At 36.7% G+C, this 72,089-nt stretch overlaps 3 long non-coding RNA genes across 8 annotated transcripts; all 3 read left to right on the top strand.

Moving 5' to 3' along the window:
* Positions 1 to 12,778: 12,778 nt before the first annotated feature.
* LOC148786896 (uncharacterized) lies at positions 12,779 to 14,500 on the top strand. The gene is made up of 3 exons (XR_016067537.1): positions 12,779 to 12,840; positions 13,353 to 13,419; positions 14,224 to 14,500. It is a non-coding gene; the product is annotated as an uncharacterized LOC148786896 (long non-coding RNA).
* Positions 14,501 to 30,413: 15,913 nt separating this feature from the next.
* On the top strand, positions 30,414 to 35,522 carry LOC105171221 (uncharacterized). Of its 2 annotated transcripts, XR_848557.3 has the most exons (3): positions 30,443 to 30,731; positions 33,038 to 33,179; positions 34,491 to 35,522. It is a non-coding gene; the product is annotated as an uncharacterized LOC105171221 (long non-coding RNA). The 2 variants fall into 2 exon arrangements; XR_016067250.1 differs by having other exon boundaries at positions 30,414 to 30,731; positions 33,038 to 35,522.
* Positions 35,523 to 42,665: 7,143 nt separating this feature from the next.
* LOC105171220 (uncharacterized) lies at positions 42,666 to 48,688 on the top strand. 5 transcript variants are annotated; one of them, XR_016067236.1, is made up of 6 exons: positions 42,666 to 42,913; positions 43,369 to 43,442; positions 44,979 to 45,220; positions 45,330 to 45,455; positions 45,551 to 45,665; positions 46,425 to 48,688. It is a non-coding gene; the product is annotated as an uncharacterized LOC105171220 (long non-coding RNA). The 5 variants fall into 5 exon arrangements; XR_016067234.1 differs by lacking the exon at positions 42,666 to 42,913 and having other exon boundaries at positions 42,953 to 43,442; positions 46,425 to 47,580; positions 47,665 to 48,688; XR_016067235.1 differs by lacking the exon at positions 42,666 to 42,913 and having other exon boundaries at positions 42,963 to 43,442; positions 46,425 to 46,883; positions 47,477 to 48,686.
* Positions 48,689 to 72,089: the final 23,401 nt, after the last annotated feature.

The following is a 72,089-nucleotide window of genomic DNA, read 5'->3' as shown; positions in this document are numbered from 1 at the left end:
CGAAATTAAAAGGACTAAAAAATGATACCTTCGTTTTTCACGATCACTTGAAATATTTTTCACCTGAGGCTCCAACGCAACAGCCTTCTAATTCGTCCACACCACACCAAGGTCGGAATTTTTACGTCCTCTTTGTTAGAAGACAAAACAAGAAAAAAGAAATGCACCAAGTGCTAGAGAGAGAGGGGCGGCTGAGAGTTCCCTCGGAAGAGGGGGGTTTTATTTTTTGTGTAATAATGATTATAATTATTTTTCAAATATTATACTTCATATATATATATACCTTGTTTGATAATTAAAATATTTCTATATACATTCTATTATCTACAAGGCATAGTTCTTTTCATTCTAAGTAAAGAGATCCCAAAATGGCTAGGACTGCACTTTCCCAAAATACAATTTGCTAGCCATTTATTTCCTTCGGAGGAATTTTTTATGGGTCCAAAATAATGGGCTTGGTCGATTTTTACCCTTAGAAATACGAGCCTAATGAATTTTTATTTAAATCTAATTTAATAAAAATCCATTTATTTGAGCCCAATCTTATATTTAATCTGATTAAATATATAAACCCAAATTATCCTCATTATGTAATAAGATCCAACTTATGAAATTATAAGGACAAGCCCAACATAAATTAATACCATTAGTTTATTCCTGGACCTTTTTCCATCAAATGGATCTCTCTTTTTTAGTAATCTAATTACTTGTAAAATTAATCCAAACTAATTCCTTGTTCCTTTCGGGTGATTTGTGTGTGACTCTTTAGGTTCACCTTTCAGCTAAACTTGGGCTAGTGTCTAACAATATTATGAATTAAATTAAATTAAATTAATAATTCTTGATTAACCTTAATCAAGAAAGCCCGTCATCATGGGTGGCCATCTAGCAACGATCCATGGAACTAAAGATTAGGTGAATTACCGTGTTAACATTTAGGCTTTCGAGTCCATACATGTAGGATCCTTCTATCTACTGTCTGCCGGCCTTAGTCTAGGGCATGGAATTAGGTGTGGTTCCCATCCTGGACTAAGTATCTATGCTTAATACTTGATATCGTGTCACGCCAAGTTTCTCCACATAGGAACCTCCTTTTCCTATTCGATCAACGAGTGTGGCCATAGATTCATAAAGCGTGAACGCAATTCCAAGTGTGTAGGAGATACCTTGTCGCATATTGACAGGGGGCGGATCCTCTTCTTAGGACTCACTATCCTCGCTACATACTTCGATTGCAGTGGACAAGGCTTATGATCATTATGTCTTTGACATAATTACCTCTCGCACAGATCCAAGATATAGTTATCGTATGCACGTGATTGCTGTGATTCCTCAATTTTGAGGACTACTCCCGTGCTATTGGAGCTGGGGACTTAATCATATCGATCAAGCCTCCAAGGTTTCCATATGAGGATTCCTGTGAGTCAGTTCAGTTAGTTGACCACCTTGTCAACTAACCCACTGAAATTGCATAGACATCCAACGTCTGCCGCCCATGAAGCGCGACTCTCATCCAATGAATGCAATACTCAGTGCAAGTTTCAGTAGGACTTTCGATGCCTAGTCTCAAGGTCCTCGACTTGGAACATTTCAGACCATCTTCGAAAGCTGGTTTTATAGCCGCCATCTAATGCATAGCCCAAGTACATAGGTTGTTAAGTGGTCTATGGATATCCGTTGTGATGTCAAAGCAGCGCTTAATATAATTTGGTAAGCACGATAGACACATGCGCTGAAGATGAATACTTACCATATTTTTAGGATAATATTATTTAAATAAAGATTGCTTGAATGGTTCTCAAAACCTCCAATTTAATTGGCTTTTGGTCATCTATTCCAATAATCTCCCACTTGACCTTAAAGCCAATTACTCATATTTTCAGATAATTTGATTATGAGCAATCTGAAGTACCGGCTAGGTCTTATGGGTCTACTGTAGTTTCTGAGTCCTGCTGTCCAACTACATGTTACATTTTCCTATCATTGCTCCAAGCAGATGATGGTGTCTATAATTTTTTCTTTTACCTTGTGCCATAACCTAATTGTCACCCTCCAAGGTGATTACTGGCTATGCTAAGTAGCACACCCAACAATCGGGTGTTCTTTTTTCAATCCTAACCGTTTTCCAATATAACTTCTAAAGTTGCCACACATTGAAGTTTTCATGATGAAGTTCCTTGTGGTACTCCACTTAGAACCTTTTCAATATTACCATATCATCATAAAAGCTTGAATGTACTCTTGTTTTGAGATTAAATATTATTCATATGATGCTGGAAGTTATTATCGTTATAGCCTTCCAAAATCAACTCTCCATTAATGTGCGTCAAGAGCTCTTCTTTAATCCTTATTCAGGTATTAAAGGTAGCCCTTCAACAGCTGTTTGTTGCCTCGGTGGAGCACACTCGATATCCATTGTTATGCTTAAAAAGCATAAGCAATATCGGGCTCAGTGCGCCGAACAACATTCCAGACATGGTCATGTGCTCCGAACAAAGATGTTTTTAACCATCTATAACACTAGGAATATAATTGAACTCCCACTGACCTTCCATCTTGTTCTTGACCAAGTCATGTGCCTTATGAACTTGTCAAAATAAGTATGAAGGACATTCAAACCTAGTTTTAACTCCATAGCAGATTTTATGGCTCTAAGCCATTAATTCGGATCGATGGCTTACATCTCCTTGTTCAATTTCAGAAACTCATACCTTTCAGGTAACTGGAGTTTTCTAATTATCCTTTACAGAACTTAGACATGATCAGTGAAGTTTTGATTACAAATGATGTGTGCATTATTCCATAACGAACTTGTATAAATCAGATATATAGTCTAATTTTCCTTTCGCTAGTTGTTTGACGTATGTAGGACCATTGCTCATACTCAAGACTTTTATGGACACATGTTTGCCAATCCATATCAAATATGGTGTCTGGATTATGACTTTAAGAAAACACCATATTTTTCAACTTGACGACTTTCAAATGTCCACATCCAAATGGGCCAACTAATTTTGTGAAACACCAATTGAATCACGTCCAATTAAGGTTCGATTTCTTTCTCACCAGAGGCAGTTCAATATCATTTTTTTTGGAGGAATTTCATTGAATGAGTATTCACGATACTCCCTCTTCTAATGCCCTTTGGCAATTTTATGCAAACATCATATGTAAATTTTGATTGTCCAACCATTATTCTATTTTTCATTTTACCCTCTCCCATTAAGGCAAGAGGAGCACTCAAAGCGTTGCAGAAAGAATAAGTAGATTATTGCAATATTGTTTTGAGTTAAGACTTAGTCTTTTAGTCATTAACCCCTCCCACTATTTCTACAAACTCCCACCACTCTCAAGTGGGGTTTCGGAAAAATTCTTTCCTAGTGGGCTTGGGATCTACGAGAATAATTTACCATGCCCCACTTTTACGATTCACATGGAAAAAGCCTTGTGGGAGGCGATCGATGCCATCCTCATTCGATGAGATATCCAGAATAATTTTTCAAACCTCTTCGCATGATCCTGAGGACTGTAAGTGAATCATGCTATTCGATGTTAAGCCCAACCCAACAACCACCTCAATTGTTGCCCCCCATGACTCGTGAGACCGAAAAACAGCAAGCATGTTCTTTTGTTCATAACAATAATACATCTTGGTTTCTATTCTAAATGTGCCAGATTTGAGTTATATTTGGATAGCGGTAGCTTTCTCATGATATTATTATAGATGAAAGGCCTGGACAGACCGAAATGCCATTTCGATCCAAGATAATTATGGGCTTAATACTTAATTAGTGTTGTGCTCAACCTATCAACCAAATCTCACCTCAACTGTCGGCCCCCCCGACTCGGAAGATAGAAAAACAGTGAGTGTGTTCCTTTGTTCACAATAATGGTGCAGTTTTCCTCTACTGTATGTGTGCTATGACTTGTGAGACCACACTTGGGTAGTTGCAACTTCCTCACCACATTATTGTGGCTGAAAACCTTGGCCAGATCAAACTAGGGGAAATGACAGTTTTGGTCCTGTAGGATTGGGGTAGTTCTCACTTTTGGTCCCTTACTTTTGGGGCCAACAGTTTTAGCCCCACAGGTTTTATAAAATTGACACATTTAGTCCTGATTCATCTCTAATTGCATGCTAATACCCTCCTCGCAAAAAATGGTATCAAGCCTAAGTTCATTGAAAAAATATTTATTTATATTACATTTAGATATTATTTATTCACTAATGGAGGAGACTCTTTGAGAGAAATAGAACTGAACGAAAGTTAGAACGGGTAAATTCTTGCATAATTACAGTTCAAAAATTATGATATAAAAGAATTGATTGGAAAGAACTCGAGCCGGATACATCAAAGATCTCCCAAGATCTGAGGGATCTACAAAAGACAGTTGAAGACTATGGACATATGTTAATTCATATACCTATGAAAATAGAAACTTTAAGCCAAAAGATAGATGAAATCCTTAAGATCCCTCCCAATCTACACAAGGACATTGCAAATATGAAGGCATAAATTGCAGATCTGAAGAGAGATCAAGGGAGAACCCTGAGACATCTAATTCTAGACAAAAGCGAATCAGGGACGCCCTTGGAATAGTACCTCTTCTACATCAGAAGGGGAAGACCAAGGAGATTCCAAAGCCGAAGACCAGAGAAGACCTAATCATAACATCCATTATATCCATAAAATAATGGAGGTAATTAGAGCAGATCTATCAGATTTACAAAAATTGGTGGAATCCTTTTCCCAACTTGGTATTGTGGATTTAGTCAAAATTCAATAAGAGTGCCTGAAAACACACCTTGGGCGAGGATGATGCTCTAGCCCTTACATCATGGCGCCATGCTTAACCTGGATTTTATCTATTTCCAAAATACCAAGAATTTGATAGATGAATGGGTTGTAGCCATCAAGATAGCAACAACTATCTTAGAACTCGACAAAAAAATCTTCATAAAACTGGTGGAGTTAAGCTAGGAGGGTTCTATGAAGACCGGATGGGATAATACCCCAAAAGATACCAAAGGTAGTATCCTTTTCGGAGATTCATAAGGCACTATAGCAGACCGATTAGGAAGGCTTATCAAGATACACTTAATTGAAGATGGTTACTTCAAAGGAAGTAGAGCAGAAAAGGTTAAAGAATATACACAACCTCTCTTTAGCCTTGAACTAAGAAGTATTTGTGCAGTAGATGAATATATCTATTAGTTTTACAAGTATTTCTTCCAGAATGTAGTAGCAACTCCAATGTTCCTCGTAAAGATATGCAGGAAAATGTTGATCCAGTCATACAAAACACCTGAAGGACAATTAGATTCAGTTGCACAAAGAATGTCTTTCCTTAATGACAAACTGAAGGATTGGTGTTATCAAGCATCTATCTAGAAGAATATGAAAACACTGAAAGGTAAAATTAAAGCGAACTCCTCTCTGTTGTGATAACAACGATTTTTCAACTATTATAAGAGAATCAAGAGAGCCAGGGAAAAGGAGGAAGAAAAATAGTGACTCCTAACCTAGAAGTTCCAGAAGAACCTTTTCCCGACAAATATCATGGTGGTCCAAGTTAAAAGCCAGAACTTACAAATCTGGACAGAAAATAGGACCAACTAGGGATTCATCCAAGGATCTAGATGAACAATTGCAAGATCCATCAGAAGAATCCCTACATGAAGAACTTTCAGATGGGCCCATACTCGAGCCAATGAAAGTTTCAAAGACTGCAATTGCTGGACTTAAGGAGCAAGAGGACATATCTCTCCCGACTGCCAGCAAAAACATGGTGAAGTACAAAAAATTGAAGCCATAGATGACATCTTAGATGTAGTCTACTATGGCAATTTGGTATCTATTTACCAATTCGAAGACCTTTTGTCAGACGAAAGTGTATATGAGAAGAAGTTAAGATGGATTTGGATGGATCTTTAATTGAGTCAGAGTAATTACAATAAGAGAGATAGGGTTCAAACCTCTGAAAGCCTATCAGGATTCTTTTCAAGGATGATAGTGTCAAACAAAACTATGGATAGAATCATGAGACAAGATTCCACCTCAGCCCATACCATGAATTTAGGATTGGAGGAATTGAAAAAGTCCTAAACCAGATAGGACTGAACCAAAGGAAGCATCATATAATCTACAAAGTAAGTTCAAGTGAATTTGCTATACCTATGGAACTTGCTGGTAATGTCATTGAAAATGCAACTGATTCCTAAATTCTTGAAGAAGTAAACTTAGAGAAGAAATAGCTGTTACTATAAAATGGATCCACATAAGAATTATTGAAGTAGTAATAAAAGCAACTTTTAAGGAAGGAATTGACTCAGAAATACATTTATCTATTATGGATAGAAGAATCAATAACCTAAGAGATGACTATCTTGGAACAATGATAGGTAATCTGTATGCAGAAAATTGATGTTTGACATTTATCCCAAAATCGCATACAACCTAGCAAACCAAGATTTCAATAGTGTCTTAACCCTTTATCAAAATTTTAAAAGGAAAGATCTAATGTAGACCATATTCTATAACTTATAGAATTGCATATGCCTATTCCAATACGCATGATTTAGATTTATTTCTTAAGAAAGAGTATTGAGATTCCTAAAACTTTTAAGGAATATACTAAGGTAATGACACCAATCCAATAAGGATACCTAGAATAGGTGGTTGTCCGTATCATCATAAAAGATCACCCAATTTTAGATAGTACATTTAGCTCTAGAACTGAATTTAGTAGCAGGACGTCCTTTTCGCAAGATAGGATTACACGCTATAAAGGAAAGGAGAAATAGTTATTAAAAGCTTTAACTCCTCAAGAGATTAGGGTAGATAATGTAAAACTTAGATGCCTTGGAGGATGAAAAGAAATTCAAGTTATATTTGACATCAATAAGAAAGAAATTTTTTCCCTTGTGATGACTTATATAATTTGCAGCAAACTGTTATTGGTAGATATGAAAGTATGTTAGAAATAGCAGGCCATGAAATTCTAGTTGCAAGTATTGTAGGACGAGAAAATGGGAGTATAACTTTGGGGTTAAGTTTTCTCGAAAATCATAAACCATGGGGATTAAAAGGTAATGGTATGGAATTCAGTCCTGATGGTGTTACCATAAGGATTGAATGACAAATCCCTTTACCATATAAATATTCGTTGGTATGTTGTATGATCAGTATAAAACAGAGTATTTTGCAGCTTATATTAATTCAGGATTAGAGATTTGCACAGCAAAACCTGGAGTTTTTCCTAAAGAAGCAAGGAAAACTTCACGCGTTATTGTAAGATGGGATTTTTCATAGAAAATTCTAATATTCAATAAGGGAATACGAGAAGCCAAGATCATGATCAGAAGAGCATTTGGATCACCTTGATTTAGGGTAAAAAAACCTGCTATTTACTTTCATGATACAAGTGCCGATATCTTGCTTGGTAATAATTTCATTGAAGCATTTGTAAAATATATGCAAGATAATCAAGGAATCTGTTAATCTTTAGTACTAACTTTGGTAGTGAAATACAGGTTTAACAAAGAGAAAAAGGCATTTAATAGGATAGTGCTTATAAATTTTCGCAACAAATGTGGTGATTTTGATGCCAGATTAATTTATCCAAAAATGTAGAATAAGGAATCAGAGGATGAAATTAAAAACCTTAAAGAAGCACTGCGGAAATAAAATCACTAGAAATTAGCGAGGAAGCAAGCTTTCTCTTCAAAACATCAAAAGACTTATCCAGAGGAACTTTAGTCAAAACTCTCTGGCCTGGTGGGATAGGAATTGTTAGAAATGGTGACCAAAAAGCCAATTAGATAGGTGGTTTTGGGAACCATTTAGCAATCTTTATGAATGTGATATTATCTTGATATATGTAGTAATAATTCCTCTGTGGCACCATCTGTTTGTTGTGCTTACTATTTACGTTGAACGGGATTTTAAAGTCACAATAAATGCCCATAGACCAATTGAATAGTCCATGTAGTTGGGCTGCACATTGAATGACAGCTATGAAAAAAACTTTTGAGGGTTGGTCTGAAATGTTCCAAGTCGAGGACCTTGAGACTGAGCATTGAGAGTCCTATAGAGACTTGCACCAAGTATTTCATTCATTGAATGAGTGCTGTGTTTCATCGGCGATAGACATGGGATGTCTATGCAATTTTAGTGGATTAGTTGACAAGGTTGTTAACGAATTGAACTGACTCGCGGGAATCGTCATATGCAAGCCTTGTAGGCTTGGTCGGTATGACTTGAATTCCTGACTCTGATAGTATAGGGTTAGTCCTTGGACTTAAGGACTCATGAGAATTGCATGCATATGATGGCTATATCTTAGATATAGGGAGAGACGGCTGTGTCTTTTATGTGGTCATTATAAGCCTTTTTCAGTTTAGTTGGATATGTATTGAGGACGGTGGATTTCAAGATAGAATCCATCCCCTATTAGTATATGATGGATATATCTCCTATGTGCTCTAAGATGGTTTAGACTCTCTAAGTCTATGGCCATGGTCGAATAGAAAATGGTTTCCTATGTCGATCAATAGAGTAAACGCATCTCAAGTACTTAGCATAGTTGTCTGGTCCAGGATGGGTACCGACGCCCAATTCCATGCCCTTGACTATGACCTAGATATGGTCGACAAAACGACCATACCTATATGGAACTCGAGAGCCTAAATGTTCACGCCAACATTCACCTAGTCTCTAGAGCCATGGACCGTTGCTAGACGGTCACCCATGGTGACAGGCATTTCCGATTAATGGTTAATTGAAAATAATTAATTTACATTTAATTAATTATTTGTGTTGGACACAATGCCCAAGTCTAGTTGAGGGTGAATCTAAAGTCACACACGAATCACTGTGGAATTGGTGGAATTAATTTGAAATTAATTCAAAAAGAAATGAATTAGTTTAATTAGATTAAATTAATTCAAGTAGAATTTATAAATGATTGGATCATTTATTTAATAATCCATTTGATGGATGGCTCAAGAATTAATTAATTGGATTAATTAATTTCGGGCCTAATACCTTTATATTAATTGGATTAATTTATTTGGTATTGCTTAATTAATTGATTGGATCAATAATTAGAGTTTGAGAATAGATTTATTTAATTGGATTAAATTAATCTTTGGACTTAGTTGGACTAAAAATAATTTAATTAATTATTATCCAATGGACTTGGTTGGACTTAATTTAATATGATTAAATCAAGCCCGGTCCATGCTTGAAGTCCAAGCCCATTTGAGGGAGGTTGGAGCAAGTCAAGAAAGAGTTGAAACTCCTCACCATGATGAAGATAATGGAGTGGTTATTTCATAATGGTTGAAGGTTATATGCATGTGTGCATATAGGTTGCTTTGGAAGCAAACTGGTAGTTACTGAATTTTGAATTCAATTGTATGTTATATACATTACTACACACATATCATGTATAACTAACAACCTAAACCACTAAAATTTGCTCTCTTTTTTCTCCAAAATGTTCTTCTTTTTGTTCTATATTGAATTAGATTCCCATAAAGCTTTTTTTCTTGTGAATCGTAAAAGCGGGGTATGGAGAATTGCGTTTGTGGACTCTAAGACAAATAGGGAATGATTTCCTGAAAACCTCACTTGAGAGTGGTGGGCTTTTTGAAGAAATGGTGGGATTGGTTAATAACTAAAGACCAAGTCTTAAACTTGAAATATAATATTACAATAATCTACTTAATTACTGTTTACATTTGATGTAAATATCTAAGAATCCACTCACTGCAATTCTTGAGACTAATAAATTTAACGGAACAAAGTAAAATGATTGGCAACAAAATCCTAGGGTTGTCCTAGATTTTGAGAACCAAACCTATTATCTGGATAGGTCTCTTCCTCAGGCCTTGCTGAAAGAGTCCTCATGCGAAAAACGTTTGACGTTCTCGAGAAGTGGCATGAGGACAATTGAAAGGTTCGCAGTATCATACTGGTGTCAATAACCAATGAAATCCAGAAATAGTATGATAGGCATGATGATGTCCAATCAATAATGCTCCGCATAAGCTAGGTTTATGCGGTTATCAGACTGGCATATTGGATATACTGTGGTAAATGCATTTTTCGTTGCAAAGATGATTGAAGGGCCTTCTGTTCGGAGCATGAGGTTAAGATGCTATCCCTTATGGAGAAACTCAAGGACCTCAAGGTTGATCTTGAAAAAGTGACGTACATTGACGTGATCCTTCAGTCTCTTCCTCCCTCCTTTGACACGTTTATGGTGAAGTGTAACATGAATGGGCTTGACAAAGACCTTCATGAGTTGATAAACATGTTGGTCCAGTACGAGGCAATGAATGAAAAGCCTGCACCATCTGTATTGGTAGGGGAGGCTTAGACCTCAGAAGCGAAAGGCAAAGGGTCCGGACATTGGAGGAGGAAGAAGGAAAAGACAGAATCAGCTATTGCAAGCGCTCACAGCGCTCCTATTGCCCAGCTTGGCATGGGGAAAGGGAAGCGGAAGGCGGTTCAGCAGTTATGGATTCCAAAAAAGATGTTTGCATTAATTGCCATGAAAAGAGGAAATAGAAGAGAGAGTGTTCATCCTCTATAATCAAGGTATAATTTATTATTGAGTCTTAACATGACTACTACTACACTTCTTAGGTATTGGATACCAGTTGTAGTGCTTAAATCTGTAAATGGTTTGCAGGTGGTGAAAATGAGTAGAAGGCTGAGACAAATAGTCCGGACGCAGTGGCAAGGCTGTTGCTATGTGGTTAAAGGACTAGATAGTATTAGCTGTTAGTAGTCATGTTAGACTAAAGTTGATAGGATATAATTATGTGACCTAGCATGATCAAATAATGTTTTTCCATTGTTGGACAATTTGGATTACATGATTTTATCAATGATGGTTATTTCTTTTCAACAAAGAATGGTTATTCTTGTCTGCCAGGTTGTTTACGTAATTATTTCAACACTATCTCATAATTGGATTATGAATGATCAAACAACTGGTAAAATGGATAGTCAAGACAAATCATAGATTTGGCATAAGAAGGTAGGTCATATTTCTCTCGTTAGGATGAGAAAGTTGATGAATTCAACGAGTCTAGAAATAGGCAAGTTGAGTTTACAAGCTTGCAAGTCCTTCTTGAGCAAGATGAGGACCGAGGCATACTTTGTAGGACAAAGTGTGCTTGCAAATGGTCTATTGGATTGGATCCAATTAGACATCTATGAGTCATTGAATACACAGAGCTAAAAGAGGGTTAACAAGTCTAAGACCCTTTGGAAGATTCAAAGAATTAGACTTGAAGTGGAGAACCAAACTGGTTGTAAAATTAAATTTGTCGATTGGATCGAGGCAGTGTGTATTTATTGGCAATTCTTGAAATATTTGATGAGAATGGAACTCTAACTCAGTGGAGTAATTCCTTAGAGTGCCATAGTTGAACGATGTCTCTGATAAGGGAGAGATCAAACCTTGTTGGACTTGGTTCTATTGTTCTTTCACTGAACTACCTTGGCCCATGTGGCATGGCAAACCTGTTTCCACAATGTACTTTAGTATATGGGATGGTCCTGCATACATTAAGAGACTAATGGGAGGCAAACTAGGTATGTAAAGGTTTATTTGTTATCCTAAGAGAAATTGAATTTCATTGGATAACCGAGGTGAGAGTAGCTCCTTGAGGAATCAAGCGGAGAGACACTTCAGTCAAATGTAGCAAACATAATTTGTAATCGAATTCCTCCACTAACTTATTACGTTCCAGCCTCCTGAGGGATGACTAATACACCTTTGTTACCTAATAGGTACAGGTTTCTGAGTCTGACCAATCAATTGGATTGTGATCCAAAGTCATTGAGGAGAAGCGATGTCAGACATCTAGTTGGATGAATGGCTTGGAGCCATGAGATTCGACATGGAGTACTAACTGGGTTTGAAACTTCTTGTATCTGGAATATTCATTTAAACAAGGTCATACAGGGTATGACTGAGGTCAAGAATGAGTTGGAAGGTCAGTGGGAGCTTAGTTGTGTTCCTAGTGTTTTAGGTGTGAACGTCTTACTCAGTTCGAATAATATGAAGATTTTGGGAGACACTGAAACACAAATATTATTCATGCAATGGGAGACACTGAAACACAAATATTATTCATGCAATTCTCCATGAAGGAATTGGATTTCTTTCGTTATCATAGGGTTAAGCCATCCAAGACTCAGTCTTCAAAGACTGATGAGGAGCTTAGAAAGATGTTCGACATCCCCTATGTCTTTTGCCGTTGACAACATGAATATGTGGTCCGATACACTAGGCAGAATCTCATGTATTCTTTGAGCATAACAGTGCATATCAAAAGTGTATCTGTCACGCTCCAAAAATTATAATATATAATTGGGGGATTAATTGATGAATTTTTATGAAATTTAGTTAATTAGTAAATAAATTATGTTCCATAATTGGAATATGATAAAACTTGAGCAGATTAAATTGGAGTTCGTTATAATATTTTGGGGCAATTTCTATTAATTAAGAAAATTTAGGAGGGACGTAATGGGTATTTTGAGAAAAGTCTAATTAAATAAAAGTAATAATAATACTAATATTACACATATGTAAATAATATTTATATATATACTAATAAATAAATATATATATATATATATATATATATGAAGAGAGAGAGAGGATTGAGAGTGGGAGGTGGGCCATCCCACCACCGCCTCACTCTGATCTCTCTTATTTTGTCCATACACACATACACATTACACACACACACACACAATACAAGTAATAGTGGAAATTGCAATTTTTCGGCCGAAAATGGAAGAGAGAAATCGGGTACGAAAATGTAATTTTAATTTTTATTAATTAATATAATTATATTATTTAATTAGTCTATTTATTAAATGTTGTTTATATTGAGGGATGTATCATTTAATCGGAATATTTTACGAGTTTGGCTATTTAAAATAGTGTCGAATTAAATATCAAATTGGATATAAAAATGATATCATTGGTTAATTAGATTATTAAATTTATTAGATTTGAATGTTGCTATAGCCAATTTATATAATTCCATCGGAATTGTTAACCAAATACGTAATTATATGTATTATTGTTCAATTAAAGTGTATAATAGCGAGAAATTGATAGAAAATTCATAGAAATATTCCGAGAATTATATTTAATAAATGGTATGTTAATAAAGAGGAAAAATGAAGATTTGTATTTCGATAGAAATGGAATATTAAAGAATTATTGAAAATCGTACGAATAAGATTTAGTATTATATTTAAAAGAAATTACGATATTCTTGATATATTAATTGTATATGGTATAACTCATTATAGGATACGGGGGTGAAGTGAAAGGACTGACAATTAGCGATTGAGTAGAAAGAAACATTGTAAGGTCGAGGTAAGTAAATAATTAGTATTATCTATATATGTATCTTTAATTGTGATTTTACTGTTATCTGAATTTGTGGTTCATGTTGACATGGATTTATCTGAAAGTATATGAGTGATGGATGATTTGATTTGATTGATGGTATTGTGTACGTAGAATAAGGAAATACGTTGAGATATTATGTTTGTTGTTTGATGTAACTTGATTGACGATAATGTGTACGTAGAATGACTAAGTACGTTGAAATATTATGTTTGTTATTTGATGTGTTGTGAGTGTCTGAAAATGAAAATGTATTGATATATGGTTTTACGTTACTAGTTGCTTACAAGAACGGTGATATGTAAAAATGAGGGAGTGGTAGAAATTGAATATAATTGTGGTGTGAATACCCCTTGATGTGTTGAAAAGCCTATAAGGCGATATGAAAGTGCTATGTGCGAAAAGAAAGAGCTATGTGCGAAATGAAATAGCTATGTGCGAAAAGAAAATGCTATGTGCGAAATGAGATGGATGAGCCGGCTGTCAAGGGGGTTCACTTAAATTTATATAACTGTGAGATTGAGTTGGCGGAAAAAACACAATATCATCTTCTGGTAAGCAAACTAGAAAAAATAGAGTTTGATTGATTGTCTTGTTATGAGATAGTCATGTGGTGTAATAAAGCTGATTATGTTGGAGTTAAATTGACTGTATTCCATGCGTGCTGCATGTTCCTCTTGTTTGGGCTGTGTTTGATATGCATATATAGATAGGGCTGGTTATTTACTTACTGAGTGGCAGGCTCATTCCCCTGCTGACATTTTCTTTCAGGAATAGACTTTGAGGTGTTTGACTGTTGAAGAATAGGTCCATGCGCTATACTCAGACAGGTCGGGCCAGTGTGCAGTTTTCTCCTCTTTGTCAGTTAGAGTACAAACCACATTTTGTTTGTACAGAGAGAATATAAGCGTACGGATTACTTGTGACGAATCACCTTGTGGTGTGTGATATGTATATATATAATGTTGTGGGTTGATAATACCTATTATGACGTTGGGGTTATGTATACATATGGATTAAATTATTATGTGCATTTATATATATAAACACAGGGATTACAATAATTATGACGTTTAGGGTAGGTATAGCACTTGTAGCAAAAGGGGTGCTACAGTATCGAGAAGGCACTGCATAGCAGTCAAGGTTACTCTTTAGTACCTGAATAAGGATTAATGAATTGTTCTTGATGCAAATCAATGGAGAGTTGATTCTGAAAGGCTATGGCGATACTAGCTTCCAGTTATATGTGAACGGTGACTAGTCTCAGTTTGAATGAACTTTCAGACTTAATGGTGATGTAGTGGCTTGGTATGGTTTCAAGCGGGATGTCACAATGGTTTTTACCATGGAAGTCAAATGTATAGTGATTTTAAAAGTTGCTCAGGAAGTGTTTTGGATGAAAATCCACATCCAATGGTTGAATGTGAAGCCTAGCGTGGCCAAGCCATTAGTTACCTGGAGAATAACAACCAGGCAATAGCACAAGCAAAAGGGCCGAGATCTCATCAAAGATCCAAGGAATATTTTTAGGCGCCACCATCAGTTTAGAATGATGGTAGAAGAGGTGACGAGCGGTTGGACCGTGCCATTTTAGTAGAAAATATGGTAGACCCGTGAGACCGAGCAGGTATTGCAGATTGCTCACTCAGATAGGTCTGAGGGTTATAGACAATTAGCTTTAGGTCAAGTGGGATGGTGACCAGAAAGCCAATTGGATTGGTGGTTTTGGGAATCATTTAGCAATCTCTATGAATGTGATATTATCTTGATGAATGTAGTAAGCATTTATCAGTGGCACCATGTGCTTATTGTGCTTACTATTTATGTTGAACGGGATTTTAACGTCATAAAAAATGCCCACGGACCAATTGAATAACACATGTAGTTGGGCTGCGGATTGGATGGTAGCTATGAAACCAACTTCTGAGGGTTGGTCTGAAACGTTCCAAGTCGAAAACCTTGAGACTGGGCATCGAGAGTCCTATAGAGACTTGCACTATGTATTGAATTCATTGGATGAGTGCCGTGTTTCATCGGAAATAGACATGGGATGTCTATGCAATTTTAGTGGATTAGTTTACAAGGTTGTTAACTGATTGAAATGACTTACGAGAATCGTAGCCTTGGAGGCTTGGTCGGTTAAACTTGAATTCCCGACTCCGATATTATAGGATTAGTCCTTGGACTTGAGGAATCATGCTAGTCACATGCATATGATGGCTATATCTTGGATCTGGCAAGAGATGATTGTGTCTTCGATATGGTTATTATAAGCCTTTTTTAGTGTAGTTGGATCTGTATTGAGGATGGTGGATTTCCATATTGAATCTATCCCCTATCAGTATATGAGGAATGTATCTTCTATGCGCTCTAAGATGGTTTAAACTCTCTATGTCTATGGCCATAGCGATTGGTCGAATAGGAAATGGTTTTCTTTGTCGATCAATAGAGAAAACGCATGTCAAGTACTTAGCATAGTTGTCTAGTTCAGGATGGAAGCCGACGCCCAATTCCATGCCATAGACTAAGGCCGGGAGATGGTCGACGGAAGGATCGTACCTGTATGGAACTCGGGAGCCTAAATGTTCACGCCAATATTCACCACGTCTCTAGTGCCATGGATCATTGCTACATGGCCACCCATGGTGATGGAAGTTTTCAATTAATAGTTAATTGAAAATAATTAATTAAATTAGATTTAATTAATTATTTGTGTTTGACACAATGCCCAAGTCTAGTTGAGGGTGAACCTAAAGAGTCACACACAAATTACTGTGGAATTAATTCAATAAGAAACGAATTAATTTAATAGCATTAAAGTAATTCATGAAGAATATATAAATGATTTGGATCAATTTATTTAATGATGGATGGTTCAAGAATTAATTTATTTGATTAATTAATTTTGGACCTAATACTTTTAAATTAATTTGATTAATTTATTTGGTTTGGCTTAATTAATTGATTGGATCAATTAATTAGAGTTTGAGAATAGATTTATTTAATTTGAGATTAAATGAATCTTTGGACTTAGTTAGGCTAAAATAATTGAATGAATTATTGTCCAATGGATTTTGGTTGGGCTTAATTTAATTTGATTAAATCAAGCCCGGTCTATACTTGAAGTCCAAGCCCATTTGGGGGAGGTTAGAGCAAGTTAAGAAGGAGTTGAAACACATCACCATGATGAAGATAATGGAGTGATTACTTCATCATGGTTGAAGGTTATATGCATGTCTATGTATAGGTTGCCTTTGAGGCAAATTTGGTAGTTATGAAATTTTGAATTCAATTGTATGTAATATACAAAATTACACACATATCATGTACAACTAACAACCTAAGCCACGAAAATTTGCTCTCTTTTCTCTCCAAAATGTTCTCCTTTTTTGTTCTATATTGAACTAGATTCAATTTAGAACACAAAAATATAGAACCAGGTTAACCTCTATTAAATGGAGCTATGAACTTTTCCAATCAACAAAGCCAGTAACGGTGCTAAAAGCTTTCTGTCTTTATGAAAATAAAAGCAAGGGAAGAAGTCTATGTTCTATTAGAAGATCCTTCCCCGCCTGGATCTCGACCACTTTTTTAGGGGCAAAGATAGGTCGCTCACACGTAAACCACTTCCAATACCAATATAAGCATAAAAAAGTCGAGGGGGCATATTAATCCTTTGAATCGACATAGCGAAAGGGTATATTCTGACGAAAATTAGAAAAGTAATCAGGAGAGTCAATGAGAATCGGATTGTGATCCGAGTGTGTTCTAGGCAGAATGACAACATGGGCTTTAGGGAATTTTAGTTTCCAGTTTTCCAGTCGGCATTCGAAACTGCCCTATTCTCTCGTAAGCCATGACCATGGACCAAAGTTAATTTTCAGTCTAGCTACTTGACGAAAAGAGAAGAAAGGGCAAGCTATAGCGGATCTACTGGCCGAGTACCCGGTCGAGGACTCGACTGACCTGTTCTATTGGTGGAGCTGCTCTTCTCTTGGTCGAGCTGCCTCACTTCGTCCTGGAGATGGTAGTACTGAAATAAGCCAAGCGAGGTTAGGTTTAGGATCCTGAAAGTGCCAATACGTAACCTTGTGCTTAGTCCTGCATTCCTCATTCATTGGTGGTTTCGTATTGAGATGTCCCATAGTTCACTTCAAGCTTAGTTAGTGAATTGAATCAGTAGCCCTTAAGTTTCCTTACTTGCCTTCCAGCAACAGGTTTTTTCATCCTTTCTACTTTTAGGGTTACCCACTAATGAGCTCTTTGAGGGAGATGAATTTTATTCATTTTTTTTTGGTAGGTTTACTTTTTTCTTTCTATCTAGGAGGGACTATGTTGCCGCTGAACTCTGAGTAAGAACCAGGCGCTGTAAATGTTTTGGTGCCCAGAATGAGGATCCTGAGGCTGACTTTTACTTTCGAGCTCTGATTTTCGGTCCTGCCAAAGGCGATGAGTTCTAATGTTAGTTCAACGGTTAGATGCGTCTGCCCCTTTCTCCTTCCGAATGCGGCCTCAGGCCTAAAGCTTTCTCAATTTTAGCAGTGGGGTAAGAAGAAGCAGCAAGTAAAAAGAATAAAGATTTCGAAAGTCACAGCATTGAAGTCCACGTCTCTTAGACTATTACATACAGAATTTCCCGCACCGTCCCTTATACTTTCTCCCGACTGGGCATCACCTTCTCGTCCCTTTTCTAGTAGAGTAAGTTAAGTACCTTGCCAAAGACCGTCAGTCCAACCATAAGCAGAAAGAGCCATCTTGCTATTATGCAATTCTTTGTAACTCAAATCAGTAAAAAGAACTTGAACATCTCTACCCGGGGCGCTTAACTCACTAGGATCGAAAGGTAAGTTTTAGACTAAACTACGCTATTCAAAGCATCGAGAAAGAGTGATAAGCTTTATAATTCTTTATAGCTATGTGTATTCACCGGGAATAGGTATTTTCCTGCAGTCACTAGCTCTTATTCGATAGAATAAGTAGTAGTAGTCCTTTCCTACTATTAGGCGAGCTTCCGGCTTCACTCTACCTGTCTAAAAGCCCTTTCAAACTCTTACTTAGAAATTGAGCTACCCTTATCTTAGGTTCTACTGGAAACTGCTTCCTGTATCACTACTCTTTCATTTTTTTCAAATCTCTTCTTTACGTCTAAAATGACCTCCCCTTTGGAGCATTCTTCCTTTATTAGCCGTTGGGGAGAAAACACTCTCATTGTGTTAGCTTAGCGATCAAGTTCAAGCAAGGAATCCTAGAGTTCCCAAAGCTTCGTTTAGGAGACTAGCTTTCACCTACGGATCTCTTTAAAGTACAATATCGACTCGAATGAAACTATAGCACAGAGGAATGCTAGCAAGCGCTCATATGCAAGAACAGGTGCTCACCCAGGCGTCAAGGTAAAGGCAGGTGCCGCATAGAGAGAGGTTCTGAAAGACCCTTCTACATTAGCATACATTAGTTAGTAAATTGGTTAGTAAGCACATCACCATTTCCAATCCAGTTGCAATCTTTTCTAGGGCAATCAAAGTTAGAATAGTTCCAGCTGGGGCAGGCAAGGAATACGCAAGCTAATCCCACCTAACTGCAGGTATGGGCGGAGGAAATGGGATTCGAACCCAAATGCCAATTTAGAAAATCAACACCTTAAAGCCCCATTCCCCCTTCTTGATCGGAATTTCTTGTCTGAACTTGAAATCTTTATCCCTGAAGAAGGTTGTTTCCTCCGTCTCTCATCTATGATATTTCGCTGGAATTCGCTATCGAGCGTGAGTCCCGAAGGATTAGTTAGTCCCTACCTCTTTCGACAGAATCAATGCATCCGCTATCCTGCATGTCAAAGACCTTATCGGGATACAATTTCTCTGCACACATCCACACCATCACATGGTGTGAGCAGGCAAACTGAGGCAGCAATGCGAGATTGCCTAAAGATCGAACTCCTATTCATCCGGGCACACAAGCGCCTCTTGTTATGAAAAAATATTACCGAAACTTGTTCTATTTCATTCCTGCAACTTCTTGGTGACATTGCTCTTGTTATCTTCAAACGGTGGATTGGTGTCCCAGTTCATATCCTCTACTTGGTGAAAATCATCCCTAGTAATCCAGGCAGATTCAAACTTGAGAATGGTTTGTATAATGGCTCTTGCTGGCTGAGCTTAATCAAAAGAGGCAATGGTTAGATTGCGCACGAGGGAGGTGCTCCACATAGGCATTCTCAAATTTCATCCTCCAATCCACACTGCAGAGTGCTCTGTCCAGCCTAGCACTACAAAGCGTCTCCTACTCCATGTAAATTTGCTCCCAGAGTACCCAAGATCCACCAACTCATTATAAAAAATTCACCTAATAAACTTCTCATGGACTGGTATCATTCAACACTTCTTCCGGAGAGCTCACCGAGTTCAAATCCCCAACCACCATCCAGGTGTGTAAGAAAAGAACGGGGTGGGTGTCTAGCGGCTTGGCTTCCTTTTACGGGTTATCTATCGATCTCATAGGGTTCACTCCCTCAAGTAATCAGTAGCAAGATATCAACTCTACCTCGGGTCGTCGATCTCGTCTCTTTGTGTTAAATCTTGCCTATGTGCATTTTATAGAAGAAGGAAAAAGAAATCCCTTAGTGAAAGCGTGAAAACTCAATCACATCTCTTCATGTTCACAAAGACAGTTCAAAAAATCGTAGCCTGCGCCCGGTGGGGAAGAAGAGTAGACCACTCAGAGCAGAGGTTTGTAGCCTTTCCAAGAGAAGGTGAGGCCCCAACCCCCAACAGGGGTGTTGGGGGAAAGAAGAGTGGGTATGCGGGCTTCTTTCAATGGATCTTTCTCTCTATCTGGAAATCTTCCTTTCAGCTTTTAAGATCAGGAGTAGGCATCAAGTCTTTCACGTGTTTGTTTCACTGAATGAAGGCACACTGAACCTTTATTGGTACTTGACGCTTAAAGTGAATTGAGAAGCGGAATGCTATTGTAAACCTGATGTATTCTCTTATGAAATTTTTCGATATGGGGGGCTCATCTTGTCCTATGTTTTCCTCTGACCTCCTGGAAAGAAAGTTGTTTGTTGTGAAGTCTTGGTATGCGGTACTGTCCAAGTCTTGGATTACTTGACTGGACGTACCTACCCTCGTAATTGATAGATAGAAACCTATGGGGAAAGAAAACCCGGTTCTGTTTAGTTTTCTTACTAAAAGGGGAGTTCTAAAAGTTCTCGTAAAGTTTCCCGCATTCGATAAGAACCATACGTCCGACAATAGGAAAGAGTGGACGAGCCTATGATATTATACGATGGCACTCGCAAAGGCAATTGGGTGCTTCCTGCTTTAAAGGTCCCTTCCCTTTGGACAGCTTTCAAAAGCATGATACCTTACTAAGGCATTCATTCAAACGATTTTTGCTTCATCTGGCGTCCGCGGTACGATCAAATTTCCCCTTTTAAAGCATTTATTTAGGAAGTAATCCCCTGCCTTTTCCCTATGATTTATAAGCCTAAAACCTAAAACCCGGCCCACTTGCTTCATTCTATTCTTGAAACGATCAGGGACAAAGAGACAGATGGAAGTCGATACAAAGAGAATGACTAACCAAAGTACGTTCAGTTTCTTCACTCGGGAAGATTAGAGAAAAAGGTACATTTGGCTGGGAAGAAGGTATTCACTTAAATAGCCGGAAAAGAAGAAGAAAGGAGGCATGCTCAAGCCTTGTCCGAGACCTATCGTCCACTGGTCGAATTCCATTAGCTCTTTTTCATTCATAGGTAGAACTAGAAAACCAAAGCAAGAACAAGGAAGCTAGGCCTTACCAAGCCAGAGAGCCCCCTCGAGAGGCTTGTGATTCTAACCCCCGTAGGAGATAGAAGAACTCCCACTCCAACCGAGACACATAATCATTTATTCTTCCGATGCCAATATAGCAGAAGATGCCTTATAGCCATACGGGAAATAATTCGATTCGATTGGCCCAATCGCACATGGGCAATGGATGTGGAATGGGCAGTAAAAAAATGGAGAGGGAAGCATATCATCAATGCAGCATACCGAGCGTTACTTGGGTCATTGGTTTACCATTTGTGGCGAGAAAGAAACTCCAGACGATTCCAGCAAAGTGAACACCCGCCTAATGTATTGGCTTCTCATATTATTGATGATGTTAGGCAGAGGATTCTGAGCCTTAATCTTTCCAGTTCGATTATTACATGGGCTCTTTATAGACTATGGCGTATCCCTTGGCCTGTCGAGGGACTACCCAATTAATTGTTGTACTGTACCATTTTTATTAATGAAATTTACCATTACCAAAAAAAAAAGAACTCCCACTCCAAAGGATCGACATCACTCTTTTTCTAGGCTTCTTTCATTCCCAAGTCCGCTCCCTCTTTTAGTTTTAGAGCCGCAATGAAGTGAAAGAAAAGTGCGAATCCTTTTGTTTAATTGTTTAATCTTAGAAATAGGAAAAATACATATTTTTCCTATTTTGTTGCTTTGGACTTGTCGTTTGCTTTTTCAAATTACATTAGGATTTCACTCCTACAATTCCTTATTCGTTGAGAAAACAACTTACGGGAGGGGCTGATTTGCAGATGAGGAATTAGCCTACCGACTCGCTTTCATGCTTCCCGTTCGTAGTCTAAGGGACACTCTTTTTATGAGGTGTTGCAACAATCAAGGGGTAGTTCATACTATTAGTTTGGAGTTATTTTTCTTCTTGTTCTTTATTCAATCTAGCAATAGAAAAAGAACTATATCTCTTCCTCAGTGTGGTGGGGACAAATTAGAGGGGTTCTAATTTGAATCATAAAGTGAACGGGAGAACGTAAAGGAAATAACGCAAGTTGCTGTTCAACTACAGAAACAAAAGGTAAAGTTTCACTTTTTTTTCTATGTTTTTTGTTTCATCCTCTAGCCACTTGTCTAGCATGTTTACATGTTATTATTATGCTTTTGACAAACACTGAATGCTGGAAAATTTCAAAGGGAACACTCCTTTGATTCGTTTTAAAAATATTTTGTATTTTACGCTTCCTCCGCGTTCCCGGGCCATACTGATTCTTTCAAGAATAAGATCGAGGCTACTCTAAAAGTCAAAGAAGAATGCAAGTATGAGTATGTTCGATACAAACCTATCTAGATGAACATGGAAGACAAGAAGGATATGCAAATGATTATTAAAGAGCATATCAACCTTGGACTCATCGAACCTAGAATCTTTACCTAGAGTAGTCCTAGATTTCTAGTAAGAAACCATGGTGAGATAAAGAGAGGTAAGCCCAAGTTGGTAATTAACTATCAAGGTATTAATACAATATTAGAGTTTGATTGTATTATATTCCTAATAGAGAACACTTAATTGATTGCATTAAACGAGCAAAAGTTTCTTCTAAATTCAATTATAGATCTGGTTTATCAGATTAAGATGGAGAGTGAATCAAAGAATTTTCCACATCACAAGGACAATATATCTGGGAATGTGCTTCCAATGGGTTTAGCTAATACAACCCAGATATTTCAAAGAAAAATGGATAATCTTCTTAAAGATTATTTTGAATTCATGTTTATCTACATTGTCGACATACTGATTGCATCTAAAAATATGAAAGATCATATTAAACATCTTGAAATATTTTTTGATGCATGTCATAAAGAAGGTTTAGTACATTCTGATAAGAAAGCTACTACTGCTGTCAATAAAATTGAATTTCTAGGAGTTCTTATTGACGAAATAGGAATTGAGTTACAGGATTATATTGTGGAGAAAATTCGCAATTTTCCAGACGTACTCAAGGACAAGAAGCATTTGTAAACCTTCTTGGGTTAATTTTGCAGGTATCTTCATTAAGGATTTTACAAGATATAGGAAGGATTTCCGACCACTTCTGAAAGAAATAGAAAGTTAAAAGTGGAAATGGCAAGAAATCCACACAAAAAGGGTTCATGAGCTGAAATAGGTTTGCAATAACCTAACAAAGCTTTTTATACCACAAGATAAGGATGAATTGGTAGTCTACATAGACGCCAATGACTATAGATGGACAATAGTGCTCATGAAGAAGACAACTATAGGAACTTTGTAGATATACAGAAAGGTTGTTCTCAGAACAACAAGACAAAGTTTGGCATATGAACGAGAAAGAATTCTTTGCTGCTTGGAAGGCTTTTAAGAAATTACCTTTACTTTTACTTGCTAAAGAATTTACTTTAGGTTGATAATATTAATGTTAAGGCTTTCTGAAAAAAATAAATTAGAATCTCATGAAAATGTTCTATCAAGCTGAATGCCAATATTATTGTTTTAATATTGTCATTATAAAATCTCATGAAAATATTTTTGCAAATTTCTTGATGAGAGATGGAGGCATCTGAAACAACTCCATCATGCTAAGTCTAAGGTACCTTCAAGAAAACCTGAGGAACTTGACAAGAAGTTCGGGTAGCTAGCCGTGAACACCCAGGTTCCCAGACAAATCCAAAGAGCTGATTTAGACATAGTCCAGGTCGCCATAAGGAGTTCCTTATTAGCATCCACCTCGCTATGGAACAATTTACGAGAACCAATTCGAAAGGCATCATATTCGAGGATGACTCACGAGTTGAGGGAAGATGACTCTAAACATGCCTTTAGAGTACAGGGCACTAGACTTGTAGCGTCGGATTCAAGTACCGATTGCACAAGGCCATCATTGGACTCTGGTGAAACGACAACAATTGAGTCACAGGAAGTGCAAACTCCTGAGGATTCACGTTAACCCAGCACCTTTTGTGATAAAGAAAGAGAGATTAGCCTTAGGCCAATGACAGATACTTCTAAGGTTAATACTAACAAATTTATATCTTCTTCTGCTGGGCAGGACTATCAACACATGTGGGAAAGGCAATACCATTATCGAAATATCTCGAAAGTACAATAGGGTCTGGATGTTAGAAAGGTTCAAACTGGAGGATGTCAGAGAATGGTATGAGTTTGGAGCTCTTGTTTCAGTTCATACTATGTCACCATGTTTTCCGAAAATTTCAAAACTTTCGGAATGGATTAGTGGGACGGTCTTTGATTTATGGAAAAATAATCCCCACCTAAAAAGAGGCAATGTTCTGTTGATAAAATTCGTATCAGTTGCTCCAAAAACGGCAGAAAAAGGGTCTCATCTAGCATTTCATTTCATGAAGTTGCAGAGACCAGACATGGTGGCTTTCAATAAAATCAAAGCTACCTCAGGAGAAGCTCACCTGGTATGAGTCATTAGTGAAGACAATATCCCTACCAGAAGAGCTTGGGGATTATGGGTCTGTCCCACTGTATCAATTCAAAATTTTCTCCAACAAAGTGAATGGATCGCTCCACTGTACCTTATGAGTTCACAGAAAGCTTATTTTAAAAGAAGAGGATGTTAATATGGCAAAGTAAGCTACCAGCGACCGAAGCTACAAGAAAGAAGATGTGCAACATGTTGCATGTTCAGCAATGGAATAACTATTTATGCCCTTGTTGTGGAAAACAAGAGAAGTCCCTGGTTGGAACAAAGATTCGGATAACACAAAAAAAACCCGAACCAAACCAGGGTAAGGAAAAAAGAAAGAATTTTTACAAAAAGAAGTAAAAGTTGAAAAATGTAAAAAAATTCAAGGATAAGATTATCGGCATAAAATGACAAAGGCCAACAGTCAGCAAAGCAGCAAAGCTAGCTAGTAGTCACATGGCAAACAACTGAAAACGCAGTGATGTCATCCGAAAGAGACAAGATGATGACGAATGCAATGACATCATCAAAAAATAAGTTTGAAGTCCGGATTTGAAGTTTGCGGATGTCTATAAATAAGGGTGCAATAAAGGAAATGGGGATCATAAAAAAACCTATCCAACTCTTCAAAGCATAATATTTTGAATTTTGAGTCTTTGTATTTTCAAATTTCTTAGTTTATGGGGGTTTCCCCAACGAGTCAAGTCCTCTATCATATGAGAGGCTAAACAGTTATGTCCTCCAATGGAGGAATGATATCTTTTTAATATTCTATATATTTCTTCAATAAAAGTAAGGCTTCTCTTCAATTTGTTAACCAAAATTCTATTAAGTCCCTGTATCAAAGTGTTTTTTACGCCCTAAGGTAGGAAATGAAATAGGGTTGTGTTGTTTTGTTACTAAAGTAGCCAAGTGTCTACAAACCATCTGCGCCTAGTATCCATCGTTTACGGCTAGGACTACTGGGGTATCTAATCCCATTCGCTCCCCTAGCTTTCGTCTCTCAGTGTCAGTGTCGGCCCAGCAGAGTGCTTTCGCCGTTGGTGTTCTTTCCGATCTCTACGCATTTCACCGCTCCACCGGAAATTCCCTCTGCCCCTACCGTACTCCAGCTTGGTAGTTTCCACCGCCTGTCCAGGGTTGAGCCCTGGGATTTGACGGCGCGGTAGTGTGGTTGGAGGAAGTCCGTAAAACGAGGACTTGGAGTACCTGAAAACAGAGCGGTCGAAACAAGGTATGAATTTATGGGGTCTTAATTTATTTCAGAAGCATGTTGGGCCTAATTTTTAGCTTAAGGGGTAGATTATCAAAGAAAAGTAGAAGGGTTTGACTAAAGGACCAATTCTGTTAAAATTCTAAAATCTTTGGGACCATAAGTGTTAACCAAGTAAAGCAAGGGACTAGAAGTGATAACAACCTTATCTAATGGGATTAAAATTGCAATTTAATCCATCAAACTATTTTGATCCATGTTCATTTTGGCCCTAACACATTAACTTGGTCCAACCAAGTGAGAGGTAATTTTTGATTTATTTGACTGAGACGCCATCACATAATTGTGTTGCATGCATAACGTTAAACGCTAAAGCAATAAATAAATCACCGCATGCAACACAGTTAAGCACGCCCTTGTGGGATGATCACGAGCCCAACCTATGCGACCCACTGAGCCCGCAGTGAGTCTATGGTCAGTTTAAGGTGGCCCTATGCTATTACAAAATATTTTATCCATCAACATGTAGAAGGGCCCTCTAATTTGTTTTTCTGGGCCTCCTCCTCTTGTTGACATTCTTCTCCATGAGCTTGCTTAAAAATAAAAACCTCATCAAAATCTCTATACTACTCTCATTATAATTTAAAAAGAAAATCCGATCAGAAGTTGAGTGGAGTACATATAGACGAAGATAACAAGCCTAATTATTCCAAGGCAACAAACGAGAGGGAGAGAGAACATCGCATTCCAGCCATAAACATACAAGAGGTCGTGGGCTTCATGATCATCCATCCATGCACTTCAGTAATATAACAATCCATGATATCCAATATCACAAAATAAAAATTATATGAAGAAAGCACAGGTTCTTAATTTGCAATTAAAGGATAATCGAAAATATGTGCATCCATTGCATATAATAAATTCAATTAATTATGCAATTTTAATTTTTGAAAAAATCCAATTTTATCCAAAAATTAAAAACAACAAAATTAACAATGAAGAAAAATTTCAGAAAATTAAATTTTTGAAAAACGAAAAAAAATGGCCCAACCGTCGGCAGTTGGTCCTTGTAGTGCGCTCGAGCTTCTGTCTGCGCATGCCCTACCTGCTGAGATCTCAGTGTGCGCGCCAGCCATATACAAATTTTTGTATATGCTTTAATCATCCATAAATTACAAAAAAAGAACGAGCCATTTTCATGATATAATCATTAAACGAAAATCGATAAAGCATCCTTTCAAAAACCGTAAAATCACGTTAATCACATAATTATCAGCCCCTACATCGAACCGAGCTCTAATACCACTTGAAGGGATAGCGTGGTACGGCTCGGGAACGCTCTAGCGGAAGCCATAAGATAAAATACGCAGTAACAAAAATTAAACTCAGAAATTAAACCAATCCAATGGGTGTATCCTCAGAGTTCCTGGGCGTTCGATGTACTAAAATAAAACCTAACATGGGGCTGATATAAAATCAATAAAACCAAAATTAAAGGAGTGAAAAACGATACCTTCGTTTTTTCACAATCGCTTGAAATATTCTTCACTTGAGGCTGCAATATAGCAGTCCTTTAATTCGTCCATACCACACCAGAGTCGGATCTCTTTGTTTTGTTTGCTAGAGGAGAAGAAGACAAAAAAAAAAAAAATGCACCTAGTGCTAGAGAAAGAGTGGCGGCCAAGAGCTCCTTTGGTAGAGGGGGATTATTTTTTTTTTTTGTTGTGTAATAATGATTATAATTATTTTTCAAGTAATTATATTTTATATATATATATATACCTTTGTTTGATAATTAAGAATGAATCTTAATACATTCTATTATCTTCAGGGCATATTTCTCTTTACTGAAAATATAGAGATCCTCTAACTTCACGAAAATACAATTTTTTAGCCATTTATTTCCTTCCATAGAATCTTCCATGGGCTAAAAATAATGGGATTGGCCGAATTTTACCCTTAAAAATACAAGCTCAATGAATTTTTATTTAAATCAATTTAATAAAAATCCATTTAATTGAGCTCAATCTTATATTTATTCTAATTAAATACATTAGCCCAAATTATCCTTATTATTTCATAGGATCCAACTTATTAAATTATAAGGACAAGCTCAATCTAAATTAATTTCATTAATTTATTCTTTGGACTTTTTTACCATCCAATGGATCTCTCTTTGTAAGTAATCATATTACTTGTGGAATAATTTCAAAAATTAATTCCTTGTTCTTTTTGGATGATTTGTGTGTGACTCTTTAGGTTCATTTTTCAATTAGACTTGGGTGGCCGTCTAGCAACTGTCCATGCACTAGAGACTAGGTGAATTACCGTTGTGAATATTTAGGCTTTCGAGTCTATACGGGTATGGTCCTTCCATCTAGCATCTCCTGACCTTAGTCTAGGGCATGAAATTAGGTGTTGGTTCCCATCCTGGACTAGGCATCTATGATTAATACTTGAGATCGCATAATGCCTAGTTTCTCGATATAGGAACTTCCTTTTCCTCTTCGATCAATGATTGTGGGCGTGAACGCATATCTGAGTGCATAGGAGATACCTTTGTCACATACTGATAAGGGATGGATCCTCTTCTTGGAACTCACCATCCTCACTACATACTCCGACTGTACTAGACAAGGCTTATGATGATCATGTCTGTAGTACAATCAACTCTCGTGAAGATCCAAAATACAGTCATCGTATGCATGTGGTTGCCGTAATTTCTCAAACCTGAGGACTACTCCCGTACTATCAGAGCCGAGGACTGAAGTCATATCGACCAAGCCTCCGAGGGGTTCTTATGATGATTCCGCGAGTTAGCTCAGTCAGTTAATCACGTTCTCAACTAACCCACTGAAATTGCATAAACATCCAACGTCTGTCGTCGATGAAATGCGACACTTATTTAATGAATGCAATACTCAGTGTAAGTCTCAATAGGACTCTTGATGCCCAGTCTCGAGCTCCTCGACATGGAACATTTCAAACGAACCCTCAGAAGTTGGTTTCGTAGCCACCATTTAATGCGCAGCCCAACTAGATGGATTATTTAGCGGTTTGTGAGGACCTGTTGTCACGTTAAAGTAATGTAATCTGGTAAGCACAACAGACACATGCGCAAAAGACCAATACTTACCATATTCGTTGCAAGAATATTCCTTAAATAAAGATTGCTTCAATGATTCTCAAACCGCCAATCTAATTGCCTTTTGGTCACCTATTCCAATAGTATTAGCCCTAGAAGTGCCTGTCATTAGCGTAAGGCTAATATCTCTCTTGTTAACCCTAGAGGTGCTGGGTTGACTTGCATCATCAGGAGTTTGCAATCTCTATGATCGAATTATTACTGTTTGACCAGAATCGGGTGATGGCCCTGTACAACTGGTACTTGAATCTGACGCTATAAGTTTAGAGTCCTGTACTCTAAAGGCATGTTCAAGGTCATTCTCATTCAATTTGCGAGTCGTCACCGAGGGCTATGCCTTTCGAATTGATTCTATCAAGTCATTCTATAGCAAGGTCGATGCAAACATGGAACTCCTTATTGTGACCTAGACAGTGTCAAGATCAACTCTTTAAACTTGTCCGGCTACTTGGCCTATTCACCGCTAGCCATCCAAACTTCTTGTCAAGCTGCTAAAGATTTTCTCTGAGGTGATTGAGCCTCAACATGATGGAGTTTGCTTAAGATGCCTCCATCTCTTGTCTGAAAATTTGCAAGAAGATTCTTATGAGATTTTATAACAATAATATTAGCATTATGCTTGCCATCTGATAGTACAAGCCTTCTCAATTTTAAATTCTAATTTATTCTTCAAAAAATCCTTTACATTAGTACCATCAACTTTTAACATGAATTCTTTAGCAAGTAAAAATAGAGGTCAATTTTAAAAGCCTTCCAAATTGCAAAGAACTCCTTCTAGTTAATATGCTAGACTTGGATTTGTTGTTCTAATAACAATAATCCTCTTTTATATATACAAGGTTCTTCCCCTGTATAGTCATCAGTGTCTATAGTCATCGGTGTCTGTGTAGAGTACCAATTCATCCTCGTCTTGTGGTATAGCAAGTTTTGGTAGATTACTGCAAACATATTTCAACTCTCGACTCCTTTCTGTAACGCCCCTAGAGTTATTACCTAGAATTCTCATTTATTAAGTATAAGGATATGAATATGGATATATAGAGTTATGAGTTATATAATATTTAGGGTTAATGTGATAATTAAAAAGATGAGATAAATTATTGTAGGCATTCCAATACTTGTAAAATAAGAATTTTTGGATTGAAGTGTAGATTTGTAAGAATGAAGGGGAGTCAAAAACAATCTTTTCTTAATATGTATATACATATACATACTACACAACGAATTAGCAAAGAAAATAAGGATAAAGATGGTGGAGTAGGACAAGAAAAGAAAAATCTTTTCTCACATCTTTATCAACATGTATATATATCTTAATATCTTCATATATAAACACACACACACCCCCATTTTTAACTTATATGAATATATAAATATATATATATATGTAAACATATGAGTTATATATATAAGAGAAGAATGTAGAAAGAACGAAAAAAGAAGGAGAGACAAAGGAGAGAAGCGGTGGAAGAAAGAAGAGAAGAGAGGAGAGAAGAGAGCGATACATACACATTTAGACATATAAGGTAGATATATACAAGAAGAGTGTAGGAAGAAAACAAAAGAAAAAAGAGAAAAAGAGTGAGGCGGTGGAGAGAAGAGGGAAGGAGAAAAAAAGAGAAGAGAAGAGGAGGGGGGGAGTTGGAAGTTCCTCCGTTTCCATCAATCATAAACTGCTTACACAGCTGAATTTGGTAATTTTATTCATTTTACATGTCTAAATTCGTAGAGGAACTGGATGTTAGTTGAAATTAAAGAAAATAAACCAATAAAGATGGAAGAAAGACAGTAGGAAAAGCTCTGTTTCGATCAGCCTCTGTAAATCGAAATTATAAAGCGTATACCAGTTAACATTTAGTGATTCTTGAGTCTTTGAAAACTTTGAGATGTGTATTAAAACTTTATAGTTTTGACTAGAAGCTAAAACGGTCTTTTGAATGGGTAAAAAAAAGAAAATATTCTGTTGCTCTCTGTAGGGAATCAGACAAAGTATATTTAAAACCTTGTAGCTTTCTATTGGTTCAATTTGCATAATTCTTTCCCAAAATGAAACTACGAACATAGGAAACTATATTATGAAAATTTGGTGATTTTTGGAAGAGTAAATGAGTTTGAGAGAATATTAAAGTAAGAGGTTTAAATTTGTTCCAATCTGACCAGGCTGTACTAAAGCCTTTATAATTTATTACATAGAGATCCAATTTGTATGATTCTTGTTAGAAATTAAACTAGACACAAATCGCAACATTTGGAGTAAAAATAGAGCCTTTATCAACTATATTTTCGACTGGAAAGAACTTTTAAGTTAAAACAGAGATGCTGCCAAAAACTGTTCAGAAAATGCTAATGAAAATGGTGACATAAGTATTTGTATTTTATTCTTAATTGCTGAAAGTATGGATATTAAAATGAATAGATTTGAAAAATTATTAGGAACTGTTAGAATGGTGACCAGAAAGCCAATTGAATTTGCGATTTTGAGAACCATTTATCAATCTTTATTAATGTGATATTATCCTGATGAATGTAGAAAGCATTCATCTGTGACATCATGTGTTTGTTGTGCTTACCATTTACGTTGCATGGTGTTTGAACGTCACAACAAATTGCTGCAGACCAATTGAATAGCCCATGTAGTTGTGTTGCGTATTGGATGACAGCTATGAAACCAACTTCTTAGGGTTAGTTTGAAACGTTCCAAGTCGAGAACCTTGTAACTGGAGATCGAGAGTCCTATAGAGACTTGCACTAAGTATTGCATTCATTGACGAGTTCCGTGTTTCATCGGTGATAGACATGGGATGTCTATGCAATTTTAGTGGATTAGTTGATAAGGTTGTTAGCTGATTGAATTGACTCGCGGGAATCGTTATATGGAAGTCTTGGAGGCTTGGTCGGTATGACTTGAATTCCCGGCTCCGATAGTACAGGATTAGTCCTTGGACTTGAGGATGGCCGTCGCATGCACATGATTGCTATATCTTGGATTTGGGAAGAGATGACTATGTCTTCGATTTAGTCATTATAAGCCTTGTTTAGTGTAGTCAGATTATGTATTGAGGACGATGGATTTCAAGATAGAATCCGTCCCCTATCAGTATTTGATGGATATATCGTTTAGACATAGCAATTGGTCGAATAGAAAATAGTTTTCTTTGTTGATCAATAGTCTAAACGCATCTTAAGTTTCAGCATAGTTGTTTGGTCTATGGTGGGAACCGACGCCCAATTTCATGCCCTAGACTAAGGTCGGGAGATGATCGATGGAAGGACCGTACCTGTATGAACTCGAGAGCCTAAACATTCACGCCAACATTCACCTAGTCTCTAGTGCCGTGGACCGTTGGTAGACGGCCACCCATGGTGACAGGCGTTTCTGATTATTGGTTAATTGAAAATAATTAATTTAATTTAATTTAATTAATTATTTGTGTTGGACACAATGCTCAAGTCTAGCTGAGGGTGAACCTAAAGAGTCACACACGAGTCACTATGGAATTGGTGGACTTGATTTAGAATTAATTCAGAAAGAAATGAATTAATTTACTTGAATTAAATTAATTCAAGCAGAATATATATAAATGATTGGATCATTTATTTAATAATTCATTAGAGGGATGTCTCAAGAATTAGTTAATTAGATTACTTAATTTTGGGCTTAACACCTTTGAATTAATTGCATTGATTTATTAGGTTTGACTTAATTAATTGATTGGATTAATTACTTAGTGTTTTAGGCTTAGATTTATATAATTGGATTAAATGAATCTTTGGACTTTTTTGGCCTAAACTTTAATTAATTAAACTCAAATGGACTCACGAAAAGAGCTGTGAAGGCATCTTGCCAAACTGTGGTAATTTCGTGGTTAAATTCGCAAAGTTTGCTTGGTTTTTTCGGTGCTGTAAGTAGGGATCATTTTATTTAGCATGTGTCAATTTTGATGTTGTTATTGTCCTTCCATATCATAATTTTGAATGCAAACTTACTTTGTTTACACAGCTCGGTGAAACAATGTCTCCCAGGAAGGAAGACTTCGTCATGGTACACTTACAGCATGGATGCGCACATACACTGCTGCATTCTGGTCGTCTGTAGAAATTGTTGGGTTTGCAAACAATGCAAAGATTCAACTATGTGAAAAGTAAGGATTCTCTTGAGTTTTGGTGTTCACATTAAATCCTCTCATGTGAATTTCATTTTCCTTAATACTATTCTATTCTATTTCTAGTTTTGGTAATTTAGTGGTGCTTTCAAACTTTCATTTTATTGGAGTAGACGTTTTGGATAGCCAAAAGAACAAAGGAAAGAATAGAAGGATGTTAGGGTTTTGTTGCTTTAGCACACGTTTCTTCTTTCTTAACCAACCTTCTCTTCCTTCATGGTTGGAGATAGAGGTACTTGAGGAAATAGTAGTGCTTATTAAGTGTAATTAAAAAATAATTGACAGGAAGCGGAAAAAGTTGATTGACAAATGCCATGTGCTATTATTTCATGTATCCTTGAGAAAACGTTTTTTCTTGCATTGCTTGTGCACCATTATAAGTTGCTCACAATTAATATTTTTTGCCACTGAGCTAGTTCTTCAATTCGAGAAAGGGGAACTAGGGGAGAGAATTGAAGGTGCAGAGTTTGAATTATTGAAATGATTGCTTGTTAAATGATTAGTACTTAGCTACAACATGATTAACATTATGCTCAAATGGATCGGTGTTTATACATGTATAAGAATAAGACTTTGATTAATTATGAATACTAATATTTTCTTAGTTTATTGATACTTTATAACAGTAAACTTCTACCACATCGTATCTTCTTTCTATTTATCTAGATTTCTTCTTGCTTCTAATATGATTACGGTTGGTAAAAATGAAAAGAGAAGAGCTAAATAGTGCCTTCAACAATCCCCTTTTTGGCATATCATGTGATGTTAAGTAAGGTTAGTGTGCAATGGCTGGCCATAATTGTTTCTGCTGTTTTATTATTTTTTAAACTTTCCTGGCTGTAGTTTTATTACTATATTTAAAGATAATTTGTTGCTTGAAAAATTTTGCTAGAGTGGAAGTAGGGAAAAAAGCTAGGGGACATGTTGTGCATACAAAATCAGTTTCTTCTTTGTGTAGTAGTACTGAGGTCCCTTCTATAGCTCCCTATCCAGAGGAGATAGATTTTGTGGGCTTCACTCTTTAGAATTTTCTTTGACTGTCATATAATAAGGGGTTTAGTACTTGCTAAATTTGCATTTTTATGGTGATTTATGAATGTTTGTTGAAATGATTGTCACACTACTGTGTTATTGACATTGAGAATGAGTTTTTATGTGTGGTTTTGCAATTTTTATGTGAAATTATGTAATGTGAGTGTGTGTCTTATAAATGATGTTTCTTGGTTTCCAACAAATGCTTTGGTTTTGAGAATTTGGTTGATGCCAATATGAGGATATGTAAACATGTAGAAGAGTAAGTGGAGATATTTAAGGATGTTGTGGATGAGACTAGAGGAATTGGAGGACGTTAATCCATGAAATAGAGGAAGGGGATTTTGATTTAGCAGTGCTTACGAGTCGCAGGGTCAAGAACCAGGCTTTCCCAAAGGACTTGGTTGGATTTAAGTAGCTTAAGAAGTGGCGCATTGTTAGTGAGGTATTGTGAAGCATTATCAATTCCTCCTCTTTATTTTCGTGGTTTTTGAACAGATTGGAGTGTATTTCTTCTGTATTTTTGCTGCTCTAATTTACTGTACTTAGGAACAATATTTCTATTCTATCACCTTGCTGGAACTGTGTTGTTGCTCTCTATTCTTCAGCTTTTTGGTGCACAGGATACACAGTCAACTAAAAGAGTCCTAGAACGTGAGATGATGAATCCTATGTAGTTACAAAAAAGTGTATATTTTCCTTCTCCCCCTCCCTACATTGTAATCTGTTTCTCTGGTATAGATGGTGGTCTTGCGTGATCGGACTGAGGTTGAACTAAGTTACTGCTAGCATTTACAACCCTCTGACATGTAAGAATTGGCAGGAAGGGAAGTGAAAACAGCAACAAATGTTGAACTAAGGAGAGCCAGGTAACAACGTGAGGCAGAATTGGATTAGTAAATTTCTTTTCATGTTTACTCCAACATCATACATTTTCATTTATTGTTTAAAATAGTCTTATAGGTATAAATGTCTTTTCCTCATTGAAATAAAACATAGGTGGAGTTACATTTTTATTGTAGTAAAGCATAATAATAATATATAATATAATATAATAAAGAGCACTTGGTTGGAGTCCATAAAAGATAATAACTGCCTTTTCCTAATTGAGATAAACATATGTGGAGTTCACACTTTTGTTATAGTATGATATACTATAATACTATATAATATAATATAGTATAATAAGCGCACTTTTGTTATTGAAGTTTTCTATCTATACGCTGTGTTTTATATTTTTTCCTTATAGTTGAATTGAGATAGAATTTTAATAGAATACTTTATTTATCATGTTTTATGTTTCTTGCTTTTTTGTAATGACAATTATACCTTTTTCATAGAATAATTGATTACTAAATTATGTGTAGTAATTTTGCAATTAGTTAATTTATGTTAAAATTAAATTATTAGTTGGATTCTGACTTAGATGTTATATTAATAGTCTCTCAATTATGTATAAATTTCTATGGATATCAAAGCTTTTTTTTTTTTGTTCTTGATAGTATTAATTTATCACTTTATGAAAATTTTTTTAATTTTATTTGGTTTTATTGCTTACAAAATTCGTTCAGAATATTCAAGAAAAATGTTAAATGGTTATCAAAAACTAATCGAAATATTGGTTCCTACAGAATTATTTACCACAAAACCGTAAACATGGAATGATATGCAAGATTATTTTGTTTATGATGACCATTGTATATTAAATATTTGGACACCCAGTTTGACCCATCGGTTATATAATGGATTATGATATAATTAATTTTTAAAAAATTATTTTTAGAAAGAATTATTATAATTTTTGTTTACATAATAAATTATACAAATGCTTATTGTAGTTAATTCCAAAACCAACATAATTTATAACGTTACTGAAGGAATTAAAACAAATATTACTTAACGGACATGACAATAAGTAGATAAAAAAATTATTCCTACGATTAAAAGTTAAAAATTGTAAATAATTATCAAAATACGATCATGTTTTAGTGTTTTTGCTCAGCTATTTGGAGGCTTGCCCTCAATGTTGTTTTTGTAGAACTTATTATACATTCATGAAATTTAACCTTAACCATGAAAAGGATAATAATATTAGATATTTGTCTATATCTTTACAAAAACACAATTCTTCGTTACTTTGAATAAAAATCTATACTACATATAATTGAAAAGTATCCAAATGGTGCCTTCAATTTTTATGGTATATCAATTTTTTTATTTCTTAAATATTTTATTAATATTTTTTCCCCTCTATTCTCAACTTTGCATTTTGTCTATTCTCAACTTCCATATGCCTTTTTCTTCTTTTTCAATATTTTCTCATACTTTTTTTTTATTACTTTTATTAATTTATTTATCTAATTAACATATTTTTAATATAATAATTAGTTTTTTTTTAAATTTTAAATTAATTGTGTACATACATTTGAGTATATCACATTATATTAACTGTGTGAGATTCAAATCGACCCAGTATAATAGCAAACAAAGCCCATCAACAGTGTGAGATTCAATATGGTTTGAGCCCTATCAACAAATTGGGCTCGGCCTATTACAATATTTAATTATTATTGTAAATTATATTAAATATGCTATTTCATTTCTTTAACTAGAAAATTAATTGACTTTTCATTCATTTTATTTTTTGGAAAAAAGAAAAAAAAATAACTGATTTTTCATTAATGTATTTTATATGAGATAATAAATTTAATGATATGAAAAAATAAAATTGATAATATTAAAAAAGACAATTAATAAGTATAGAGTAGGCAAAAGGATTATTCCTTAAAAGTACAAGGAAATATTGGTAGGAGAAGAGGTGGGATAATAAAAGATAAAAAGGGAGAGGAAGAGAGAGAAACGGTGCATTGCTTCACATTCCCTCATTTCACAAACCCAAAAAGCAATAAAAATTCTGGTTCCTTCCCCTTTTACGAGGCGCCTTCCGCAATGTGCATAAAGGAGCACCGTATGGCTAGTAGTCCGCGACTACTTTCGCCAATCGCAACACACATTCCCGCTCGACACTAACGCAACGCACCGACAGGAATCACAATACGAAAGCAACAATAGAAATGACAACAACTTTAACACACGATTTTAGAAAGTAGATCGCATTAAATTGAAAAGTTCGTATACAGTGGACAACAATGCTAGAGCAAGGAGATCGCCTTGAGGGGAACTCTAACACGTCACTAAACTAAGCTTTTTAAACTCATTCTACCCTATAATAGCCTAAAAAAATAAATCCTATTAAAAGCAATAGATATTAAAAGGATTGAAAAACACACCTCAGGAGGCCTAACGTCTCCTGAGCAATCAAAACAAAACAAATCAAAATAACAAAGTAAGATAAAAGACCAAAACCTAAAACTTTATGACTGCAGGAGTCCAGTGTCTGTCGGCGAAGGTTGTCTGGTCGGCTATGTAGAGCTGTTGTGTGGCCGATGTGCGTCAAGGGTGCCGATTGCGTGGGCAGCCCCTGACACCCTGCCCTCCTGAGATGGCGACGTCCTCGGCGCCAGGGAAGCATGGTAGGCTTCGAAAAGTGGTAGAAACGCCTTGAGTTTCGTCACCCGCTCCCAGGTGTTCTCCTCGCTGCTACATCCCCTCCATTTTACCAAGTGCTCTATGTGATCTCGTTTTGCTGTACTCGTAACTCGATGATTCAGGATCGCTTCAGCCACCTTCTCCTTAGTCTTTGTTAATTCAAGCTATGGGCAGCTGTGTTGATTGCAGGCATCGTCCTCCTTATATGCCGAATATTTTTTCAACTGGCTCACATGGAAGACGTTGTGGGTTTTCTACTAGGAAGGCAACTCTATCTTGTAAGCCACCGTCCCAATATGCTTGATGATAGATAAAGGGCCCACATACGTCTGCATCAATCGAGGATCTCTCCCCCTTGATGACTTTGTTAATCTCGGGCTTGGGACCTTCACCATCACAAGATCTCCCGGATTGAACTCGATGAAGCATCGATTCTGATTTTCATACTTCTTCATCCGCTTCTGAGCTTTCTCCAGGAAACTTCTAGTGATATCAATGTTTTGCTTCCACCCCTGAGAGAAACTCGAGCGAGAGGGGATCTCACACTTTTTGGGGTGTCAAGAGTGTGAGGAAGGAGCGGTTGTTGCCCAGTGACGATTTCAAAAGCGCTCTTGTTTAGTGGAAGAAAACACAGCTGAACGACATCCAAGAGCTTCACCTAATCCTTTTGCGTACCACGCACAACGTGTCGAAGGTAGTCCTCCAACATAGAATTAAAGCGTTCTGTTTGACCATCGAATTGTGGATGTTAGCTCGAGCTCATATAAAGTTTGGACCCAAGCATTTTGAATAGCTCAATCTAGAAGGCGCCAGTGAAACGGGAGTATCGGTCACTGACGATGTCCTTCTGTAGGCCCCAATACTTAACAATATGCTTGAAGAAGAGATGATCCATCCCTTCCACCGTAAGATGTTGTGGGGTTGCAATGATAGTACTATATTTTGATAATCGGTCCACCATGACGATGATAGTGCTAAGGTATCCCACACTAGGCAATCCACAAATGTATTCCATGGAGACGCTTTTCCAGGGTCTCTTTGGTATGGGAAGTAGTTGCAGCAAACCAGTTTTCTTCTGATTGTTTGTCTTGTCCTGCTGGCATATCAAGCAAGTGCGGACATACGTCTCAACATCGTCCCGCATCTATGTCCATAGTAGGCCCTCTACACCAAAGCATAAGTGCGCTCCTTTCCTTGATGTCCCGCCCAAAAAGTGTCGTGGCATTCAGAAATAATGATTTCCATAGGTCCCGACCTTTCGGCACATATAGGCGGTTTCTCTTGGTCATCAGCAATCCATCTTCAATCCAAAACTGTCGAGCCTTGCCCTACCCGACAAGCTGGATCAGGCCCTGACTGCAGGATCTCTCGGTAGTAACTCCCGCACTCGATCTCTTATAGAGGTAGCAACTGCTAGAGGGAGCGCTCGTACTGAATCCAAATCCCCAAATCCGCCCTATAGCTCAGGGCGTCTGCCGTATGATTGCTGGAGCCAGCCCGATACTCCAACATAAAATGAAACTCCGACAACAACTTCTGCCAATGTGTCTACCTACTGGTCGCTGCGACTGCGATATGAAATCACTCACTGTAGTATTGTCCGTCCTGACCACGAAGGGAGAGACTAACAAATAATGCCGCCATAGTCTAAGACAATGAACCACGGCTAGCAATTCTTTCTCGTGCACAGAATAGCGCCGCTCAACATCCTTAAGCTTTCTGCTCTCAATGGCAACTGGATGGCCGTCTTGCATTAGGACTCCTCCTAACCCAAAATCTGAAGTGTCTGTCTCCACCATGAATGGCTTCGACATATCTGGTAAGGCCAACACAGGATCTATCACCATCGCTTTCTTCAAATTCTCGAAGGCAACTTAGTATTGGGGCGTCCAATTCCAAGTCTCTATCTTCTTGAGTAAATCTGTCAAGGGCTGTGCTATTTTGGAGTAGCTTTTCACAAAGCACCGATAATAATTCCTCAAGCCAAGAAATTAGCGTAAGTCATGAACATCGCTCGACAGTCTCCACTCAATAGCCTGCACTTTCTTGGGGTCCATCCGAATGGGTCCTCTCTCCACAATGTGCCCTAAGAAACTGATGGTTTCCTGAGCAAACGAGCACTTCGACACCTTCACATATAGCTCGTGCTCACGAAGTCTCGTCAGAACATGCCGCAAATGGTCCTCGTGCTCGACCAAGGCTCTATTGTATACTGCAATGTTGTCCAAGTACACCACCACAAATTCATAAAGAAAACTGTGAAGTACCTGGTTCATCAGGGTGCAAAAGGTTGTGGGAGCGTTAGTCAGGGCGAAAGGCATGGCAAGAAACTCCAAAGCTCCTTACCTCGTGACAACTGTCGTTTTCGCCTCATCGCCCTTCTTGATTCGGACATGCCAATAGCCCGACCTCAAGTCTATCTTTGTAAAATAGTTCGCCGGACTTAAATGGTTGATGCAGTCTGCCACCAACGGTATGGGATACTTATTCTTCACAGTGATCTTATCCAACGCTCGATAGTCACAACACATGCGTAGGGAGCATATCCTTCAACTGCTTCCTATGCTCCACAAGCTCAGGTTGCGTCATTCTGTATGGCGCCCTGGTGGGAGGTCCGTGCCAGGCACCAACTCAATCCCGTGATCCACCACCCTCTTCGGCGGTAGCTTCCGAGGCAGCTCATCTGGAATCATGTCCTGAAATTCTTTCAGTAGCTTCTTTCTCTCGCCATGGATGGGCCCTAACACCTCCTCCATCTCCTCAAAACGAAGAGTGCACAAGCAGGATAGCTCATTCTGCTTGCTCCCCTTCTCAAACTACATGGTTGACTGATTCTTTTCTCCTGTGCGTCCGGCCAATGTTGGGATGAAGCAAGGTTTTGCCCCCATCATCATTAGCGAATCAAAACCGTTGTTCGCCTATCCCGTAAAAACTCAAGTCCGAGGATAAGCTTGAAGTCGTCCATCACCACGATAGAAAGATTGGTCTTACCCTCATAAGCACCAACCTTAATCATCACAAACTTGGCCACACCAACAATGGGTTGTGTGGCCGAGTTAATCGCCTTCACTCGACCAACTCCCTTCTCCAGCACGAGCCCGAGTCTCGCAACTTTGGCGCTCGCAAGGTGGTTGTGAAAGGCTCCAATATCAATCATAGCATGAATGGGCTTGCTATGAAGCTTCACATCAACAAACATCAACCCTTTCTTCCTAGAATTTCGGGGCTGTACTTCTTCTTCCGGCTATTACACAGTAAGAGTCGGGACAGTCTTTCTCGCAAGGGGTGGCGCAACCTTCTTTTCCGCCACCGTGGACAATGTACTACACCATTGGGATACGGTGCCCAAATTTTCCTCATTATCCTCTGAGTCATTCTCGCCACCTGCCAATGCTTGTAGCTCCTCACTCTTCGCGGACGACGCCTTGTCGGTAAAGGTCGCCAGCGTATTCAACAATTGTTTCTTCGAGCAATCCCAAAATCTATGCGGACCATCGCACAGGAAGCACCCGCTGCTCCTTTGCCGTGCCCCCTACCTATTCACTTGGGGCTTGTTCCTGCCTGAACTACCCTATGAGCTAATCTGAGCATGGGGCTTCTCTCCCCCACCTCTGTTCGAGTTACTCCTAAATGATCTAACCCCACCCGGCTTATTATGTGCGGGGCTAAGCGTCGTCTGCCTATCCCTCCGAGTCTCTGAGTTGAAATTTGCCAAGCGTTCGACCGCTGTCATAGCGAACTCAAATCAGTCACCCGTTGGCGTGTCAACTTAAGACGCTGCCACCATTTCAAACCTTCCATGAAAATGAACAGCTTATCCTTCTCAACATGTCTCGGATATTCAGCATCAGTGCTGAGAAAGCTTTCACATATTCCCGCACGGAACCTGTATACTCCAGTTTCCGCAATGCCCACCTGGCATTATACTCGACATTCTCTGGGAAGAACTGCTCTCGAATTGCCTCCCAAAGAAGGGCCGACGTATCAAGTCGCACTTGAAGTGCTTGTATCTCCGCATACTCGGTACGCCGCCACAACTTGACATCACCAGTCAGATACATGATTGCAGTCAACACCTTCCCAGTCTTGTCCTGCACGTCTGTGGCAAGGAAGTAATGTTCCATGTCAAAGAGGAAGTTCTCGACCTCCGTCGCATCACAAACACCGCTTAGGCCTTCGGCTTGGGAAACCGAAGCCTAGACCGGGGTAATGAGCAACAACAAAGGCGTTACTCAGTGCACATTGGAGCAGACCTATCTAAATAGACATTTGTTCCATGTCACTCCGCATATCAGCGAAACCATCGCCTCCAAAGGCACCAGCCATCTCTTGGATCACCTGCTGACATTCATCCAGCTCCGAATTCAGCACCGTGATCTTAGATTCAAGGGAAGATACCTTCTCTTCCAATTTAGTCAACTGGGAGTGTCCGACCCTCTCTCACGAGGCTCCTTCCGCAATGCGTAGAAAGGAGCACAGTGTGGCTAGTAGTCCGCCAACTACTTTCGCCAATCGCAACACACACTCTCGCTCGGCACTAACGCAGCGCACCAACAGGAATCATAGTAGAAAGCAACAACATCAACGACAGCAATTTGAACACATGATTTCAGAAAGTGGATTGCATTAAATTGAAAAGTGCGTATATAGTAGACAACAATGCTAGAGCAAGGGGATCGCCTTGAGGGGGACTCTAACACGTCCCTAAACCAAACTTCTTGAACTCATTCCCCCCCCCCCCTATAATAGGCTTAAAAATAAATCCTATGGAAAGCAATAGACATTAAAAAGATTGAAAAATGATCTGCTGAGCAATCAAAACAAAAAAAGCAAAATAACAAAACAAGTTAAAAGACCAACACCTAAAACTCTATGACTGTGGAAGTCCAGCGTCATTCGGAGAAGGTTGTTTGGTCAGGCATGTAGAGCTGTTGTGTGGCTGATGTGTGTCAAGGGTGCCGAGTGCGCGGGCAGCCCCTGAAACCCCACCTGAGACTCCCAGTTCTATACTCCCAACACACATATCCTCATTCTCCAAACTGAAAAACATACTGAATTCTACATGTTTTAGCATGTTCAGGTCATGGAAATAGTACCAGAATTGTTTCGCAACCCATCCAGTTAAAACACAGGTAATTATTTTGGATTTTGGTTATTTGTTTTGCTCTTCGTTGGGGGTAGAAGTGCAGTTTGGTTTTTGTTGATTATTTGGGGCTTTGATTAAATTGGTATAAATATTGTTATCTTGGTTAGAGTTATTCTCAATCTTTTTAATCTAGAAAAAGCCTCAAAGTCACTCCTCATAAATCCTCATTTGAACTCCCCTCTTCTTCCATCTCACCATGCGGAAAAATCAAGAAAGTGAAAAAATACCCAAAATCACCGTCCTCGTGACAGCGCACTGACATGTTTTTACCCCTATCCTCTGTCCTCTTCTCACCTAAAAAAACAAAGGAACGAAAATCAAGAAAAGCCTTTATTCACCAATCTGCATGCCTAGTTTGGTGAAAAAGCCTCAGTGGAGTATGTTGAGGATGGCGGAGTCAAGGAGGCGCACGTGACTAAGCTTGATGGTGCCCCTGTGCAGGACAACACCTGCAGGAGAAGCAGCGGTGGAGGTTGGTACAATACAGAAAAATTCGAGAATGAAAAAAATTGCTGGTAAAAATACTCAAAAGCCACTTTTCTCTTCCTTTCAGTTCCTTTCTTGAATTTTTTGTGAAGAGGGTTTCTTCATTTCATTTCTTGCCTTTTTTTTGAAGAGGGTTTCTCCAATCTACCTATTAATGAAATCATTACAGTTCCTTTCCTTGTCTTTCTTGATTAATTGGCTTGTATTGAGGGACTATGCTATATGTTATGACATTGCATTCCGCAAGCTTTTGGTGTCATGAATGACGTGTTTATCCTTTTCTGTCTGCCTCCAATTAGCTTAATCATCTTACTTGCTTCCAACTTTCTAAATAGCGAATCTCATGTCCATCAGTGACAAGATCAAAACTGATCTGTGGTTCGTTGAATCCCTTACAAAATTTACTGAAAACTATCCGATTTCATTATTTCACCATTAAATATTAATGTGAGTTCAAGAACCAATGTGGTCTTGAACTAGGATGCATAAAACAGATTTGCTTACCAGTAGTGCATTCTCTTGTTGATGGAAGGACAGTCATTTGATGTAGGATTTTGATATGGAGGAGTTTTAGAGGAAAGTTGAGAGTTGTAAATAGGGTGCTTCTTTAAGGGAATAGTACCACAATTCTCTCTACCCATGTCAAACAAGATGTCTTTCTTTTGGAGGAAATTCGTCTAATTCTTTGAATTTGCTGCAAATACTTTAATAGAAAAATTCAGTGGAAATAGACAACTGTTTAAGGGATATGTAAGGGTGTATGCGTCTATCTATTTGTGGTTAGAATAATGGTGTGTGGAGAAGGGGATTTTGCTGTGTATCTCTTTCACTCGTTTTATCTTATTTGCAGTTATATGATATATTTATTTATTTTACCATTAAAAGACAAACACATGCATACATAATCACACACACACACACATATATATATATATATATATGTGTGTGTGTGTGTATCAACAGTTGATATGCTATCTAAACAGTTTCTTGGCACTGAGTCAACCAGTTAGTCCAATGGGGTGGTGACTAAGTTACTCAGTTTCTAGTCTTGGTGCGAGAATATCAATTTATTTCAACATTTATTGCAAGGTAGAACCAAACCAAGAGTTTCAAGGATTGGTTTGGGGAAGGAGCTAATGTTCTTCCATCAAAGTTCATAGAGGATGCTTTCGGTGATGGATATATATGGTGCATTTTTTTGACATTCTTGTACTTATAGCTGCATGAAGTTATTTGCTTCATCATGTTTCAAGGTTTCTGATGTTCGATATTCCTTCCATTATTGTGCCAAGTTATACAGGCAAAGTGGTTAACATCAGGCGTCTTGATGAAATAATGAGCTCTATTAATAGCTGTATATGGAGTAGGGTGTCTTTTTGCATGGTTAGTCTTGTAAATATTTTAAACTTGAGAAATTTCCCAACTTTTTCATCCATTTAGGATCCTTTTTAGTTTCCAATGTGGTAATGCTACCATGCTATGGTTTCACTTAGGTGGCACTTGTCCTTATTGATTTAGGTTCATGTAACTTATCAAGAAAAAATGTTTATTATTTTTGTTTGCAGCATTGTGATTTATTGCAAAAACCTCTTTGGAAGAAACCAAAAACATAATCTGCCCCTGGAGAGGGACAAATTGATTCCATATTTAGGATAAACTACATACTGATTCGTGGATTGAAGAAGATGATAAGAGGACATCAAGATCAATCATGATTCAGGTGCCTAATGTCTAACTGATAATACACCAAAGAGAAAATCAAAGGAGGAGATACTACGTCTAATGAAAGGAAAAACAATTGAAAGAAGTAAGTCATTACTCTAAAACTGCATATCAATATGTTTATATGTGTATGTCCTTGCATGTTTTTTATTTATCTAACATATTATTTAATCTACTTGATTCTTCGAAAATAGCAAAAGAAGCTGCTGTGATGAAAAAATATAAGAAGGAGATGTAGAAGTGGGAAAAGGGAAAATATGCTCTAAAATCCATTGTAGCTGAAATTGATAAAAATGCGGTGGAACTAGGATCAATTGGAGGTAAGAATTTTCTTTATTTGTCCTTTTTTTGTTCTTCTTCCTCCGGAATCCATTCTCTACCTTCAAGGCGCCTAAGCTATTTTTGGCTTTCTTAGTTTAGGACATCTGGTCACAAGGTTTGCAGAAAAAAGGCTTACATATCGCATAACGTCAAACCCCATGGAAAGAACTATTGTATGAACTACGGTAGTTCCTGAAGAAATTTCTATGGTAATTGTCCTTTCCCTAGTGGTCAATGTTTTTATGAAGATTTTCTATGTTCTCATTCATTCAATTACCATGAATGCTATTTTAATTAATACCACTTTGCACACATATGTGTATAAATATGTGAATTAACTAGAATGATCATCTTATCTCTGTTTTTCGATTTCTCTAAAAAATGATTGTTTTTGTGCTCTTGTTTCTAGTTGTTAAATTTTGATTCTTGGTTGTGTCTATTATTATCTTTTGATGTCGAATGACAAAGGATACAGCGGATGAACTCATTTAAGGCTCTTTTGGTTCCCTAAAGATTGGGTAGGAGAAAGAGGATGAGGGAGTGCATTTTCAATGTTACATGAAAATAGTTAAGTTTCTAAGGAAATACGTAAGTCACAAGGATTAGATAACCAATTAATGTAATTGTGCACCTCTATCTTAAGTAAGAACTAACGTAGATTACGTGTTAAACCTCATGCATGGATCCTGCAACTCACATTCCATTTCCAACTTCTGTGTGTAAATAAATTGCATAATTCAATATGTTTAAATGAATTCTTCTGCATATTGATTTATGTTGCTGCCAAAATTCAATTCTGCATTAGTAGAATGTGCCGAATTAGTGCAGAAAAAATTTGCAACAGAATTATGTGAAATTCTGCAGTTGCATATTTTGTTTGCTCCATACAATACTACTGCAACAACGATTTTATAAATGATTGGTTGTTCTACACTGACCTCTCTATTTCTCTGGTATTTTTTCTACAGATTTCTGAAGATGCATTTGGAGACAAGCACAAGAGAACTAGGAAGCAAATGAGGAAAGCAATATCCATAAAAGAAGAAAAAGGAAACATAGAGAAAGAGGAATGTGCGCACAAAAAAAAAAAGAAACAAAAAAAGCAATATATACAAAAAAAAGAAGAACAAAAAGATAATAACAAAAAGCAATATCCCCAAGAAAAAGAAAAGAAACAGAGAAAAAAAGTGAAATCCCCACAAAAAAGAAAAAAAAATAGAAAAAAGCAATATATATAAAAAAAAGAAGAAAAAGAAACAGAAAAAAAAAAAAACAATATCCACATGAGAAAAGAAAAAGAAAAAATAGCAGTATCCACTTGCCAACTTGGAGTTGTTGCTCTGGATGCATTGACAATTGAGTGCTTGAAAATTAGATTTTGCTGCTCATAAGATGAAGACATAACCGCCGATATTACTGCATGCAAGGTACTTGGTTAGTAGTTTGTTGTTTAAGTGAGGGTGCTATTACTTAATTTATTTTTGTTATAGCAAGTAGTTTCCATAAATATTCTAGACAATGGCTTGCATACTTGTTGGTAGTCGTTTATCACCTTCATAAAGTTACTCATAGTAACTCATAATCCTTGAATCAAACTAGCTTTTCAAACAAAAAATGAAATCAGTTTCTAACAGAAAATGAAATCACTTTCTGTTCTTGTGTGGTTGGAATGCCACGAACATTCGTTCATGGAAACCAGTCATATAATAATAGCCTTTCAATTGAGCACATCACAGCTGGAATTGAGTATAGTAGGCCATTTAGGACAAAATGGAATGGAACAACTGGACTTATTTTTCTGTGAATCTGCACAGATATCTATTGCTTTCGAGGCTTCCAATTTTCGTAATACCTGGTGTAGAAACATTACTATTTACTTTATCACACGTGGAAAAAGACGCTCGTGCCAGTATTTCTGGAAATTCTGTTTGCTAAGGATTTTATAGTATATGAAAGTTATGAGAATATGTGCTCTCGGCATGCTCATTATTCCAAATTGAGTTAATTCATTTCCTTGTAGCTACAGTGTTGTTTTTGAAGCTTGCCCGAGAAGCTTCCCTACTAGCATATTGGCTACGTCACGAAAATATTGCTGCCATTTCTTCACTGACCATACTGAAATATGTGAGTGGGTGACATATTGATGGCATCTAGGATATTTCAGAACAATTTTGGATACTTAGTATTCATTTGACATGCCCGTGACAGGTTTCTTTGAGTGCTATCCAAGAGAGAGAATTTTCTTTGGTAGGGCTTGATGCCATCTTATCACCGACCATACTGAAATATGTGAATTAATATAGATTGATCTATTGTTTATTTTATTATCCTATTTAAATGACTGTATTGATGATTTCTTAGGCATGTGAATACAAAGCCTGTATAATGGATTGTGGGGTTCAATCCTGAGTCGACAAAATAAAATGGATGCTTTACGAAAGAGAAAAAGAAAGCATATGAAACAATAAAACAAAAGAGAATATCAAAGGAGGAGATACTTCGTATAATGGAAGAAAAGAAACAACTGGAGGAAGTAAGTCATTACTCAAAAACGGCATATTAATATGTTTATAAGTGGACGTGCTTGCATGTTTTGCAATTCTCCACAAATATCTATTGCTTCCTGGGCTTCGAGATTATATTTACTTTATCACATGTGGAAATTATATGATTCTAAAGAGGCTCGTGCCAGTATTTCTTGAAATTCTGTTTGCTAAGGATTTTGTACAATATGAAAGTTATGAGAATATGTGCTCTCCGTTTGTTCATTATTCCAGTAATTGAGTTAATTTAATCCCTCGTAGCTATAGTGTTGTTTTTGAAGATTGCTTGAGAAGCTTCAATGCAAGCATGTTGGCTACGACACGAAATCGTTGCGGCCATCTTTTCACTGACCATACTGAAATTTTTGAGTGGGCGACATAATAATGGCAGCTAGCATGTTTCACAACATTTTTTTATTCAGAGTATTCATTTGACATGCCTGTGATAAACCCGTGCAAAACAGCTAAATTTTGAACGTCCTCAGAATTTCCTAAAACTTAACCCAAACGCAGGTCTAAACCCATGCATTTGTTTAGTAAATTTGCTAAGCGTAATAATAACTACAGGTTAGTATGAAAGGGAAAAAAGACTTTCTTTAATAAAACCGTACAAAACAGCTAAATTTCAAACGTTCTCAGAATTTCAAGAAACATGACCCAAACCTAGGTCTAGACCTATGCATTTGTGTGGTAAATTTGCTAAGCGTAATAATAACTATAGGTTAGTATGAGAGAAAACAAACTTGCTTTAATAGAACCGTGGAAAATAGCTAAATTTTGAACGTTCTCAACAAAATTCCATGAAACATGACCTAAACGTAGGTCTAGACCCATGCATTTGTTTGGCAAATTTGCTAAGTGTAATAATAACTACAAGATGGTATGAATGGGAAACAAACTTCCTTTGATAAAATGTTGCCAAACAGCTAAATTTTGAACGTTCTCAGAATTCCACGAAACTTGACCGAAACCTAGGTCTAGACACATGCATTTGTGTGTCAAATTTCCTAAGCGTAATAATAACTACAGGTCAATATGAAAGGGAAACATACTTCCTTTGATAAAACCGTGGAAAACAGCTAAATTTTGAACGTTCTTATAATTCCACGAAACATGACCCGAACATAGGTCTAGAACCGTGCATTAGTGTGGTAAATTTGCTAAGGTAATAATAACTACAAATTAGTATGAAAGGATAAAACCTTCTTTTATAAAACGATGCAAAATAGCTAAATTTTGAACGTTTTTAGAATATCCATGAAACATGACCCAAATGTAGGTCTAGACCCATGCATTTCTGTGGAAATAATAACTACAGATTAGTATGAAAGGGAAATAAACTTTCGTTAATACAAACCGTGCAAAAGAACAAAATTTTGAACGTTCTCAGAATTTCACGAAACTTAAATCAAACATAGGTCTAGTCCCATGCATTTGTGTGGTAAATATGCTAAACGTAATAAAAATTACAAGTTGGTATAAAAGGGAAACAAACTTTCTTTGATAAAACGATGCAAAATAACTAAATTTCCAACGTTCTTAGAGTTCCACGAAACATGACCCAAACGTAGGTCTAGACATATGCATTTATGTGGTAAATTTGGTAAGCGTAATAATAACTATAGGTTAGTATCAGAGGAAAACAAACTTTCTTTAATAGAACAGTGGAAAACATCCAAATTTTGAAACTTCTCAGAATTTAATGAAACATGACCCAAACGTAGGTCTAGACCCATGCATTTGTGTGGCAAATTTGCTAAGCGTAATATTAACTACAAGTTGGTATGAAAGGAAACAAACTTCCTTTGATAAAACGTTGCAAAACTGCTAAATTTTGAACGTTTTCAGAATTCCACGAAACTTGACCGAAACCTAGGTCTAGACACATGCATTTGTATGTCAAATTTGCTAAGCGTAATAATAACTACAGGTTAATATGAAAGGGAAACATACTTTCTTTAATAAAATCGTGGAAAACAGCTAATTTTGAACGTTCTTAGAATTCCACGAAACATGACCAGAACATAGGTCTAGAACCGTGTATTAGTGTGGTAAATTTGCTAAGCGTAATATTAACTACAAGTTAGTATGAAAGGGAAACAAACTTTCTATTATAAAACGATGCAAAATTGCAAAATTTTGAACGTTCTTAGAATTTCATGAAACTTGACCCAAACGTAGGTCTAGACCCATGCATTTCTGTGGAAAATTGCTAAGCGTAATAATAACTACAGCTTAGTATGAAAGGAAAATAAACTTTCGTTAATACAAACCGTGCAAAACAACAAAATTTTGAACGTTCTCAAAATTTCACGAAACTTGAACCAAACGTAGGTCTAGTCCCATGCATTTGTGTGGTAAATATGCTAAACGTAATAATAACTACAAGGTTGTATGAAAGGTAAACAAACTTTCTCTAATAGAATCGTGCAAAAAAGCTAAATTTCGAACGTTCTAAAAATTCCACAAAACATGACCCAAATGTAGGTCTCGATCCATACATTTGTGGGATAAATTTGCTAAGCATAATAATAACTATAAGTTAGTATGAAGGAAAACAAAGTTTTTTTAATACAACCTTGCTAAACAACTATGTTTTGAATGCTCTCAAAATTCCACGAAATTTGATCCAAACGTAGGTCTCGACCTATGCATTTGTATAGTAAATTTGCTATGTGTAATAAGAACGACAAGTTAGTATGAAAAGGAAAAACTAACATTCTTTAATAAACTGCGCAAAACAACTAAATTTTGAACGTTCTTAGAATTCCACAAAACTTGACTAAAACGTAGGTATAAACCCATGCATTTGCGTGGTAAATTTGCTAAGTGTAATAAAAATTACAAGTAGGTATAAAAGGGAAACAAACTTTCTTTGATAAAGCAATGCAAAACAGTTAAATTTTGAACGTTTTCAGAATTCCACGAAAGTTGACCTAAACATAGATCTAGACCCATGCATTTGTGTGCTAAATTTGCTAAGCGTAATAATAACTATAAGTTAGTATGAAAGGAAAACAAACCTTCTTTAATAAAATCATGCATAATAGCTAAATTTTGTACGTTATCAGAATTCCACGAAACTTGACCCAAACGTAGGTCTAGATCCATGCATTTGTGTGGTCAATTTGCTAAGCGTAATAATAACTACAGGTTAGTATGAAAGGGAAATAAACTTTCTTTAATAAATCGTGCAAAACAGTTAAATTTCGAATGTTCTCAGAATTCCACGAAACATGACCCAAACGTAGGTTTAGACATATGCATTTATGTGGTAAATTTGCTAAGCGTAATAATAACTATAGATTAGTATCAGAGGAAAACAAACTTTCTTTAATAGAACAGTGGAAAACAACCAAATTTTGAAACTTCTCAGAATTCCATTAAACATGACCCAAACGTAGGTCTAGACCCATGCATTTGTGTGGTAAATTTGCTAAGCGTAATAATAACTACAAGTTGGTATGAAAGGGAAACAAACTTCCTTTGATAAAACGTTGCAAAACTGCTAAATTTTGAACGTTTTCAGAATTTCACTAAACTTGACCAAAACCTAGGTCTAAACACATGCATTTGTATGTCAAATTTGCTAAGCGTAATAATAACTACAGGTTGGTATGAAAGGGAAACATACTTCCTTTAATAAAACCGTGGAAAACAACTAAATTTTGTACGTTCTTAGAATTCCACGAAACTTGACCCAAACGTAGGTCTAGACCCATGCATTTGTGTGGTAAATTTGCAAAGCGTAATAATGACTATAGGTTAGTATGAAATGGAAATAAACTTTGTTTAATAAAACCGTGCAAAACAGCTAAATTTTGAACATTCTCTGAATTCCACGAAACATGACCCAAACGTAGGTCTTGACCTATGCATTTGTGTGGCAAATTTGCTAAGCGTAATAATAACTACAAGTTGGTATGAAAGGGAAACAAACTTCCTTTTATAAAACGTTGCAAAACAGCTAAATTTTGAATGTTTTCAGAATTCCACGAAACTTGACCGCAACCTAGATGTAGACACATGCATTTGTATGTCAAATTTGCAAAGCGTAATAATAACTATAGGTTAATATGAAAGAGAAACATACTTCCTTGAATAAAACCGTGGAAAACAGCTGAATTTAGAACGTTCTTAGAATTCCACGAAACATGACCAGAACATAGGTCTAGAACCGTGCATTAGTGTGGTAAATTTGCTAAGCGTAATATTAACTACAAGTTAGTATGAAAGGGAAACAAACTTTCTTTTATAAAATAATGCAAAATAGCTAAATTTTGAACGTTCTTAGAATTCCATGAAACTTGACCCAAACGTAGGTCTAGACCCATGCATTTCTGTGGAAATTTGCTAAGTGTAATAATAGCTACAGCTTACTATGAAAGGGAAACAAACTTTCGTTAATACAAACCGTGCAAAACAATAAAATTTTGAACGTTCTCAGAATTTCACGGAACTTGAACCAAACGTAGGTCTAGTCCCATGCATTTGTGTGGTAAATATGCTAAACGTAACAATACTACAAGTTGGTATGAAAGGTAAACAAACTTTCTCTAATAACACCGTGAAAAAAAGCTATATTTCGAACATTCTAAGAATTCCACAAAACTTGACCCAAATGTTGGTCTCGATCCATACATTTGTGTGATAAATTTGCTAAGCATAATAATAACTATAAGTTAGTATGAGCGAGAAACAAAGTTTTTTTAATAAACCTTGCAACACAGCTGAATTTTGAACGCTCTCAAAATTCCACGAAATTTGACCCAAACGTAGGTCTCAGCCCATGCATTTGTATAGTAAATTTGCTATGTGTAATAATAACGACAAGTATGTATGAAAGGGAAACTAACCTTCTTTAATAAACTGCGCAAAACAACTAAATATTGAACGTTCTTAGAATTCCACAAAACTTGACTAAAACATGTATAGACCCAAACGTAGGTTTCGACTCATGCATTTGTGTGGTAAATTTGCTAAGCTAATAATATCCACAAGTTGGTATGAAAGAGAAACAAACTTCCTTTAATAAAACCGGGCAAAATAGTTAAAAGTTGAATGTTCTCAGAATTTCACAAAACTTGACCCAAACGTAGGTCTTGACCCATGCATTCATTTAGTAAATTTGCTAAGTGTAATAATAACTACAAGTTAGTATGAAAGCGAAACTAACCTCCTTTAATAAAATCGTGCAAAACAACTAAATTTTGAATGTTCTCAGAATTTCACAAAACTTGACCCAAATGTAGGTCAAGATCCATGCATTTGTATGGTAAATTTGCTAAGGATAATAATAACTACAGGTTAGTATGAAAGGGTAACAAACTTTCATTAATAAAATCGTGCAAAATGGCTAATGTTTGCACATTTTCAGAATTCGACAAAACTTGACCAAAAACCATAGGTCTAGACCCGTGCATTTATGTGGTAAATTTGCTATGCGTAATAAGAACTGCAAGTTGGTGTGAAAGGGAAACAAACTTCCTTAGATAAAACCATGCAATACAGCTAAATTTTGAACGTTCTCAGGTTTCCACGAAACTTGACCTAAACGTAGGTCTAGACCACTGGAACTTGACCCAAACGTAGGTCTCGACCCATGCATTTGTGTTGTAAATTTATTGAGTGTAATAATAACTACAAGTTAGTATGAAACCAAAACTAACCTTCTATAATAAAACCGTGCAAAACAGCTAAATTTCAAACGTTCTAGGAATTCCACGAAACATGACCAGAACATAGGTCTAGAACCGTGCATTAGTGTGGTAAATTTGCTAAGCGTAATATTAAGTACAAGTTAGTATGAAAGGGAAACAATCTTTCTTTTATAAAATAATGCAAAATAGCTAAATTTTGAACGTTTTTAGAATTTCATGAAACTTGACCCAAACGTAGGTCTAGACCCATGCATTTCTGTGAAAATTTGCTAAGCGTAATAATAACTACAGCTTAGTATGAAAGGGAAATAAACTTTCGTTAATACAAACCGTGCAAAACATCAAAAGTTTGAACGTTCTGAAAATTTCACGAAACTTGAACCAAACGTAGGTCTAGTCTCATACATTTGTGTGGTAAATATGCTAAACGTAATAATAACTACAAGTTGGTATGAAAGGTAAAGAAACTTTCTCTAATATAACCGTGCAAAAAAGCTAAATTCCGAACGTTTAAAATTTGACCCCAATGTTGGTCTCGATCCATATATTTGTGTGATAAATTTGCTAAGCATAATAATAACTATAAGTTAGTATGGAGGGGAAATAATGTTTTTTTAATAAAACATTGCAACACAGCTAAATTTAGAACCCTCTCAAAATTTCACGAAATTTGACCCAAACGTAGGTCTCAACCCATGCATTTGTATAGTAAATTTGCTATGTGTAATAAGAACGACAAGTTAGTATGAAAAGAAAACTAACCTTCTTTAATAAACTGCGCAAAACAACTAAATTTTGAACGTTTTTAGAATTCCACAAAACTTGACTAAAACATAGGTATAGACCCATGCATTTATGTGGTAAATTTGCTAAGTGTAATAAAAATTACAAGTTGGTATAAAGGCGAAACAAACTTTCTTTGATAAAACGATGCAAAACAGGTAAATTTTGTACGTTCTCAGAATTCCACGAAACTTGACCCAAACGTAGGTCTAGACCCATGCATTTGTGTGGTAAATTTGCAAAGCGTAATAATAACTATAGGTTAGTATGAAATGGAAATAAACTTTCTTTAATAAAACCGTGCAAAACAGCTAAACTTTGAACGTTCTCAGAATTCTACAAAACATAACCCAAACGTAGGTCTTGACCTATGCATTTATGTGGTAAATTTGCTAAGCGTAATAATAACTATAGGTTAGTATCAGAGGAAAACAAACTTGCTTTAATAGAACCGTGGAAAACAGCCAAATTTTGAAACTTCTCAGAATTCCATGAAACATGACCCAAACGTAGGTCTAGACCTATGCATTTGTGTGGCAAATTTGCTAAGCGTAATAATAACTACAAGTTGGTATGAAAGGGAAACAAACTTCCTTTGATAAAACGTTGCAAAACAGCTAAATTTTGAATTTTTTCAGAATTCCACGAAACTTGAACGCAACCTAGGTCTAGACACATGCATTTGTATGTCAAATTTGCAAAGCGTAATAATAACTACAGGTTAGTATGAAAGGGAAACATACTTCCTTTAATAAAATCGTGGAAAACAGCTATATTTTGAACGTTATTAGAATTCCATGAAACATGACCAGAACATAGGTCTAGAACCGTGCATTACTGTGGTAAATTTGCTAAACGTAATATTTACTACAAGTTAGTATGGAAGAGAAACAAACTTTCTTTTATAAAACGATGCAAAATAGCTAAATTTTGAACGTTCTTAGAATTTCATGAAACTTGACCCAAACGTAGGTCTAGACCCATGCATTTCTGTGGAAATTTGCTAAGCGTAATAATAACTACAGCTTACTATGAAACGGAAACAAACTTTCGTTAATACAATCCGTGCAAAACAATAAAATTTTGAACGTTCTCAGAAATTCATGGAACTTGAACCAAACGTAGATCTAGTCCCGTGCATTTGTGTGGTAAATATGCTAAACGTAATAATAACTACAAGTTGGTATGAAAGGTAAACAAACTTTCTCTAATAAAATCGTGCAAAAAAGCTAAATTTCGAACGTTCTAAGAATTCCACAAAACTTGACCCAAATGTAGGTCTCGGTCGATACATTTGTGTGATAAATTTGCTAAACATAATAATAACTATAAGTTAGTATGAAGGGAAAACGAAGTTGTTTTAATAAAACCTTGCAAAAGAGCTGAATTTTGAACGCTCTCAAAATTCCACGAAATTTGACCCAAACGTAGGTCTCAGCCCATGCATTTCTATAGTAAATTTGCTATGTGTAATAATAACGACAAGTAAATATGAAAGGGAAACTAACTTTCTTAAATAAACTGCACAAAACAACTAAATATTGAACGTTCTTAGAATTCCACAAAACTTGACTAAAACATGTATAGACCCAAATGTAGGTTTCGACCCATGCATTTGTGTGGTAAATCTGCTAAGCTAATAATATCCACAAGTTGGTATGAAAGAGAAACAAACTTACTTTAATAAAACCGGGCAAAACAGTTAAAATTTGAATGTTCTCACAATTTCACAAAACTTGACCCAAACGTAGGTCTCGACCCATGCATTTGTGTGGTAAATTTGCTAAGTGTAATAATAACTTCAAGTTAGTATGAAAGTGAAACTAACCTCCCTTAATAAAATCGTGCAAAACAACTAAATTTTGAATGTTCTCAAAATTTCTCAAAACTTGACCCAAATGTAGGTCAAGACCCATGCATTTGTATGGTAAATTTGCTAAGGATAATAATAACTATAGGTTAGTATGAAAGGGTAACAAACTTTCATTAATAAAATCGTGCAAAACAGCTATATTTTGAACATTCTCAGAATTCGACAAAACTTTACCCAAAAACATAGGTCTAGACCCATGCATTTGTGTGGTAGATTTGATATGCGTAATAAGAACTGCAAGTTGGTATGAAAGGGAAACAAACTTCCTTGGATAAAAACATGCAATACAGCTAAATTTTGAACGTTCTTAGAATTCCACGAAACTTGAACTAAACGTAGGTCTAGACCCCTGGAACTTGACCCAAACGCACGTCTCGACCCATGCATTTGTGTAGTAAATTTATTAAGTGTAATAATAACTACAAGTTAGTATGAAACCAAAACTAACCTTCTATAATAAAACCGTGCAAAACAGTTAAATTTCGAACGTTCTCAAAATTCCATGAAACTTGACCCAAACGAGGTCTAGACCCATGCATTTCTGTGGTGAATTTGCTAAGCGTGATAATAATTACAAGTTGGTGTGAAAGAAAAACAAACTTGCTTTAATAAAATGGTGAAAAACAGGTAAATTTCGAGCGTTCTCAGAATTCAATGAAACTTGACACAAACGTAGTTCTAGACCCATGCAACTTTGTGGTAAATTTTGCTAAGTGTAATAATAACTACAAATTAGTATGAAAGGGAAACAAACATCCTTTGATAAAATCGTGCAAAACGACTAAATTTTGAATATTATAAGAATTCCATAAAAGTAGACCCAAAAACGAAGGTTTGACCCATGCATTTGTGTGGTAAATTTGCTATAATAATAACTACAAGATGGTGTGAAAGGGAAACAAACTCCCATTGATGAAACGGTGCAAAACATCAAAATTTTGAACGTTTTGAGAATTCCACGACACTTCACTCGAACGTAGATCTCGATCCATGCATTGGTCTGGTAAATTTGCTAAGTGTAACAATAACTACAAGATAGTATGAAAGGGAAACAAACTTTCTTTTATAAAACCGTGTAGAATGACTAAATTTTGAACGTTCTCAAATTCCACGAAATTCGGCCCAAACGTATGTCTAGACCCATGCATTTGTGTGGTAAATTTGCTAAGCGTAATAACAACTACAAGTTGGTGTGAAAAGGAAACAAACTTTCTTTGATAAAATGGTACAAAACAACTAAGTTTTGGACGTTATCAGAATTCCACGAAAATTGAGACAAACGTAGGTCTAGTCCCATGCATTTGTGTGATAAATTTGCCAAGCGTAATAATAACTAGAAGTTAGTATGAAAGTAAATCAAACCTCCTTTAATAAAACAGTGCAAAACAGTTAAATTTTGAACGTTCTCAAAATACCGCGAAGCTTGACCCAAAAAGGGAAGTCTAGACCCAAGCATTTGTGTGGTAAATTTGCTAAACGTAATAATAACAAGTTTGTATGAAAGAAAAACAAACTTCCTTTGATAAAACGGTGCAACACAGCTAAATTATGAACGTTTTCAGAATTCCACGAACAAAGACCTAAACGTAGGTCTACACCCATGCATTTGTGTGGTAAATTTGCTAAGCGTAATAATGACTACATGTTAGTATGAAACGTAAACAAACTTTCTTTAATAAAACTGTGCAAAACAGTTAAATTTCAAACGTTCCCAGAATTCTACGAAACTTGATCCAAACGTAGGCCTAGACCCATGCATTTGTATGGTAACAATAACTACAAGTTAGTATGAAAGGGAAACAAACCTCCTTTAATAAAATTGTGCAAATCAGCTAATTTTGAACGTTCTCAAAATTGGACGAAACTTGATCCAAATGTATGTCTAGACCCAAATATTTGTGGGTTAAATTTGCTAAGCATAATTATAACTACAAATGGTATGAAATGGAAACAAACTTCCTTTGATAAACCATACAAAACAGCTAAATTTTGAACGTTTTTAGAATTCCACGAAACTCAACCTAAACATAGGTCTCGATCCATGCATTAGTGTGGTAAATTTTCTAATGTAATAAAAATTACAATTTAGTACGTAAGGGAAACAAACATTCTTTAATAAAACCGTGCAAAACAGCTAAATTTTGAACGTTGTCAAAAAGTTCCACGAAATTGAACCCAAACGTAGGTCTACAACCATGCATTTGTATGATAAATTTGCTAAGCATAATAATAATTACAAGTTGGTATGAAAGGAAAACAAACTTCCTTTGATAAAAAGGTGCAAAACAGCTAAATTTTGAACGTTCTCAGAATTCTACGAAACTTGACCCAAACGTAGGTCTAGACCCATGCATTTGTGTGGTAAATTTGTTAAGTATAATAATAACTACAACTTAGTATGAAAGGGAAAAAACCTCCATTAATAAAACAGTGCAAAACAACTAAATTTTAAACGTACTCAAAATTCCACGACACTTGAACCAAAAACATAGGTGTACACCGATGTATTTGTGTGGTAAATTTGCTATGCGTGATAGTAACTACAAGTTGGTATGAAGGGAAACAAACTTCCTTTGATAAAACAATGCAAAAACAGCTGCATCTTGAACGTTCTCAGAATTCCACGAAACTTGACCTAAACGTAGGTATACACCCATGCATTGGTGTGGTAAATTTGCTAGCGTAATAATAACTATAGGTTTGTATGAAAGGAAAACATAAGTTTCTTTAATAAAACTGTGCAAAACAGTGAAATTTTGAAACGTCCCAGTATTCCACGAAACATGACCCAAACATAAGCCTAGACCTATGCTTTTGTATGATAAAAGTTTCTAAGCGTAATAATAACTACAAATTGATTTGCAAGGGAAACAAACTTCCTTTGATAAAACGGTGCAAAACAGTTAAATTTTGAACGTTCTCAGAATTCTATGAAATATGACCCAAACGTAGCTCTAGACCTATGCATTTGTGTTGTAAATTCGCTAAGTGTAATAATAACGACAAGTTGTTATGAAAGGGAAACAAACTTCCTTTGATAAAACGTTGCAAAACAGCTAAATTTTGAACGTTCTTAGAATTCCATAAAATTTGACCCAAACGTAGGTCTCGACCCATGCATTTGTGTGGTAAGTTTTCTAAGTGTAATTATAACTACAATTTAGTTTGAAAGTGAAACAAACTTTCTTTAATAAAACCGTGCAAAACGGCTAAATTTTGTACATTCTCAGAATTCGAAAAAACTTGACCCAAACGTAGGTCTCGACCCATGCATTTGTGTGGTAAATTTGCTAAGCTAATAATAACTACAAGTTGGTATCAAAGCGAAACAAACTTCCTTTAATAAAATCGGGCAAAAGAGCTAAATTTTTAAGCTTATCAGAATTCCACGAAACTTGACCCAAATGTAGGTTTCGAAATGCATTTGTGTGGTCAATTTTCTAAGCTAATAATAACTACAAGTTGGTATGAAAGAGAAACAAACTTCCTTTAATAAAATCAGACAAAACAACTAAATTTTGAACATTCTAAGCATTCCACGAAACTTGACCCAAACGAATGTCGCGACCCATGCATTGGTGTGGTAAATTTGCTAAGTGTAATAATAACTACAAGTTAGTATGAAAGAGAAACAAACTTTTTTAATAAAACCCTGCAAAACAACTAAATTTTGAACGTTGTCAAAATTCCATGAAACTTGACCCAAATGTAGGTCTAGACCTATGCATTTGTGTGGTAAATTTGCTAAACGTAATAATAACTACAAGTTGGTGTGAAAGTGAAACAAACTTCCTTTGACAAAACGGTGCAAAATAGCTAAATTTTAGACGTTCTTAAAATTTCACGAAAGTTAACTCAAACGTAGGTCTAGGCCCATGTATTTGTGTGGTAAAAATTTTGTAAGGGCAGTAATAACTACAAGTTGGTGTGAAAGGGAAACAAACTTCCTTTCATAAAATGGTGCAAAACAGCTAAATTTTCAACGTTTTCAAAAATCCATGAAACATGACCAAAACGTAGGTCTGGACCCATTCATTTGTGTGGTAAATTTGCTAAGTGTAATAATAACTACAAGTTAGTACGAAAGGAAAACAAACTTTCTTTTATAAAACGTTACCGAATGGCTAAATTTTGAACGTTCTCGGAATTTCACGAAACTTGACCTAAAGATAAGCCTATACCCATGCATTTGTGTGGTAAATTTCCTAAGTGTAATAATAACTATAGGTTGGTATGAAAGGGTAACAAACTTTTGTTAACAAACTTAACCCAAACTTAACCCAAACGTAGGTCCTGACCCATGCATTTGTGTGGTAAGTTTGCTAAGCTAGTAATAAAAACAAGTTGGTACGAAAGAGAAACAAACTTCCTTTAATGAAATCGGGCAAAATAGCTAAATTTTGAACGTCTCAGAATTCCTGGAAACTTGACCCAAATGTTGGTCTCGACCCATGCATTGGTCTGATAAATTTGCTAAGTGTAATAATACTTACAAGTTAGTATGAAAGGGAAACAAACTTTGATTAATAAAACCGTGCAAAACAGCTAAATTTTGAACGTTCTCAAAATTCCACGAAACTTGACCGAAATGTAGGTTTAGGCCCATGCATTTGTGTGGTAAATTTGCTAAGCATAATAATAACTATAGGTTTGTATGAAAGGAAAATCAAGTTTCTTTGATAAAACTGTTCAAAACAGCTAAATTTTGAACAGTCTCGGTATTCCATGAAACTTGACTCAAACGTAAGCCTAGACTCATGCATTTCTATGGTAAATTTACTGAGCGTAATAATAACTACAAGTTGGTATGAAAGGGAAACAAACTTTCTTTAATAAAATCGTGCAAAACTGCTAAATTTCTTACGCTCTCAGAATTCGACAAAACTTGACCCAAACGTAGGTCTCGACCCATGCATTGTGTGGTAAATTTTCTAAGTGTAATAATAACTACAACTTAGTATGTAAGGAAACAAACCTCCTTTAATAAAACGTTGCAAAACAACTAAATTTTGAACGTTCTCAGAATTCCACGAAACTTGAGCCAAACGTAGGTCTCGACCCACGCATTTGTGTAGTAAATTTGCTAAGCGTAATAATATCTACAAGTTAGTTTGAAAGTGAAACAAACTTACTTTAATAAAACCGTACAAAACAGCTAAATTTCTTACGCTCTCAGAATTCGACAAAACTGGACCCAAACATAGGTCTCGACCCATACATTTGTGTGGTAAATTTGCTAAGCGTAATAATAACTACAACTTAGTATGTAAGGGAAATAAACCTCCTTTAATAAAACAGTGCAAAATAGTTAAATTTTGAACATTCTCATAATTCTACGAAACTTGACCCAAATGTATGTCTAAACCCATGCATTTGTGTGATAATTTTGCTAAGCATAATAATAACTACAAGTTGGTATGAAACGAAAGCAAACTTTCCTCTATAAAACCATGTAGAACAACTAAATTTTGAATGTTCTCGAAATTCCACGAAAGTTGACCCAACATAAGCCTAGACCCATGCATTTGTGTGGTAAATATGCTAAGCGTTATAATAGCTACAAGAAAGAAAAACGAACATCCTTTGACAAAATAGTGCAAAACAGCTAAATTTTGAACGTTACCAGAATTCCACGAAACTTGACCCAAGCGTACATCTATATACATTCATTTGTGTGGTAAATTGCTTAGCGTAATAATAACTATAAGTTGGTATGAAAGGGTAACAAACTTTCTTTTATAAAACCAAGCAGAACAACTAAATTTTGAGCCTTCTCAGAATTCCACGATACTTGACTCAAACTTAGGTCTAGACCCATGCATTTATGTGGTAAATCTGCTAATAATAATAATGACTGCAGGTTAGTATGAAATGGAAACAAACTTTCTATAACAAAATCGTGCAAAACAGCTAAATTTTGAACATTCACAGAATTTTTCAAAAGTTGACCCAAACGTAGGTCTAGACCCATGCATTTGTGAGATAAATTTGCTAAGCGTAATAATAACTACAAGTTGGTATGACAGGTAAATAAATATTATTTAATAAAACCGTGTAATACAACTCAATTTTGAACATTCTCAGAATTCCAAAAAACTTGACCCAAACGTTGGTCTACACCCATGCATCTGTGGAATAAATTTGCTAATCGTAATAATAACTACAAGTTGGTATGAAAGGAAAACAAACTTCCTTTGATAAAACAGTGCAAAACAACTAAATTTTGTACGTTCGCAGAATTCCATGAAACTTGATCCAAACGTAGGTGAAGAACCATACATTTGTGCGGTAAAACTGCTAAGCGTAATAGTAACTACAGGCTAGTACGAAAGGATAATAAAAAAATTCATTAATAAAACCATGGTAAAATGCTAAATTTTGAACATTTTTCAGAATTCCACGAAATTTGACCCAAACATAGGTCTAGATCCATGCAATAGTTTAGTAAATTTGCAATGCGTAATAGTAACAACAAGTTGGTATGAAAGGGAAACAAATTTCCTTTGATAAAACCTTACAAAACAACTAAATTTTGTACGCTCTCAGAATTCGACAAAACTTGACCCAAATGTAGGTCTCGACCTATGTATTTGTGTGGTAAATTTGCTAAGCTAATAATAACTACAAGTTAGTATGAGAGGGAAACAAACCTCCTTTGATAAAATCGTGCAAAACAGCTATGTTTTGTATGCTCTCAGAATTCGATGAAACTTGACCCAAACGTATGTCTTGACCTTTGCATTTGTGTGGTAAACTTTCAAAGCTAATAATAACTACAAGTTGGTATAAAAGAAAAACAAACTTCCTTTTAATCGGGTAAAACAACTAAATTTTGAACCTTCTCAGAATTTCACGAACCTTGACTCAAATGTAGGTCTCGACCCATGCATTTGTGTGGTAAATTTGCTAATAGTAATATTAACTACAAGTTAGTATGAAAGGGAAACAAACATCATTTAGTAAACCGTGCAGAACAGCTAAATTTTGAACGTTCTCAAAATTCCACGAAACTTGAACCAAACGTAGGTCTAGACACATGAATTTGTATGGTAAATTTTCTAAGTGTAATAATAACTACAAGTTAGTATGAGAGGGAAACAAAATAGTTAAATTTTGAACGTTCTCAGAATTTCGCGAAACTTGAAACAAAAACGTAAGTCTAGACCCAAGCATTTGTAGCTAAGCGTAATAATAACTAGAAATTGGTATGAAAGGGAAAAAAACTTTCTTTGATAAAACGGTGCAAAACAACTAAATTTTAAACATTTTCAGAATTCTAAGTAACTTGCATTTGTCAGGTAAATTTGCAAAGCGTATTAATAACTACAGTTTAGTATGAATGGGAAACAAACTTTCTTTAATAAGATCGTGCAAAACAGCTAAATTCTAACGCTCTTAGAATTCCACAAAACTCGACCCCAACATTAGTCTAGACCCATGCATTTATGTGGTAAATTTGCTAAGCGTAATTATAACTATAGTTTGATATGAAAGGGAAACAAACATTCTTTTATAACACCATGCAAAACAACTAAATTGTGAACGTTCTCAGAATTACACGAAAGTTGACCCAAACGTAGGTCTAAACCAATGCATTTGTGGGATAAATTTGCTAAGCGCAATAATAACTACAAGTTAGTATGAAAGGGAAACAAACTTTATTTAATACAACCGTGCAAAATAACTAAATTTTGAACGTTCAGAAAATTCCAAGAGACTTGACCCAAACGTTGGTCTAGACCCATGCATTTGTGGGATAAATTTTGCTAACCGTAATAAGAACTATAGTTGTTATGAAAGAAAAACAAACTTCCTTTGATAAAATAGTGCAAAACAGCTAAACTTTGTACGTTCTCATAATTCCATGAAACTTGACCCAAACGTAGTTCAAGACCTATACATTTCTGTGGTAAAATTTGCTAAGCGTAATAATAAAACCGTGCAAAACGTCTAAATTTTGAACATTCTCAGAATTCCACAAAACTTGACCCAAACATTGATTTAGACCCCTGCATTTGTTTGGTGAATTTGGTATGCATAATAATAACTTCAAATTGGTATGAAAGGAAACAAACTTCCTTTGATAAAACCATGCAAAACAGCTAAATTTTGATCGTTCTCAAAATTCCACGAAACTTGACCCAAACGTAGGTCTAGACCCATGTATTTATTTGGTAAATTTTTTAAACGTAATAATAACAACAGGTTTGTATTAAAGAGAAACAAACTTCCTTTAATAAAATCGCACAAAATACCTAAATATTGAACGTTCTTAGACTTTCACGAAACCTGACCTAAACGTAGGTATAGACTCATGCATTTGTGTGGTAAATTTGCTAAGCGTAATAATAACTACGAGTTAAACTTGGAATTCAAAGTTTTGAAAAAAATGGACACTAAATTTTCTCTCTCTTCTCTCTCACTCACTAGTACACACTCAAAAACATACACTAGCATTCAATGCATGGATGGTGAAGGAGATGGTGGGGTTGTCTCTTCGGCCGATGCGGAAAGGTCGGCCGACGATGGGGAACCGACTGGTTGTTGTCAGACCTCCAGTGGTGTCCCCGGAGATGGATTTCCGATGGAAAAAATGGATTTTCGAGTTGAAGCCGAAAACTCGTCGCTCATTTTTCCGGCTATTTCTGCCAGATTTTCGACTAAGAATGGAACCCCAAGTCTCTTCCAGTGGGGTTTGACGGAAAGCTGAGGCGTGAACAAGCTCCAACAATGGCACCACCATTGTTAGCGATTTTTGGAGACAAAATGACACGCAGCATAAAGACGATGATTTCAAGCGATTTTTCGACTTCTCAAGGTGGATCTAGCATCGTGGGGGATGGAGGATCATTACCTATTGAAAAAGAAACAATCTTTACGTCGTTTAATGGGGGATCGATTTTAGGGTTTTGTGTCGGCCCCTCTTCAGTTGTCGTTGATGGTGATCGGCAGCCGCCTCCCTCGCCGGTGGACTTTAATATTGAGGAGTTTCTGAACCTAGCAAACAAAGTAGTAGACGGGAATGAAGCCTCCATGGCTGCATTACACGAACTCAAAATCTGGTGGGAGACAAAGTTTGGCCAACGTGGTTTTCAGCAAACAGGGATAGCTCCGGCGGCTGTTAGTCATCGCAAGGCTTTGGGATGCCTTTTGCCAATGTCCGGCGTCGATTTGGCCGGAAAACGAGGGAATGAAAGAAGCGTTCGAACTGCTGTTTCTACATCGTCTTCTACTGTTGCCGTTTTGTCTTCACAGGCTATTTAGACGCCGGCGACGTACAAAAAACCAATGGCGACAATCCTAGACTCACCGGCGACCAGAATGGATGAGGTGGCGCTGGCGAACGCTGAGTTGTCTGCAGATTTTGCTGATGCAGTGGCTGCTGAACTTGTTGATGTCATGGCTGACGTCACCGCTGTAGAAGTTGCTGATGTCATGGATAACGTCATGGCTGACGTCACTGCTACTGAAACTGCTGACTTGGACAGTGAGGTAAGGGCTGATGTGGCAGATTGCAGTCCATTTGATGCTCACACTAATGCGGTCCACACGAGATTGTTTGTCGGGAACATTCCATTACATGCTTGGTCAAATGCGATTATTGATGATAAAATTGCTCAAGCGTTCAACAATTCATCACGGAAAACATTATAATTTATTACCCCAAAGATGCAAAACGGGGAGGTCGTGGTTCGTCCCTCTTTGGACACAGTGCGTGATGGGTCTAGGCTTTGCAAAACTACGACAGTTGGTTACTTTTTGGGGAAAAGACCGTACTATCACCACTTAAAGGAATTTACATGAAGTCACAGCGACTGCTAATGGCTTCTTCTTCTTTCAGTTCAAGACTGTTATTGATATGGAGGAGGTGATCGAAGGGGGACCGTGGTTATTTTTAGGACAACCGATCATTCTCCAAAGATGGGAATCGGGAATGGCTATGAGGCAGTTGAAACATACACAAGTACCTATTTGGATTAAGTTGCGTCATTTCCCGATGGAATTCTGACATCGGAAGGGTTGAGTACTATAGCAAGTGGAGTGGGTTGACCCATTTACCCAGACGCTATTACGAGAGCATGCACGAGACTGGACTTCGCTCGTGTATGCATGATGATTGACGTTAGACAGAAAATTCCTAAATATATCATTGTCATGACGCCAGATGAAGATGGAGAGGAGACACCTTGTAAAGTGGATGTAGAATTAGAATGGCTCCCTCCAAAATGCACTGCTTGCATGACACTGGGACATACGACAAAGGATTGTGCAATGAACATAACTCAAAAACCAACTAAACAACTGGTTACTGTATATGTGCCAAAACTTAATCTACCCCCACCACCACCACTTGCAAAGGAACGAAAGAAACCAAACCGTGAATGTGTAGTAGTGGATGGCTCGAAAGCAGATGTGGGTGATTTCCAAGTCGAACGGAATACTTCCAAACATGATAACAGGGGTAAGAAAGTTGTTACATTCAATACTTTTTATGCTCTGCACTTAATTGACGACACAATTGAGGCATCTGAGGTCCCTAACACATTCAGCCCCGTTAGTAATGATCCATGTTGAACATGGCTGTCTGGAATGTCCGTGGGCTAAACACATGAGACCATCAGCTCGTTGTTAAAGACCTTGTCTCGGAATACAGGTTACACTTCTTGGGTATTCTTGAAACTCATGTTCGATTTAGTAATGTCATGCATATCCAGTCATTTTTACTTCAACAATGAAAATTGTTTGTTGATTATGCTTCGATTGGAAATCGCATTTGGCTTGTTTGGGACAAGAATGTTGTTGATGTACATATCCTTGAATTGGGAGAACACTTTGTGCATTGTCGGGTTACTAGCAGGATTATAAATGAACATATAATTATCACTGTTGTCTATGGTGCTTCTGAGGTGATTGATCGTAGGAATTTGTTTAGGACACTGGCCCAGCAGTGCTCCAATGTTCCATGGATGGTCGGAGGGGATTTCAATGCTGTTCGAGACCTTAATGAAGTTTGTGGTGTATCTGGAGATATTAGGCTGGCCATTAATGAATTTAATATTGGTATTCAAGAGGTCGGATTGCTGCCACTACCAATGCAAGGATAATGGTACACTTAGCATAATTGTAGTATGACCACACGGAGTTTATGAAAGTGGTTAGATCGTATTCTTATTAATGATAGATGGCTTGCGTGGTTTCCCACATCATCATATCATTGTCTTACACCAAGGATGTCTGACCACTCACCACTTGTCTTATGTGGAGATACTGAACAACATAATGGAGGTATGTTTCGATTCAATAACTACCTTGCCCTTTCACCTGACTTTATCCCTAATGTGCAAAACATTTGGCACCATGAGATTGTTGGTGTGTCTGTGTACACGGTGACACGTAAACTGAAGCCTCTTAAACCGGTCTTCCGTCTACAATGGAGGAATAAGGGGGATTTGACACTGAATGTCGAAAAGGCCAAAGGATTTCTTGATGAGGCCCAACAATAAGTGAGCTTTGACAGACAAAACAATCGACGGTCGATGTTTGTTTTTTGAGACCATGGGCGAGGCACATCCTTACTGATGAGGAAGCAAACCAACTATGCATTACATTCTCACAGAATGACGTGAAGCTGGCTGTTTTTGACATTGTTGAAAACAAGGCTTCGGGACGCGATGGCTACTCGTTTGGGATTTTAAAGGCAGCCTGGCCTGTAGTGGGGGAAGAAGTCACAAGGGCAGTACTGGAATTCTTTGATACCGAAAAAGTTCTAAAGCAGGTCAACTCCACAATTTTGGCCTTAATACCAAAGGTAAACACGCAGGATGTCGGTTAATGATTTCAAACCTATCTCATTGCTAAACTCCTTGTCCAATGATTGAGTAGGGTTTTGGACAAAATTATTAGTCCCTGCCAGACAGCCTTCATCCCGGGAAGAAGCATTGGGGATAATATTATGTTAGCTCAAGACCTATTCATGGGATACAATCAGATGCGCCTCCCTCCGAGATGTGCACTTAAAGTAGATATTAGAAAGGCTTATGATACGGTGGAGTGGGACTTTTTTCTTGCGACTCTACAACTGTTTGGATTTCCACCTATTTCATAAGGTGGATTGAAGAGTGTATTTCTACGACATCATTCTCGATTGGACTCAATGGAGAACCCCATAGGTTTTTTGCAGGAGCGAGAGGACTCCGACAGGGAGACCCTCTTTCTCCTTACTTCTTTGTGCTTGTAATGGAAGTCTTACATTTGGGAATTTTACAACTGATAGAACAAGATATGCAGTTCACTTATCATTGGAAGTGCGAACCAGTGAGGGTCTTCCAATTGGGATTTGCAAATGATCTTCTTCTCTTCTGTAGAGCTGATTTGGACTCCATCAGAGTCTTCAAGGTAGGATTGGACTAATTTGCAGAGTTTTCGGGCCTCTGGCTCAACGTACAAAAGAGCCACTTAATTATCTCTCGGTCCGCTCAAGAATGGAAGAACAGATATTGGTGATTTTGGGATTCCAGGAGGGGCAGCTCCCTATGAGGTACCTGGGTCTACCTCTTATCTCTTCTAGACTGTCTACTGCTGACTGTCAACCACTTTTATCTAAAATAAATGCACATATCTCTAATTGGGAAGGTATCTTGTTATCATATGATGGGAGAGTAGAGCTTATCAAATCAGTACTTTCAGCATTGAGCTTATACGGGGCTTCTGGTTTTATATTATCGAAGAAGGTTATTAATGAAATTGAGAAGAGACTTAGAAAGTTCCTCTGGAAGGGCACAACGAATAGTGGCTACGGAAAGGTAGCATGGAATGATGTGTGTTGACTGGTGGATGAGGGGGGACTTGGGTTCAAGGACATTACTACCTTGAATTGTGCACTAATGAACAAGAAACTTTGTGATATTATTAGGTGTGATAGGACCTCCATTTGGGTGCAATGGCTATATCATGGCCATTTACGGGACGCATCGGTCTGGACTATACGGGAACATGGTGGTTCTTGGGGATGGCGGAAAATGCTGAGACTCTGGCCTTATCTTCGCTCTATTATGGAATACCAGATTGGTAACAAAGAGAGTTTTTATTATTGGCAGGACCCATGGAACCATCTTGAACCACATATTGAGCGGTTCCTATAGGGCCTAGGCCATCTTGGTGATTTCAGGAGGAGAATGGCAATGCCCCCCCATCACGAATTTCGAATGTTTGGAGATTACTCATACTCTACCGCATATTTATGGAGGAGAGGATCGGGTTGTTTGGAAATCTGACAAAGGACAATCCACCACACAGATCCTCTATCAGTTAATTGATCCCCCAAGGCCGAAAGTAGGTTGGTCTTCACTACTTTCGGGTCCTCTGAAGATCCCTCGTCACTCGTTCATTTTGAGGCTCACAATTCTTGGCAAGCTACCCACTACGGACAAACCCTGGCTATCCCACTTGGGGGCTTGTACATTATGTGACGAGGGAATTACGGAATCCCATTCACATTTATTCTTCCGATACAGATTCAGCCGACAGTGCCTTCTGAGATTTGCAGAAAGATTCGGTTTCACTAGCCCAATACGAATTGGGCAGTTGACATTGAATGGGCGATGCGAAAATGGAGAGGTAGGCACATTATTAACATGGCATACCGTATTCTACTTGCATCGTGTGTATATCATATTTGGAGGGAGAGGAACTTGAGGCAGTTTGAAAACACCGAGCGGACTCCGAACATCTTGGGTAGCTTGATTGTCGAGGATGTACGACAGAGGATCCTCGGCATTAACTTGGCTTCATCAGTCAGTACACGTGCTTTGTATAGACTGTGGCGTATCCCTTGTTCTGTCGAGGGAGAAACCATTTGAAAACCACATTGTTGTACTATACCATTCTTTACTTAATGAAATTTACATTTACCTAAAATAAAAGCTACATGTTGGTATGAAAGGAAGACAAACTTCCTTCGATAAAACCATGCGAAACAGCTAAATTCTGAACGTTTTTAGAATTTCACGAAACTTGACCCAAACGTAGGTGTAGACCCATGCATTTGTGTGGTAAATTTGCGAAGCGTAATTATAACTACATGTTAGTATGAAAGGGAAACAAACTATCTTTAATAAAAACATGAAAAACAACTAAATTTCAGAATTATACAAAACTTGACCCAAATGTAGGTCTAGACCCATGCATTTGTATGGTAATTTGCTAAGCGTAATAAATACTACAAGTTGGTATGAAAGGAAAATAAACTTCCTTTGATAAAAATGTGCAAAACAACAAAATTTTGAACGTTCTCGGAATTATATGAAATTTGTCCCAAACGTAGGTCTCGACCCATGCATTTGTGTGGTTAGTTTGTTAAGCGTAACAACAACTACAGGTTAGTATGAAAGGGAAACAAACATTGAACGTTCTCATAATTTCATGAAACTTGACCCAAACGTAGGACTCAACCCAAGCATTTTGTGTGGTAAATTTGCTAAGCGTAATAATAACTACAAATTAGTATAAAAGGGAAACAAACTTACTTTGATAAAACCGTGGAAAACAGCTAAATTTTGAACGTAATTAGAATTTCAGGAAACTTGAATCAAACATTGGTCTAGACCCATGCATTTGTCTGGTAAAGTTTGCTAAGCGTTACAATAACTACAGATTAGTATGAAAAGAAAACAAACTTTCTTCAATAAATCCATGCAAAACTACTAAATTTGGACGTTCTCGGAATTGCACTAAACAGGACCCAAACATAGGTCTAGATCAATGCATTTGTGTGGTAAATTTTCTTAGTGTAATAATAAATAGAGCTGAGTATGAAAGCGAAACAAACTTTCTTTAATAAAATCGTGCTAAACAGCTAAATTTTGAATGTTCTCAGAATTTCACGGAACTTGACCCAGACATCGGTCTAGACCCATGCATTTGTTGGTAAATTTGTTAAGCATAATAGTAACTACAAGTTAGTCTGAAAGGGAAACAAACTTTCTTTAATAAGACCGTGCAAAACAGCTAAGTTTTGAACGTTCTCAGAATTTCAAGAAATTTGACCCAAACGTAGGTGTAGACCTAAGCATTTGTGTGGTAATTTCGTAAGCGTAATAATAACTACAAGTTGGTATGGAAGGAAAACAAACTTCCTTTGATAAAACCATGTAAAACAGCTAAACTTTGAACGTTTTCAGAATTTCACAGAACATGACACAAACGTAGGTCTAGACCCATGCATTTGTGTGGTTAATTCGATAAGCGTAATAATAACTACAAGTTAGTATGAAAGAGAAACAAACTTCCTTTGATAATACCGCGCAAAACAACTAAATTTTGACCATTATCAGAATTCCACAAAACTAGAACAAAATATTGGTCTAGACCCATGCATTTGTGTTGTACAAATTTGCTAAGAGCAATAATAACTACAGGTTAGTATGAAAAGGAAACAAACATTCTTTAATAAAATCATGCAAAACTGCTATATTTTGAACGTTGTCAAAATTCCACTAAAGATGACCTAGACGTAGGTCTAGATCCCAGCATTTGTTTGGTAAATTTTCTTAGCATAATAATAACTACAGGTTAATATGAAATTGAAAGAAACTTTTTTAATAAAGTCGTGCTAAACAGTTGAATTTTGAATGTTCTCAAAATTTCACAAAACTTGATCCAAACGTAGGTCTAGACCCATGCGTTTGTCTGGAAAATTTGCTAAGCATAATAATAACTACAAGTTAGTATGAAAGGGAAACAAACTTTCTTTAATAAAATCGTGCAAAACAGCTT

The sequence above is a fragment of the Sesamum indicum genome, linkage group LG9 (genome assembly GCF_026168435.1).
Source record: "Sesamum indicum cultivar Baizhima isolate 11 linkage group LG9, ASM2616843v1, whole genome shotgun sequence".
NCBI lineage: Eukaryota > Viridiplantae > Streptophyta > Magnoliopsida > Lamiales > Pedaliaceae > Sesamum > Sesamum indicum.
Note: the sequence above shows the minus strand (reverse complement) of the source record. Positions and strands in the feature narration are given on the sequence as shown.